At 38.2% G+C, this 60948-nt stretch overlaps 7 protein-coding genes across 10 annotated transcripts; 3 read left to right on the forward strand and 4 right to left on the reverse strand.

The window, feature by feature from the left end:
* Positions 1-10242: 10242 nt before the first annotated feature.
* On the reverse strand, positions 10243-12143 carry LOC126604228 (cytochrome P450 CYP82D47-like). The gene is given in 3 exon segments (XM_050271384.1): positions 10243-10958; positions 11080-11226; positions 11228-12143. Coding segments are annotated over 3 exon segments (1575 nt in total). The 5' UTR covers positions 12032-12143; the 3' UTR covers positions 10243-10334.
* Positions 12144-16381: 4238 nt separating this feature from the next.
* Positions 16382-20250, reverse strand: LOC126601321 (probable transcription factor KAN4). The gene is made up of 6 exons (XM_050268010.1): positions 19144-20250; positions 18856-18932; positions 18508-18547; positions 18121-18223; positions 16828-16930; positions 16382-16703 (listed from the first exon to the last, which is right to left on the reverse strand). Exons 1-6 carry the CDS (start codon positions 19658-19660, stop codon positions 16527-16529), a joined length of 1017 nt encoding a protein of 338 aa, XP_050123967.1. The 5' UTR covers positions 19661-20250; the 3' UTR covers positions 16382-16526.
* Positions 20251-30776: 10526 nt separating this feature from the next.
* LOC126604189 (uncharacterized) lies at positions 30777-32952 on the forward strand. Its single transcript, XM_050271339.1, has 7 exons — positions 30777-30954; positions 31084-31153; positions 31294-31353; positions 31539-31653; positions 31737-31852; positions 32130-32254; positions 32542-32952. Exons 1-7 carry the CDS (start codon positions 30878-30880, stop codon positions 32678-32680), a joined length of 702 nt encoding a protein of 233 aa, XP_050127296.1. The 5' UTR covers positions 30777-30877; the 3' UTR covers positions 32681-32952.
* A 1656-nt stretch (positions 32953-34608) lies between these two features.
* On the reverse strand, positions 34609-38349 carry LOC126604188 (B3 domain-containing protein Os01g0723500-like). 3 transcript variants are annotated; one of them, XR_007616521.1, is made up of 7 exons: positions 38000-38346; positions 37176-37650; positions 36661-36854; positions 35676-36165; positions 35268-35434; positions 34728-35174; positions 34609-34636 (listed from the first exon to the last, which is right to left on the reverse strand). XR_007616521.1 is itself a non-coding variant. In XM_050271338.1 (7 exons), exons 1-7 carry the CDS (start codon positions 38075-38077, stop codon positions 34881-34883), a joined length of 1782 nt encoding a protein of 593 aa, XP_050127295.1. In that variant the 5' UTR covers positions 38078-38349; the 3' UTR covers positions 34643-34880. The 3 variants fall into 3 exon arrangements, 2 of the variants coding, with proteins under 2 accessions (XP_050127295.1, XP_050127294.1); XM_050271338.1 differs by lacking the exon at positions 34609-34636 and adding an exon at positions 36340-36423 and having other exon boundaries at positions 34643-35174; positions 38000-38349; XM_050271337.1 differs by lacking the exon at positions 34609-34636 and having other exon boundaries at positions 34643-35174.
* Positions 38350-40868: 2519 nt separating this feature from the next.
* LOC126604068 (uncharacterized) lies at positions 40869-44917 on the reverse strand. Of its 2 annotated transcripts, none has more exons than XM_050271145.1 (2): positions 44267-44917; positions 40869-43995 (listed from the first exon to the last, which is right to left on the reverse strand). In XM_050271145.1, the coding sequence occupies exon 2, from the start codon at positions 43957-43959 to the stop codon at positions 41119-41121; it is 2841 nt and encodes a 946-aa protein (XP_050127102.1). In that variant the 5' UTR covers positions 43960-43995; positions 44267-44917; the 3' UTR covers positions 40869-41118. The 2 variants fall into 2 exon arrangements, with proteins under 2 accessions (XP_050127102.1, XP_050127101.1); XM_050271144.1 differs by having other exon boundaries at positions 40869-44126.
* Positions 44918-49877: 4960 nt separating this feature from the next.
* Positions 49878-53517, forward strand: LOC126604069 (ent-kaurene oxidase, chloroplastic-like). Its single transcript, XM_050271146.1, has 8 exons — positions 49878-50280; positions 50381-50541; positions 51659-51820; positions 51923-52063; positions 52177-52434; positions 52522-52683; positions 52774-52968; positions 53057-53517. Exons 1-8 carry the CDS (start codon positions 50058-50060, stop codon positions 53366-53368), a joined length of 1614 nt encoding a protein of 537 aa, XP_050127103.1. The 5' UTR covers positions 49878-50057; the 3' UTR covers positions 53369-53517.
* Positions 53518-57683: 4166 nt separating this feature from the next.
* On the forward strand, positions 57684-58805 carry LOC126605792 (dof zinc finger protein DOF3.1-like). The gene has a single exon (XM_050273228.1). The coding sequence runs from the start codon at positions 57760-57762 to the stop codon at positions 58504-58506; it is 747 nt and encodes a 248-aa protein (XP_050129185.1). The 5' UTR covers positions 57684-57759; the 3' UTR covers positions 58507-58805.
* The last annotated feature ends 2143 nt before the right edge of the window (positions 58806-60948 follow it).

The raw sequence follows: 60948 nt of genomic DNA on the forward strand, positions 1-60948 counted from the left end.
TTTTTAGTACATTGTTTTATAATGTTGGCACGAAAATTGTGCCAAAAGATGAGGTAGCGGAAAATCCATAAAGAGTTCCATTTTTGAGAGAATCTCCTTAGCATTTCTACACCATTCATTGATCATCTTTGTAAAAATACACTCAAATTGAAATCGTTTCGCCCTTATATTGTGAAAATCTTAGTGGTTGTCAAATCATAATTAGATAACAAAATATGAAAGTGATTTTTAGGATGATTGTTGGAAAAATATCGGCCTAGGACTCTTATCACGTGGCATAGCTTAGGATTTGATGGTCTTGGATAATGATGAGATAAGAAGCCTAGTTAGGCTAGGCTTTTTTAAAGGGTGATCGATGTTGTCAGATGTGTTTAAAGGCCATTGATGGAGTTTTGATGATGAGATAAGAAGCCTAGGTGGGCTAGGCTTCTAATATGATGTGATAAGCCTAGATAGGTTTTTATTTTGTTTGAAAAGTCACGAATGGGAAGGATAGATACATATCAGTCTTTCTTCTCAGAGTTTGAGTTGCAGTTGAACACCATCAGGCCGTGCCAAGCAAATACCAACCATATAAATACAAGATTTTGTGCATCGAAAAGAGTCCCTCTAATTCAACACACAAATTACCTTCCGTAAACCTCTCAAACATCTTGAGATTTTTATTTTCTTTTTTTCGTCAACACATCTTCAGTTTAGATAAACAACATTGTGAAGGCAATCAACGACATCTTAAGTTTGGATAAACAACATTGGAGCCGTAGAATCAGCCGATCAAGAAGCACCTTCAGTTTGGATAAACAGCACTGCTTCGAGACCAATTGGTTATTTATCCAAGTATTGGTCGACAAGGATTTTCGAGTCCTTGTTGGTAGAGGTCATTTCATTAGCCTTCTCGGCGAAGTGAGGTGTTACAGGTTACTACGTTCAGCACATTGCAAGTCGAATTTGATATTGAACTTTGCAGAACTAGCAGCCTTGTCTTCAGGCTCTAGAACCCGAAGGCTGAGACGTATTCCTTCCTCAGCCGTAGTCGCAAGATCAAGAAGTCAGCAGCGCAGTCAACGCGACATCAACATATTTTACACCCCAGGATGTAGTTAGCTTATTAATTACTCGGCATGCGCGCCACATAGGTTTGGTAGTTTTTTAGGGTCAACACATACATAGCTATCTTCATTTGTCTAGTTGATTAAATTCACACATCACATATAACCAAATTTTTAGGATTCTTTAGATATAAACTCTTGTAAATCTTATTGTCTAGACAAAAACTCACCTCATATTAAACATTCAAATAAAACCCAAAATTCAAATAGTCTACCATATAGGCAAATAAATGACCTATTATAATAAAATACTTACAACTTATGCCACAATGCCCTAAATATGTCAATAAATATTATTATTACTCACCTTTAATTATGCCAATGAGCAATGAGCTTCTGTTTTAAAACCACGTATTCCAAATATAAATAATATCTATAACTACTAATCTATCTACATATAAATTAATTTACCTAAATTCTTTTAATACAAACTAATTTACCTATATTTTAATACAAACTAATTTACCTACATTCTTATAGTACGTACCTACATTCTTTTGATACAATATCACACTTCTTATAGTACGTACCTACATTCTTATAGTACGTACCTAAATTCTTTTAATACAAACTAATTTACCTAAATTATTTTGTTACAAGCTAATTTATCTGCATTTTTATAGTACGTACTAATTCACTAATGTAGTTATTAATTTACCTATATGAACAATACTCATATAATTTACTTATAATATCCAAAGTAATCATATGCATTTTTTTTATTTACAATATCACACCTATGGGGTAGGTAAACTATTTTTACACTTCATAAACTAATTTACCTACATTCTTTTGATACAATATCACACTTCATAAACTAATTTACCTACATTCTTTTGATACAAACTAATTTACCTCTATTTTTAAAACTCACTAATTTACCTAATTCCTTTTGTTACAAGCTAATTTATCTGCATTTTTATAGTACGTACTAATTCACTAATGTAGTTATTAATTTACCTATATGAACAATACTCATATAATTTACTTATAATATCCAAAGTAATCATATACATTTTTTTATTTACAATATCACAACTATGGGGCAGGTAAACTATTTTTACAGTATTTCTATTCTAAGTATATGTACTAACATATAGATAAGTAAATTATTTCCTATGAAAAGAAAAAAATAGATACATTATTTTATATAATTTTTTGACACAAATTATTTGTCTATGTTTCAAACGGAAAACACCATAATATTTTTATTTATATTACCCTTTGGTGATTGTTGGTAAAAAAATATGAGAAAAGAAGCCTAATCAAATAATAGAGGTTAGTTGACATTTAATTGCATTGAAAACAATACAAAGCAACAATTAATTTTAATCATAAGTCAAACCAAATGCACGTTACATTCTATGAGGGTATTTTAGGAACACGAGGATTATAAAAATGGAGTTTTAATGAAAATGGCTTCTGAAAACTTTTAATTAACCAAAAACCATCTATTAACTTTACTTAATAAAATGGCTTAAACTTTAATAAAAAAAGGTTCAAATTTTAATGAAAATGACAAAATTTTTACATAATAACAAAATAAGAAAACATACACTGCAGGCGGGACCTCATGTCACATTACATACATACACTCTCTTCCTCACTTAACAGTTCAACCTCTTTCTCTCTCTCCCTCTTTCATATATTCCCATCATTTTTTCTCACTCCTTTCACCTCATCCATCCACATCAACGTTTTTTTTTCACTTCTCCCCACTCTTCTCTCTCCTTTCACCTCACTTCATAAACAATTTATTTTTTATTTTATTATTTGACTATTTTTTTTTCAAATGAAAACTAATGAAAAAAACTTGAAAACTTTGAATTTTAACGATGAGAACAAAATAAATGATAAAGTAAACAGTACAAGGATTGACTTTTTAGTGTAAAAATGCAATTTTTCATTAAAATGAACAATACCGGGAGTTTTTTGTTAAAGTTCCCTTCTTTCAATTGTTTTAGAACAAACTAAGTAATAATATTGCAAGATCAAAAATAAAGAAAATTTTCATTATTCAGTTATATGAACATTAATACTATCACTATTTCTTAAACAGAACATTGACTACTTCTTAAATCGAACACTATATCTTAAACTTAACATTGACTACTTAAACCGAACACTTCATCTTAAACTGAACATTGGCTACTTCTTAAATTGAACAATATTTCTTAAACTAAACACTGACTATATTTTAAAATGAACACTAATATTGTCATTACTTCTTGAACTGAACACTGACTATTTCGTAAACTAAATACTGACTATTTCTTAAAATGAACGCTAGTACTATTACTATTTCGCAAACTAAACACTGACTATTTCTTAAACCGAACACCTTGTAAACTAAACACTAATTATTTCTTAAACCTAACAGTAGCACAATCACTATTTTGTAAACTAAATAGACTATTTATTAAACCAAGTAACAGTACTATCACTATTTCGTAAACTAAGTACAGACTAATTTTCAAACCAAACACTAGTATTATCACTATTTCGTAAACTAGTACGGTTGCTATTTTGTAAACTAAGCACTGACTATTTTTCAAACCAAACACTAGTATTATCACTATTTTATAAACCAATATTGTCACTATTTCATAAACTACGCACTAACTATTTTTCAAACCAAATCAAGTTTCCAGCAGATCGACTAAACCTCGATCACAAAATCCAAAATCACAGTAGTGCTGGCACTGCTGGAAGGGGAGGCTAGTAAGCTTGGCCATGATGCTTTCGTGATCCTTGTGTCACGGGATGACTCTTTAAGCCTTCCGCCCGTGCGGCACTTAGACTTGAATACCTCGATGAACAAGCTAAGTAAGCCTTCGAAGCCTCGCTTCCCCGGATCGAATCACCAAGAAAGCTAAGATAGCTTGGAGAATGCTAAAATCACTTAGAAGATGGGAGAAAGGAAGCTTTGTATTGAAAGTTAAGAGAACTTTACAATTGCTTACAATTCTTGGATTCTTGGATGGTTTGGCCAAATGGCCTTGCCTCCTATTTATAGGCCTAAGTCACCTCCTCAATGGAGGGTTCTAGAATCCCCTACTTATATCCAAAAATATCTAGCATAGTTCTAGATACAACTTGCCTAATCTAGATTATTCTAGGTGAGGCTTAAATATGTACACTTGTGTGGAATGTTCCGGAATGCCCTAGATTATCTTGAATGCTCCGCCACGTTCTTGATTTCTCCGGGACGTTCCAGAAGCTTCCATGGAGACATGGCTTCATGGGCTTAGATATATGATGTCTTGGGCATTTTCTTTGTTTTTAACATGCGGCCCGTGACATCCTCCCCCACTTAAGCCGTCGACGTCCTCGTCGACTCTTGCCTCTCGAATGTCTGAATCAAGTCCTTATATTGCCATAAGGACGTCTCCTTCTCCCAGGTTGCTTCGGAGTATGGTAGCCCCTTCCATTTGACAAAGTACTCCACATGCTTTGGTTGTCTTGGTCGCACCACGACACGCTTGGCTTCAATGCTCTCCACTTCTTTGTCAAATGCCTCCGTCATCAAAGGGGGTGCTCGATGAGACTCACCTCGACTTGGTTCTTCATCGTCCGCATGATAAGGCTTCAAGTTGCTCACATGGAACACCGGGTGAAACTTGAGGCGGGGTGGGAGTTCCACAACATACGCGGCTTTGCCAACCTTCTTGATGATAGGGAATGGTCCCTCATATTTCCGCAACAAGCTCTTATGCAAGCCACGAGTACTCTTGTGCTGAGACGCATTGAGCTTCACAAAGACTTGGTCGCCAGTTTGGAACTCCACATTCCTTCGCTTGCGATCTGCCCATTTCTTCATCTTCTTTGAAGCCTTCTCCAAATGAGCTCGAGCAAGTTCGTGGGCTAATTGCCACTCCTTAGCAGTTTTGAAAGCGGCTGGACTATTCCCCGTGTAGCCAGTCACGACCGTGTTCGGGGTCAAGGGTTGTTGCCCTATAGCCAACTCGAACGGACTTTTCCCCGTCGACTCCGAACGTTGCAAGTTATAAGAGAATTGGGCAATATCAAGTAACTTAGCCCAATCTCGTTGATTGGCACTAACATAGTGCCGCAAATAAGTCTCCAACAATGCATTAACCCGCTCCGTTTGTCCATCAGTTTGCGGATGAAAAGCTGTGGAGAATTCTAACTTTGAGCCAAGTAGCTTGAAGAGCTCCTTCCAAAATCTACCCGTGAAGCGAGCATCTCGATCACTGACTATGCTCCTCGGAACTCCCCAATACTTCACCACGTGCTTTAGAAACAAGCGTGCAGCTACTTCGGCTGTGCACTCCACAGGTGCGGGTATGAAGGTGCCATACTTGGTGAATCTATCGACCACGACGAAGATAGATCCACATCCATCAGACTTGGGCAAATGTGTGATGAAATCCATAGTTAAACACTCCCATGGTCTTGATGGGGTGGGAAGTGGTTCCAACAGTCCTCCCGGTTGCCTTTGTTCCACTTTGTCTTGTTGGCACACAAGGCAAGTCCTCACGTATGAATCTACATCATCCCGCATTTGTGGCCAATAATAAGCATCGCTCACCAAAGCCAACGTGCGGTGAGTGCCAGGATGTCCTGCCCACATTGAGTCATGGCACTCCTTAAGGATTTCTTTCCTTAAGCTTCCCCACTTTGGGACGTAGATTCGCTTGCCCTTGGTGTATAGCAAGCCGTCATCAAGCCAAAACCTTCTTGTCTTCCCCTCCTTGACAAACTCGACAATGTTCTTGGCTTGGACGTCATGTGATAAACCTTCTCGGACACGGCCCAAGAGATGGCTTTGCGGCTTGAGTACCGTAGCCATTAACTCTACTCGCCTACTTAGAGCATCGGCCACCACGTTCTCCTTTCCTTGCTTGTACTCTAGCTTGTAATCAAACTCTGCTAAGAACTCTTGCCACCTTGCTTGCTTAGGTGTGAGCTTTTGTTGGGTTTGAAAGTAGCTAGTGGCAACGTTGTCCGTCTTGATGATGAATGGGGTTCCAAGCAAGTAATGCCTCCAAACTCTAAGGCAATGGACGATGGCGGTCATCTCCTTTTCATGGGTCGTGTACCTCTTCTCGGCATTGTTTAGCTTGCGACTTTCATAGGCTATCGGATGTCCCTCTTGCATCAACACTCCTCCTATGGCAAAGTCGGAAGCATCAGTGTGCAACTCGAATGGCTTACTAAGGTCGGGCAACCTTAGTACAGGCTCCTCCATTAGGGCCTTCTTCAACCTCTCAAAGGCCTCTTGACACCGGTCCGTCCATTCCCATGCCTTGTTTTTCTTAAGAAGGTCTGTTAAGGGTGCCGCTATAGCTGAATACCCTTTTATGAATCTCCGATAGTAGTTGGCTAGCCCCAGAAAGGATCGTAGTGTTGGTACCTTGGTCGGCGGTTCCCACTCTTGAATGGCCTTGATCTTGCCCTTTTCCATCATAAGTTTCCCTTCCTTTATCTTGTGGCCAAGAAATTCTACTTCTTTTGTAGCAAAGGAGCATTTCTCCTTCTTGACATAGAGTTCATGCTCCCGAAGGGTCTTGAACACTATGCGCAAGTGCTTGACGTGCTCCTCCAATGTCTTGCTATAGACAACGATATCATCAATGTAAACCACGACAAACTTGTCAAGATAAGGATGGAATACCTTATTCATCAATGTGCAGAATGTTGCGGGGGCATTGGTCAGACCAAATGGCATGACTTTATACTCGAACGATCCATATCTGGTCACCATCGCCGTCTTCGATTCGTCTCCAGGGGCTATCCTCACTTGGTAGTATCCCGATCGAAGATCTAACTTTGTGAAGTACCTTGCTTCACCAAGTTGATCGAATAAGTCGGCGATCAACGGAAGTGGGTACTTGTTCTTGATCGTAATCTTGTTCAATGCTCTATAGTCGATGCACAACCTTAGGCTACCTTCTTTCTTGCGTTGGAACAAGACGGGTGCACCATATGGGGACTTGGAGGGTTGGATGTAGCCAGCATCAAGTAGCTCGTTGAGTTGTTTCCTCAATTCCTCCAACTCGGGTGGCGACATCCTATAAGGTGATTTGGAGGGAGGCTTAGCACCAGGCTCCAACTCAATTGCATGGTCGACCTCTCTCCTTGGTGGCAACTTCTTTGGCAGTTCCTTAGGCATCACGTCCGCAAACTCCACAAGGACGTCTTCCACTTGTTTCGGCAAAGGCCCGTGCTTCTCCTCCCCTTCATTCAACATTAGGGTTGCAAGAAATGTGGCCTCGCCTTTCTTCCAAGACTTGGCAAATTGAATTGCCGACAAGTGCTGGGTACACTTCTTGGCTTGCCTTTCCAATGGCACCAAGCAAGGTTGACTTCCGTCGGCCAGGATACAGAAAATATTGTAGAAGGGAATGGGAAAGGCTCGTACCTTGTCCATGAACTCTAACCCAATGACTACGCCATAGTCGTCCATCTTGACTACGGTGAAGTCGATCGTTCCCTTCCATGTGCCAATGTCTACGTGCACATTACGCGCAACTCCAACAATGGGGGTGGCAGCGGAATTTACCGTCTTCACGCTACCGGGCTCCTTTGTGACTCGGAGGCCAAGCCTTGTGGCTTCCTCCGACGTCATGAAGTTGTGTGTTGCTCCCGTGTCCACCAACACACGCGTCGTCTTGTCACCAGTCTTGACGTCGACGAACAATGATCCTCCCCCAACTTGAGCCTTAGGTTGTGGGAGGGTTGTCTGGATGGCATTCAGTAGACGGATGCATCCCATACTTGCATCGTTACTCTCCCCGGCCTTGTCCTCCTTGAAAGCCATGGCCTTAAGGGCCTTCTTTTGTGGGCAATCTCGCATCATGTGAGGGCCGTCGCATAGGTAACAGTTGGGTTGCCAAGACTTACCCTTGCCTTTGTCATGCTTATCGGCTTTCTTCTCCTTCGGTTTGCTTGTCTCGGCCTTGTCCTTCGGCTTGTGTTCTCCCCCACTTCTCTCATGGTTACCCCTCTTCCCCGTGGACTTGGAATCACCTTGGTGGCTTGATTTAAACTCAATCAAGGATTCGGCAGCGGCAATGGCATCAGACAATGTTTGCACGTGTCTCCTTTGTAGTTCGAGTTTTGCCCAATTTTGTAGTCCACTCATGAAGTACATGAGCTTGTCTTCCTCTAACATGTTGGGCACCTCGAATAACAAGCTCACGAAGGCGTTGACATAGTCTTTGACGCTCCCCGTTTGCTTGAGCCACCTTAGTTTCTCCTTGGCTTCATACTTGGCATTTTGGGGATAGAAGTGCAACATAAGATCTTTCTTAAATTCATCCCAAGTGGTGAGAGAAAACGTACCTTGCTCAATCTCCATGCTCCGACGACGCCACCACATAAGGGCATTGTCAGCTAAGAACATGGTTGCCGTAGAGATTTTGGACTCGTCATCTTCAAGCTTTAGGTACTTGAAGTATCGCTCCACGTTCCACACGAATGTGTCGAGCTCCTTTGCTTCCCTCTTCCCATTATAGGATTTGGGTTTAAAGGAGTCGATTACCTTGGAGTCCAACGCCTTGATTTCCCTCGACCCTTGCACGAATTGCTTCACGACTGCTTCTTTACAAAACGCCACATCTCCCTTGAGTTCCCTTGTGTCCTTTATCTCTTCTTGAAGCGCCACAAACCTTGCCTCTATGTTGTCAAGGTGAACCTGGACTTCCCTCCGCATCTTGTCTGCCATGGTGTTGAGAGCGCCAATGAGCTCATCTCGTAGCCCTTCCACCAAGCCACGCAGTTCATCCTTACCATTGTCCACCATGGTTTGGATTTCCTCCTTGTCGACAACATCCTCATCAAGTCGAGTATCGAACTCGAGTATGGTTCGTTCCACCTTGTCGAGTCGCTCTTCCATGGTCTCCATCGATGCTTGCAAGTCCTTTAACTTTGGCTTGCTCTTGGCAACGTCTTGGACCTCGGCAGTACGCTCCCTTAGATCGGAGACTCCGGACACCATCTCTCCACTTGCCATATCCTACTTTCCTTCAAGTGATTCACGAGCTTGGCTCTGATACCAGCTGTCACGGGATGACTCTTTAAGCCTTCCGCCCGTGCGGCACTTAGACTTGAATACCTCGATGAACAAGCTAAGTAAGCCTTCGAAGCCTCGCTTCCCCGGATCGAATCACCAAGAAAGCTAAGATAGCTTGGAGAATGCTAAAATCACTTAGAAGATGGGAGAAAGGAAGCTTTGTATTGAAAGTTAAGAGAACTTTACAATTGCTTACAATTCTTGGATTCTTGGATGGTTTGGCCAAATGGCCTTGCCTCCTATTTATAGGCCTAAGTCACCTCCTCAATGGAGGGTTCTAGAATCCCCTACTTATATCCAAAAATATCTAGCATAGTTCTAGATACAACTTGCCTAATCTAGATTATTCTAGGTGAGGCTTAAATATGTACACTTGTGTGGAATGTTCCGGAATGCCCTAGATTATCTTGAATGCTCCGCCACGTTCTTGATTTCTCCGGGACGTTCCAGAAGCTTCCATGGAGACATGGCTTCATGGGCTTAGATATATGATGTCTTGGGCATTTTCTTTGTTTTTAACATGCGGCCCGTGACACTTGGATCTTCTAACCTTCAAGGCTCAACATTGAGCCTTCTTGGTATAGGTTAACCAAATCATAGATTAGCTAAATCAAATCAAATATACATTCCATGTTGTACTGAAACAAATATACCTAAGAGCCTTCCTTGGATCTTCTGACCTTCGAAGCTCAATATTGAGCTTTCCTGGTATAGATTAGCCATGGCCGCACCGTTGGCATATGTAGTAGTGCTCAACAAAGGCCCTTAAAAGTGCATTTGGTTTGCGCCAGAGAGGAAACACGGCTGTGAAATTTGTTAGAAGGGACTGCTGCAAAATGAAGTGATGGGAGGAGATGGAGATTGCTGCAAAATGAAGTGATGGGTGGAGATGGAGTGAGTTGACAATTGGTTTGAGTTGCACGCGCTTTTTTAGGGTTTTTTTTTTTTATCCTTATCATTAAAAAAAATATAGTGAATGATTTTTAGTTAAAATTAAAAGTTTTGAAGTCATTTTCATTAGTTTTCATTTATAATTATAAACTGATATATCAAGCTTGTTAGGGAAATTTGTTTAGTTGGACTCTAATTAATGGGTTTAAGTCTGAAAAAAATATAATGCATTATGAGTCACATTTTACACCACAAATATCATATATAGTTTGCATTATCGACGTTTATAATTATTATTATCCATAAACATTTTCAGATAAACGAGGTTTGACGAGGACTCGAAGTGGGCTGGATTTCACGTTTGATAGCCCGAGGCTCCCGGTCATATCAACAGCTGCATTTTCTGGAGTTGAGATGTCATAAGCATGCAGAAAACTAGCCAAGGTTAACTGTATGACTTGAAGAGCAAAACCCATTCCAGGGCATATTCGTCTACCACCACCAAAAGGAATGAGCTCAAAATTGTGACCCTTCACATCGATATCCTTGTGGGTGGTAAGAAATCTCTCCGGCTTAAACTCCATCGGATCAACCCAAACCCGGGGGTCACTGTGGATCTTCCATAGGTTCATCATCAACCAAGTGTCCTTTGGGACATGGTATCCTCCTATTGTGCAGTCCTCGCTGAATTTTCTTATACCAGAGAGTGGTGCCGGTGGGTACATTCGCAGCGTTTCTTTGAAGATGGCTTGCAAGTACTCCAGGTTACTGATGTCTGATTCATTCACTAGCCTTCCTCTCCCAACATGCTTGTCTAGTTCTTCTTGAGCTTTCACCAAGGTGTGACGGTTGTTCAAAAGTAGCGAGAGTGCCCATGTCATAGTCACCATGGGTGTGTCACTGCCCCCAGCAATCACGGCCTGAAAACATTATAATTTCAATTAGGATACTCTATACAATTTAAAAACTGATAATTGCAATTTATAGATATGAATTCAATGTTATCATTCAAATTAATTTAGAGAATATGTAACTACATACCAAACATGTCGCTTTGTTGACTGTATCTGCGTCAAATCCTACAACATCTGCTCCATTGAGGACTGAAAGCATTACATCCATGAAATCCTGCTCTTGGGCTTGAGTTCTTCTCTGCTTGTGCTCCTCCAACCATTCCATAACAATACTATATATCTAGCTCCTTCGCTGTTCTTCTCATCGCTTTCTCGTGCCCACCTATATCTAGCCACCTAAGCCACGGAACAGCATCCCCCAACACAAACAACCCAATGTAATGAAACATATCCCTTATGACGTTTTGGCACCGCCGCGCCTTCTTTTCGTCGCTCAAACTACCATTCATAACGTTGAAGTAACGCTTTCCAGCAACCATTCGAAACACCACATTTAGTGTCAAATCCCCGAACCACTCCTTCATCTCCACCAAAATTTCTCCTGAGCCTCCTTTTCTTTTGATCCACAGTTTGTACAACTCCTTCAAGCTTATCTCTACTTCGGACACTCGAACATGTTTGAGCAGCTCCAGCCTGCTGTTTGAGAGTAGCTCGTGGGTTGCTATTTTCCGTATTTCACGCCAATACGGACCATAGGGGCTATACGCCACCAAGGCTCCGTTGTAGCTCAAGTGTTCAACGCCTACGATTTTGGGACGGGAGGAAACAGCCAAGTCATTGGTGGTGAAGCACTCCTTCGCCGCCTCCCAACAATTTACCACAAGGGCGGAGTTGAGGCCCACATTGATGGAAAAAACCGGTCCATACTTGTCCACCAAGCCTCCCAAAACTATATGGGGAAGCTCGGGTCCTGCCAACAAGTGGATGTGCCCTAACAGAGGCCATCCACCCACAACCTTCGGTGCTTTGGGAAGCGAGGCAGCAGCTCTAGACTTCCTATTTATGATCAAGTAGGAAAGCACAAGTATGGCAACGATTCCAGCTATGGCAGTATTTTGGTATGGGAGATGGAATTCCATTGTTGCTTGAAGGATCAGTTATCTGTGACCTTTCGGAGATTGGCTAATCCTACAACTTCTTTGTAAATGTAGTGTTTGTTTGTAAATTGTATCCATGAGTAATAATGTCTTTACATCACATCACATCACAATTCACTAATTCCGTTATCCTATAACTTCCGGAAGGACCACTTATCACTTCAGAATAGACATATTCAATTATTGTAGTACGGTTAGACTTTGAGATATGGAAACATAAGATTCGTGGCTGAAATTTTGATGACTAACGTGGAGAGCTGATAACCATTTAAAATATGGAAAAGCATAGAGCAATTCCACACATTGGAGATAGTCTTTAAAATTTCTTCGATATGGTCGATATTTCAAAAAAAAATATAAAATAAAATAAAAAATCAGAGAAAGATATGGAAATAAGGGATGAAGTCTAAGTTTAGGCTAAAATCGATAGATGTCGTCAATATTCCTAACACATCTGTTAAACATCAAAGAAACTCTTATTTCGTCCAAATCAATGTTTGACAACCTTAAAGTTTTATTTTAAATTTCCATTATTTCAATCGAAAGCAACCAATATTGATATCGATATATCTATCGATATTTTCACCGATACCGATATTTAAACATTGGTTGGAGGATGGCAAGGACAAAGCAAGGGCAAGGCACTTGTCCCTTTGCAAAGTAATTGTCTTTGTGCAACTTCACCCATTCGACAAGGCGATTACTATTCATAATTTTTTTTTAAATGCCTTGTAAATGTGAACTTTGTAAGTTTGTTCTTTAAAAAATAAAATTTCATATTTAACTCCAATGATTTAATTTCAAATACAAGGCAAAGTATAGCTTTACAACAAGTATAATTAGTTAAAAATAAAAGGTTAATGAAGAAAGTGATTGGATATTTATATATTTTTTTTCTTTTTCCTATTTTTTTTTCTTTTTATTTTTAACCATTATATTAATCCGGACCGTTTGATTTTTCTTATTATCAAATCTGATGCGTCACAATGTTCCATGTGGTATAATCGTAACTTTCACTTGTTTTTTACCGTTAAATAAAAGTCCAACTGTCCAGATCATCGGGTTGTTGGGTTCTTTAGCTGGAGAGATTTTTCAGTATGACCGTCACACGAGGTGATACACTACGTGTCCCTATAGAAATGATGAGTTATGTGTGTTAAAAGGTTAATAATTTAAAAATTAAAATTTTCCACTACTTGCATAAAAACACGTGATGTACCATCTGTATTTCCATCACAACTAAAAACTTCTGTTTTAGCTGAAGCTGCCGCAGCGAGCCCTAAGTTATCAGAAGTTGTTGGCCCACTCACCGAGACGCACGTGTATTACACGCGCCAGAAATAACAAATAGCAGAAAGTAGCTGGCAGAAGGCCGGGCTTGATTAGGGGCAGTTGGGCGGGCTTGTTGTGGCCCACGAATTGCCATCCTTCTTTTACCCCGCTGGAGGTGGTTTCTGAAGTTAAAGGGGAATTGAGAAGCCCTCGCCTTTGCCCTTGGCAATGGATGCAATTGCTCTTATAGGTGCAGCTGGCGGGATCGATCGGAAATCAAACTGTCAAACCACTTTAAGTAGTGAAGACTTATCATTTTGTTTTGAACTTTATCATTTAACAAAACTTGGTTTTATAGTGAAATCTTAATTTTTTTATGGTATTAGAGCAAGGTGTTCGGTGTGTGAAGCTTAACACCCACATGTGCTTTATGTCACCCAATTTCTGTTGTCCACGTATTAGAATTAACAATTTGTCACACATAATAAGACATGTTGAGAGTATCAATCTCACCTAAAAATTAAAAATAAAATAAAAAAGAACTTTACATGTGCTTAGCTTACAGACAATCTTCTTAACTATTAAATAAACTATCCATCAAATTGGTGTTAAAATGTATAGGGGAGCAAATCTTAGTAATTTTTAATTTGAGATTCGAATGTGGGAAAATGATTTATTATAATAACATCGAACGGAGCAAATGATTAGTGCCAATAATGAATAAACTACTCAAAATACAATTGTAAATTAAAAGCAACAATCCAACTACCATATAAGTTTATAAAATATCATTCAATAGCTAAACAAGGAAGAAAATTACTGATCTATCTGCTTGTCATACTTTAATTAATTTTTAGTTATAAATTCTCTGTTCTAAAGACAAATAACAAGTACAGTGTTTATTTTCCTTTTAAATTAATGAGTTTGAAGTATTAATTTCAAAATTGTAAGGTTATAAAAGATTTAAGTGTGAAATGTCCAAAAACAATGGAAAATGAGCATATTATGGATAGTACAATGGTGATGTATGCGATTACTTGTAATTGGACGTGGACCACAGCAAAGCAAAGCGATTTTTTCAAAGACTATATAGCGGATGCTAACTAAACTCCCTAACTCACGACCGCAAAACTAAACATAAATTCATGAAAAAATAGCGGTCCAAATGGAGTGAAATCAGAAAACGATAGAAGCGAAAATTCTGACCGAAATGATGAACAAAGTCAATAATACTGAACGTACATAAGATCAATAATTCACCTGACTTGGCGTTGGTGGTGGTGCTTAATTCAGAAATCGTAATCTCCATCTCTGCCTGTAGTTTCGTCCAGACTCCATGCGCATTTTCTGAGCAAAAGAGGGGCCGCATCATGCAGGGAACCGAATTTCACAATTTGGCATTGACTTATTCAGTCACCTATATTTTTCTTCATATCTTCATTTCCATTTTTTCACTCGGTCGTCGGTGGCAAACTACGATTTCTTTTTGGTTAGACATTTTTAAATCTTATGGGGGCCCTTTGTTGATATAATCATGTAGGCTTATATGAGAAGAGATTCTCTCCGGATCTCTTCCACCAAGGTCATCGAATCAAGTAATCCAGACTCTTGAAATTTCATCCAACGGTAAAAATTATTATAACTTTTGAAGGATCAAAACAGGTAGGCCGTTTGATAAAATTTTAAAGGTCTGGATCACTTGATCCGATAACCTTGGTGAAAGAGATTTGGAGATGATCTCTTCTCAACTTATATAACTTGGCATGCAGGGCCCAACATTGGGATAATTCAGGCTCAGTTTTGTACCCATTTTTTTCTCTCGTATAGAAATGGCCATTTACATACTTATGAAGCCGAACATGTTTCCGATTTGAAACAATTCTCAACATCCTCACAAACCGCTTTAAGTGCATCAATAATGCTTTTGAAACCACGAGCTAATCTGGGGTTCCACCCGTTCACCCAAAAAAATAATCTGGGTTCCACCCCAAAACGAGTATGAGTGACCCAATTGCTTCAAAATCTCAGATTTTTCAGAACTTTGATGCAGGACAACTCCTTAATTACATCCTCACCAAAATTACATAGAACTCATGTGATTAGAGGTAGGAAGATATGAGTTGGAAAAGCATGTTGATAATCACTGTCAGCTCTTACGCCCCATGTTCTTAAATTATCCCCATAAGTGAAACTAACTGGATGGTCAGTATGCGAAGAGAGGTCTCCCTTATAGTTATAACTTATAAGACCACAAGAAGGTAGGCAGAGTGGAAGGACAATTGTGCTAGGTGTTAAGGATAGAAGTTAGTTGACCTAGGCGAGCCTCATAGTCTTGATAAACTTTTAGGTTTAGCATAATCCACCGTCAGCACTACCGATATTTTTTCAACTTAACCACATATTATTAGGGGTTGAGTTGTATCACAAAATGTCTCGGGTGAGATAAGGGGTTGGCTTCATCTTTCAATTTTAGGACTAGCTTAGTCTTTTTTAATAAGAAAAAAAAAGTATTTGGTAAACGACTTATCGTATATTTAGTTTAGGTTCATTACTGTGAGAATGTGAGGACAAAATCCTCTATCGGTGAGAGACCAAACCATGCAAGAGCTTATAAGAATTTGGGTTACTCCCCATATTACCAATTGGTTTTATGGTGGATCTTCAACTTTCTTATTTATTAATTGCTTTAAGGGTAGTCCTTCTCCATGGCGCTTAAAATCTTATAATGATCCCTTATCGAACTCAACTAAGAAATCCATGTTAGAGACTCCTCTAGTAACCATCCCCGAATTCCATGGAGGTGTTATTGTAAAGAAGGAAAAGTTCCAAACCAACTTGTATGAAGGCACCATGACTATATAATCGGCTTATGCCCTTGAGAGTATGTCACGGTTCGATTTCTTTTAGGGTAACTTGTCCAGGTAAAATTTAATGCATTATTTTAGGAGTGGGCTCCAACAAAAAGTTCCATGTAACTAAGGATAAATTACATAATTTATGTTATACCATGCATTTCCCTCTTAAGTTTCTGGTTAAAAAGAGACAAAATTAAACAAGGAATTACATGAAGTGATTGATATTGCACATTAGATATTTTCTTTCTCGACGTCTGCCTAAAAATTAAGAGGCAAATTAACATATATTAACTCTAGTGTTTAATTAAGTAACACTTGATTAATTTTGAAGCTTAATTAGCTAGCTACGGTTAAGTCATTTGAAGGTTGAGGCTATTGAGCAGTGTCCACTCGCCACTTGGCCTTCCAAGAGTGAACTCTAGATTGAGGTACATATCCGACGATGCCAAGGAGCTACAATCCAACGTCGGCCTCTCTTTCATGCTTTGAGCATACCCATGGCGGCGGCCTGAATCGTCTTCTTCCACCTATATATCAAAGATAAATAGAATGTTATATATAAACACACACACACACACATACACATATATCTACAAATTTCTTGTAAAATTTTGATATAGTAATTGTGATTATTTTTGCATTTTTGCATACCTTAGTGCCATTTGATGGTGGGGAATGAGAATATGTCAAACCATCTTCATGTCTTAAATTAGAGCTCCCAGTTGTGATCTCCGTCGAAGAAGACCGCAAACCTCTGCACACAAAATTAGACCATTAGTGATCATGTTGCTTAAGGGGAAGGATCCTCATTTTTTTTGAAAAAATGGGGACACGCTCCCCACTGTTAGATTGACTTTAATGAAATTGTGTGGTTAAGATTAAAACACATGTCACACAATCTCAACCACACAATTTCATTAAAGTTAAATCCAACGGTGAGGAGCGTGTTCCCATTTTTTTGAAAAAATGGGAATCCCTCCCCTTAAGCAATTCCCATTAGTCATCAAACATAATCACACATATATGAGTTCTGCCAGTTAGTTAGAACAATATTTTCATCCTCATAAATTCAAGTTTAAATCCTTCTTTGCTTAAATCAGTGTAATATCCTGTATATGCCGTGTTATAGAAAAAAACATATATATAATAATCTTAAAAATTAAAGGCACTTAATTGTTGTACTTTTATTGGTAAGAAAATGTGATTTTGCCCTACCTAATGCAATCTACAAAATGCATGTCATGCTACTTTTGTAACCGGCAACTGAGATCTAGCAACTTCAATTCTAAGCAGAGCAGGACTCAGTCGTAATGGAGTCAACAAAACGGAGTCAACAAAATGCATCGATTTGGCCAAGAGATTAGACATGCCTACCCCTAGCTAGCTAATCCATCCAAGGTCTTTGATTTCTTTGTGATTTGTGTCAAATATCACTACCGTTGGATTTCAACAGCGTTGAGATTTGCAGTGAATTTCCTTGACTTTTGGTCACACATTGGGATCATATCTAATACACATTCACAATCCAACGGATGTGAGATGTGGAGCTCGTTGTAAAGGACAGACGTAATACTTACATTCCCATAACAACCCTAGCCAATTAACTCCATTTTCATCAAATTCAAGGTGCTTTGAGACTTCAGCAATAAATATTTCTCTACACCATTAACAAAGACAGACAGCCACCATGTTGGACCAAAAGAAATTCCATCTCCAAGAGTACTAGCTTGTAAAAATTCGTGATTGTAGGTTAACATTTGCATTCATTTACTAATGCCACTTATTAACCAAGTAATTAAGTCAAAGGATTTTGCTTATTGGTCTGACCTGAACTAAGAAATTTATTCTAATTCTAACTCATTATTTTGTGCTCCGTCACCCTTTGAACTAACCTTAAAAGCTTAACTTAGTGTTAAAAAAACAAATTAAAACTAGAGAACTCACCTATTAGTGTTAACTTTGTCACAAGATAATTGTCCATTGGCTTGAAGTGCTGGATTGATTTCTGGATTTTGACTCAAACCGATTTCTGTTTGTCCTTCATGACCTACAACATTTACAATAGATAGAACCAATGCCCCTGGATTTATCAGACACAAAGCAAATAATTCACATGGACTAGCTACCTAACAACTACTGAAAGTCAGTGCACTTATATCCCGGCCCTCAACCATTTTTTACTTTAGTTTGGGAGGACACAATGGATCAAGTGATCGAAGAAGTCCCACTCAGATCACCCCAAGCTCCCAAACAAAGAGATAATGGAAAGATAAATAAACAATAATATGGGGTCCTTGTAAGATGAGAGGGCCGGATCGAAAATCTAATTACCTGTTCCTTTATTGTCTGTGCTCTTCACTGTTCTATACATCTGCATGAAAACACCCAAACGAAAAATAGAAGAAAAAAATTAGAGAAGATGAAAAATTAGAAAAGGTCCACATTTTCTGCAAGTACCCCCTCTAGATGCTTTTTTGTCCTCACCCTTTTGTTCTCTACCCCCCACTACAAATGAATCATACCCATATTGTAAAAATACAAATATGTTAAAAGGTACATTGATATAACAACTCTTTGAAAAATTACAAAGAAGGACCATTTTCATTATTCGTATGTTTGAAATCAAACAATTAAAAGAAGATTGAGGACACATGAGTAAGCAGTGATGCTATAGCCCACCTGCAAGTGACTCTTCACGTGAGCAAGGGTTAGATCCTTCACATTCATCAACTCTAACACAGATTTTGGCGTTGCCCCTGCAGTCATATTTTTAATTAATTTATCAATTACATAAGAAATAAGAATTAGCGTTGAAATAACTTGATTAATAATTAATTGTTTTCTCAAGGGGTTTTATCTCAATTTTTTGCAAGGGGTTTGATTCACTTTCTCCCAGTATAACTTGTAATTAATTGTTCTTGGAAATTAAATAGAAATGTGTAGAAATTAAAAAGATTTGTCGATTACTTTCATGGCCGCCAAGAAGCTGCACTGCATGAACGAAATGGGCATGGAGGGTTGTAGTCCACCGCATTCTTGGAGCTCTGATGCTTCTTTTCACACCACCAACCGTTCTCACGCTTCTCTTGAACTCGCGGCCGTAGATTTGAGGGTGGTGGTGGTTGAAGCAATGATTACTGTTGAAGTTTCTTGGCATTTGGAGGGCTGGAGGAGGAGGACTAGCCATATGGTGATGATGATCTTTCCTTTCATCAAACCCTAAACTCAACTTTGGCTCCTCAACCGCCGAAGCAAGATTGTAACTGCCACTCCTTTCAAGGTGGTAGAAGCCATGTTCCTGACTCAAATCGCTTCCGCTGCTGCCGGAGTCGGTGGCTGAGCTCCTGTCTGTACTGTAAAGTGCTTTTCTCGTTACTCCGATATCGTATGGAAGATCATCCGCAGATGATGGAGGGCTGATCTGTAAAGAGAGATCAGGCAAGGGTAAAGAAATTTTTTTCATCATGCTAGGGTTTGAGCTCATGAGGTACACAGGGAGAAAAATAAGTGACAATGGTGAGGAACAATAAGAGAGATTCTTATAGCAAACAGGAAAGAGAGGGAGAAATGTGTAAATTAATAATATGAAGGAAAAAGGGTTGAGAGGTATGATAATTATAGGGTCATGAGTGCCTTATGATTTGCATTGGGGTTGAGGAAGTGATCAGACATATAAATTAGTAAGTTGGTAGCCGGAGATAGGCTTTTTTAAGTAGGATCAAACAATTAGTCAGAGACGGGGGGAGAGAGAGAGGGAAATGGAGAAAGTGAGAGAGTTTTTTTGGGATGAAGGGATGCAGGAAAAGTTAGTGAAAAGAGGAAGTTGTGTATTTAAGAGAGAGTGCAGAGGGATCAGAGACCTTTCCTGCTTTCGAGTTTCTACAGCTAGAGAGAGCCAGAGAGAGAGAGAGAAGCCTGGTCTTTTTGGTATTTTGGTTTATGTTTTTTTATGGTAGAGAATGAAAAGGAGGTGCCGGGATATAATGGAGGTTTCTGCAGGGGCAGGGAATGGTTGGAATTCGAGAAAACAAAAGGGGCACTGTTCAATGGAATATCGGAAACGGAATTGACTCTCTCTCTCTCTCTCTAGGTTTTGATGGATGGATTTATGTATGGATGGATCGCGACCTGTTTAAATACGCTACTTACTCTTTTTTTGTTACTATCAGGTATAATTCTCGTTCAATTTTAATATTTTCCTTAAACTAGAATATTTCCATTTTATTCATGAACGAGGATTGACTGACCAGTACTGCAGCCCTTAAATTATCCCCCGTTCAAAACTCCAGCTATGCCCTTATTCGTTTTCTTTCTTGCAGACGTGACAATTAACAATTATAGAAGGGAATATGTTTCTCACCACCTTCAAGAAATTATGATACTCACCACCGAAGATGAGTTTAAATTTTGAAATATGTGTAGTAGATAAATATAAATTTTAAAATTCAAAATTTAAATTCATTCAACATTAATAAATAAGGTGGTGAGTATTATCATCACTTTAGGGTCATCTTTAGCTTCCATTACCGGGTGCAATTTGTTGGTTCTGATCAAAGTTCTGAGGCATGCATATGAGTATACTTCATGATTTCAGATTTGAATTCTCCGATCCGAGACGCTCGTAACTCGAAAACTAAACCCTTTTTATCTTAGTCCTAGTGGATTTTGACTAGAAAATAAGAATATATAAGAGTAATGAATGTTAAGATAAATTAAATTTTTAAACCAAATTTGCAAATTAAATGATATGTCATCAATAAGAAATATGCACGTTAATCACACTTAAGTAATAATCCAACAACCACTCAGTACTATGGTCTGGTTCGAATATCGTGAATGACAAATTTGATACCAAATTAGGTTGCTCATTGTGTGGCTTAGCCAAACTTCCCTTTCTTAGTATAAAATATATCATTGTACTCATCAACATCCACATCATTTGATTTACAAATTTTAATTTAAAATTTTGGTTACCCTAGCATTATTCAAAAAATAATCAATGTATTTGTATATCTTGCGTTTTTATACATGTTTCGTTTTGAATTTTAATTTAAAATTTTGGTTACCTTAGCATTATTAAAAAAATAATCAATGTATTTGTATATCTTGCGTTTTTATACATGTTTCGTTTTGAGAAATTAATGCGTGACGTTGAAAACATGATCATGAGCTATAATGTATGTGACTGTTTATTGATATTAAAACTTTGAGAATAAACTCGTCATTCACCATATGAACCGGTTGTATCGCACAATAGTTTTTTGTTTCCAAGGCTAAGGGCCTAAGGCCAACCCTAACTCTTACTTAGGGCTGGTTTGGTATTGCTGTGCTTTGAAAAAAAGCTGCTGTGAGAATAAGCGGCTGTGCTGTGAGAATAAGCGGCTGTGAAATAAATCAGCAGAGTGTTTGGTAAACTTTTTTGTAAAAGTGCTTTTGGAAAAAAAAGCAGTCTGATAGTGAGTCTTTTCATTAAAGGAGCACTGTAGTTCTGTGTGCTTTGAAAAAAAGCCAGTTTTCCAAAGCTACAAATTGCAGCTTCAGCTTTTTCCTTTGATTTCAGCTTATTCTCACAGCAGCTTCCAAAATAAGCCATTTTTTTTAAGTTTACCAAACACCAAAAACACTTCCAGCTTTTTTTCATAGGAACTTTTTTTAAAATTACCTCAACCCCAAACTGGGGCTTAATCAACTCAATCAAACCGACTATACAATAATTGCCAGCTGATCTGGTGCTGCAGCCTCTGCCAATTCTCCCTCATAATATTTTTCAAACCAGTTTAATTTGAACAATATATAGACGCTGGTCCAAGTGGGCAATACCAGTTTGTCGATCATAATCGAGCTGTACACGTGCGAACCCCACGAACAAATACCTTAGCTAATTACTTTTTTTTAATTAAGCTAATTTGTTAGTTCACTATATGATTAAATCATAGCTAATTAGAAATAAGGAAATGATGAAGAAGGGGATGGAATATAAATGCATAAATATTGATGAAATTGAGGTTCCACCATAAAATCAATTAGCAATATGGGGAGTAGCCCAAGACCATATAAGCACATAGCAAACCTTGTCCTTCACAGATGTGGGACAACTCTCAACACGCCCCCGCACGTGTGGCGGATTTTCAAGCCTACACGTGGACAACAACTGAGTGACATAGAGCGCGTGTGACCGTTTGGCTTCACACGAGGACAACCCGCTCTGATACCATGATGAAATTGAGGTTCCAACATAAAACCAATTGGCAACATGAGGAGTAGCACAATACCATATAAGCACATAGCAAATCTTGTCATTTAACAATGTGGGACAACTCTCAAAATATATATATATATATATATATATATATATATATATATATATATATATGAATTGAATTGAATTGAATTGAAGTCGTATATATGAAGCATAGAGGAGGTGTCAGAGTGGCTGGGGTGTCCGGCGACACCAGGGTCGCAGACCCACATGCATTTCTAACTATTCAAGGTTTTCAAACATTCCTCATGCCACTCGCTCCACATATACTTTAGTTCAATCACCTTCATCCTTATTAGGATTACATTAGTGAAGCATAAAACATGATGGAGCGAATTCAAGAACAGTTCGACAAATGCAAAATTGTAAGCAATATTTAAGCATTGCAAATTTGGATTTTGAGCTCCTATTTAGACCGTAATAAGCTGGGATTGAAGATGAGAACGGTTCTTGCGTTTAAAGCGCTGTTTTGCCTTGAGCTATAAGTTTTTTATACTAAGTTCCTTCGTTTACTAGATAAAACTTTTAAGGATACTTTCGAAAATTGGTTATTTTCATTTTTGTTTCCATTTAGATTGAGAATCGAGATAGGGTATGTAACCAACTTCTTACGAGTTAGGGTTGTTATGTTTCATATTATTCATTCAATCTTTGAGATTTTCTCATGCTTTTAATGGATTCTAGTCTTTCTTCTCTAAAATTAATGTGATTTCCTTTTGAGTGTCACATTGTGTCAAATAAAGTGCATTTTCTTGTTTATATATACTTGTGACTAACGATTTTCATTGTACATGTCATAGCCTCATAAATGGTACCGTTTTCTCAATTATTGTGTAAAGAGTGCATCGCTCATTATGAATAACTATTACGTTAACTATTGTTTGTTATAAAACTAATATTGATTCGATGTATATGAATAGAGTAAATTGTACAAATGGTCCCTCAACTTTAATCAAATTGGAGCAATGGTCCCTCAACTAAAAATCCATTACCATTGGTCCCTCAACTTATCAAAATGTGTAGCTATAGTCATTTTCATCAATTTTGTCAAAATAAGCTATGTTGGAATGACCATTTATATAATTAGGGTTCCTTAACTCATCAAAGTGTATAATTATGGTTCTTTTCGTCAACTATGTCAAAAAATTTGTCAAAACGAGTTATATTGGAAGGACCATTGCTACAATTGGGTTAAAGTTAAAGGACCATTTCTCCACTTGAATTAAAGTTCATGGACCAATGGTAATGGATTTTTAGTTGAGGGACCATAACTGCACGTTTTGATAAGTTGAGGGACCAAAGGTAATGGATTTTTAGTTGAGGGACCATTGCTCCAATTTGATTAAAGTTGAGGGACCATTTGTACAATTTACTCATATGAATAACTAACCGATCTCAACTTGATTGGTTTTTTAATGTCATGATGATCATTAAACATTGACTGATAACATAATCATATGCTGTTATGACATATTCACGGAAAAAATCGTTATCATAATTAGATGGAAAAGGAAGTGAAACCCTAGTGTGTGCTTCACAATATAGTGCTTTAATGGAAGCAAGGACCAGCGCGTGTGGAAACGAGAGCGTGTAGAAGGAAGTGGATGAAGGTGAGGATGATAATTTCAACGGCTAGTATCTGTCCGATACACAGTCTTCGATCGTCCCCAATATTCCCTCTCCGTGTCCAAGTATTCCTTGGCCAAAACCCATCTGTCGAGCCCCACCCGCGCGTGGAATCCCACAAAATTAAAATTAGAAAAATACGTAGAACTCATCTCAGAGACCATATTCCTCGGCGTCAACATGGCTTCCGGTCACGTGACATATGGACGTGGCTTGACAATAGGCTCTTTCTTTGTTCTCTTCTATTGGTCTTTTATGCTTAATATTATAATATTAATTTCAACTCAAAACCCCATGACTTTTCCTATTCTTTATTATACGATTTGTTTAATTAGTTTATTAATCGTGATTACAGAAACAACAAGATGACTAGAAAACGTTAATCATTTGTTAATAGTTTTCGAAGCCACGGTCAGCGCCTGATGCGCTCTAGATTCTCGAAGAACATAAAATTTTGTATTTCTTCTCTCTAATTATTCTAGTATTAAATTAATTAATTAAACTGAATTAAAAGTATATGATCACACACACTCCTCGATGAATCATGATCACATATTCTCAATCCTCATCTTGTTGGAAGTATTGAATAATAAGGTTGCGGGAAGGGGAATATCCGGTCAACATGTCTCTCTATGGGTTCATTTGCAATGTTACCAAATGCTTGGGGCCATTGCCATATTATTCCTTGAGTTATATTCCATGAGTTTGTCTCATAACACCATCTCCCTACTCTCTCATATTAATTACCTATTTTAATCTTCTGACCATATCCCTACTTTTTAATTTAGTCCTTTTTTGACAAGGACCCCAATTGGTTCCACGTTAAAATAATGCACATTCTAATATTTCATTTTCATATCATGCGCCACCTACCTCAAATATTATATACCCTCCCTTGACCAGATATATAAGGGGACTATTGATACAATCAGACATATCTCCTTGTTATTAATTAGTATTGTTCTCATCACGTGATAGATGTTTGATGAGAGATACTAATGATGGAATATATTCATGTTACACCACATATTTTACTGATATACAAGCGAGGAACAACAATATGAACTTTGAATTCATGATTTTAGATTTTGCATGCCTAGTTGGCCTTAATATGCACGACAAACCTTAATTTAGACAAGTGACAGATAAACTACTAGCAATAGTACACTTTGCTAATTAATTAGAGATGCCTTCTTGTGTTAATTAATTCCTGGTTTAGTGCATCCCAAGTTAGAAACTGAACATAAATTTAACTTATAGTTTACCAAGATATGCATGTTCTTGTAAAGATATATGTTGCTTTTGTTTTACTGTTTATATGCTTCTCAAAATAAAAAATTGTATATACAAATTTCTAATTAATGTTTTCATCTTTTCACGTGCATTAGATCAATAGTGTGTGAATGAAACCTAACATTAATATTCTGGCAACAGATTCAAGCTTAACAGGGTTGGGGTTAGGGTTAGGGTTAATCTGGATTAATTATCTTAATTTAAGGGCATTCTAAGAGCTAGCTAGCTAGAAAGTTCCTTAGCAAAATGGTTCTACTCTTAGAAATTTGGAAAGTTAAAAAACAGGGCAAGCCGACCCTTACCCATTTTTATTCGGTAAAGAAAAACAGCTAGCAGTACTAAGCTTTTTAATTACCAGGACTGAGTTAATTACTGTCTTATTGTTTTGTTTGTAGAGGTAATTAAACTTATACGTATAAAGTATGCAGTAATCAGGAGAATTATATTTTTATGAGAAGAATATTAGTTTCTTCATGGCGATTCGTGAGATTCGGATACAGCCATACAAGCATGTGTTGCTTTGAGATTTGAATATCGCCACCTCCTCCTTCTCTTCCTTTGAGTACCAATGAGGATCAGGATCCTCTCCTAAGTAGATGGAGAGGATCCTCTTGACCAGGTCCATCGGGCCATTCAATTTTTATCCAACGGCTACAAACAGGAAGTCCTTTTAAAAGTTATAATAATTACAGCCGTTGAATAAAAATTGAACGATCCAATGGGCCTGATCAGGAGGATCCTCTCCATCTGCTCAAGAGAGGATCCTGATCCTACCAATGAAACGACAAAAAAGAAAGGAAGGAATCACCGAAATCAACGCCGTTTAGGCTCACGTGCCCAATGACATTACATCGTTTAAAGAATAAGACGATTCCAACACATCAACATGCATGCATGCATATATTGATCATATTTATAGAAGAATGCTAATATTTATAACTAGTTATTTACTTAATTGTGCATAACTCCATTGCAGTAGCGAGTTTTTGTTGTCTCACTATGAACATTTGTACATATCTTATTATTTATAAAACTAAAAAGAGAAACAAATGTTATCGGTACTATAAACACAAGCATGCATGCATGCATGCATGATGCATCCATCAAGATCGCTGGCCAATGTGGCTGATTGGGTAGAAATAAATTTCCCGATGCCTTTGAGTGATACTGGACATTTTTCGTTATCAAGGAATTAAAAGATGCTCTACTGAAGAAGGAAAAGCTGACGGACGTCAATAGTCATTCTCCAAACTAACAATAATGCAGTCAAAACACAACTTAAAAGGTTGATCAACATTTGAAAACTCGATTTGGCCTGGTTCTTCTTATCACTTTTGGTCCAACACTTCTGATTCAATAGCAACTTCATGCCAAGTTTTTTCAAACAAAAACAGAAAGGCAGCTACCTAGATTTACCAAGCTGAGCTGAAAGTGAAGCCAATTTACAAATAAAAATTAAACATTAATAAAAGAAGAATGCATGAGCTCAGAGCCTACGCAAAATCTTGAAACTTGAGACTTTCTTCTGCATTTTAAAATTGGCTGGACAATACCTTCACCTTCGATGGTAGCTAAACAGGTCTGTAGTCAATCCATGCACACAAATAATTAGAGGTCCATTGGGTATTTAAATTAGGTCTAACCCTATTTTGTATGGTTTGGTGTGATTATTCAGTCAGCTCTGTGTCATTCCATGCCTTATAAGTTAAGTTTGATATAAATATGTATTTATGAGTTAAATCAGTAAATTAGGACAATATATTTACAAAAAGAAACTAATACAAACGTTTTCATGCTCATCATTCTTTTGGCATGTGTTTCTTTCTAGCTCTTAAATTTTTTTTTGCTAATACGCACATATATTCCTACTCGTGCTCTCTCTCTCAGCATCTTTTCTCGCATTCTTGAAAAAACCCTAAATTTAGGAACTCCACAGTCGTCGGCCCGTTGTTCCAGCTTGGGGCCAGTGGCAGTCCTTCTCATCTTTTTCCCAGCCTCCCTTTCACCTCCCCGCTATCCTCTCTCCACCCTTATTTCACCCCTTTTGTTTCTTCCATCTCCCCTCAGCCTTCTTGCCGCCACCCCCTCTCCTGCATCTTGTATATCCTCTCATTCTCCCTTTTCCTGACCTAACGATGTCTCCAACACTCTTTTTGGTTGGGTTAAGCCAGATTATTATCGTTCTTCACGATAATGGGCCAATTTTATTGTCCTTAACTGTCGAGGGTGTTGGCCAAGGGTTTTTCCCGGGAATAGTTTGATTGGGTGCTCGGGGTGGTTTGATGCCCAAATCTGAAGGCACGATTTCCTCTCCGCGGCTTATGGGTTCGTGGTGGTGGCAGGCAACAGCGTCGCACGTCGGTGGCTTTGGCTTGGCAACCTCTATACCACACACACTACTGTTATTGTCCTTGCTATAACTGTGACCCACGCTGGCCGACGAAATTAAAATTCTAAAACGGTTTCTAGTGTCAACAGATTTGTGCTCGGGTATGGTTTGTGGTGTTGTCGTTGTGTTTAGGTCCACGATAGTGGCTTTGGCTGGAATCCCTCTGCGACCCACCCTTCTGTGTGTTGTCCTTGCTAAAACTAACGACCCACATTCCCTGTTACCCACACCTCTAGCCATCTCTGTACCTGCATCTCCTTCGTAGACACATCATCGGCTTTAGCTTAGGTTTTTCAGTTTAATTTATGTTTCGTGCTTGTACTGCCTAGAGTGAGTTTGTGTCACCTTGGCGATTTGAGGTGGCCTTGCTTATTGAGGTGGTTTTATGTAAAGGTCCCGTGGTAAGGTTTGTCATGCCTATCGTTTTTTGTGACAAATCTACTCCGGGACAGTACTGGTTCTAGTGGTCTTTTGTGGCGACCATATAGGGTTTAAATTCATTTGTGTTTGTGCGAATTTTCTCCAGGTCAAGAAGTTGGTCACAGGAGAATATGTATCCATCTGGCACCTGTTATTCTTGTTCTTGGTAATGAAAATTTAGATTTTTTTTCTCTGAAGAATGTATATACTTATTTCAACTTCAAATAATTTACAAGAAAACGAGAAATCCCTTTCCATTCTGTCGATTTTGAACGCTTTCATTCAATTAATATTCCGAACGTAGTTTTCCATCATTTTCCATTCCATTTCCCATGCAGTGAACCTGTGATAATTCATCTGCAGCTTAAGCCCTGGTTTTAGTCCTGTTTTCAATTATGAAAAATTTGATGGCTTTCCGCTAAGCATTTAGTTGTATATGGGGATCATACATCCCAATCGCTTAAAATCCTTAGCTCTCTTTTCTCTTTTGGAATTAATAAACTTCTTGTTTGCTTGGGAAAGATCCTTTGAGTATTCCCGTGACACTGTCTCTCTCTCATTTTCCCCATAGTTGTACTCTGGACCACACAAATTAAATATAAATTTGTAGTAAATATATACCCCCTATAAAGGAGCATCTTCTTAGCATGAATTTCGTTTTTACTGTAGCAAAAATGAGATAATACATGATTATTGCAGAGAACTAAGATAATACATGACTATTGCAGAGAACTATGCATTCACCACATAAGATCTCTTGTATATTTCACTGTTTCTCTCATTTTTTTTTCTCCTAAATACGAAGAACATGTCGTAACTATATATAGTCCTTACTAGATTAGAGTAAAATGCAATCTCTGCTAAAAATAGCTAATCTATATTTGTTCCAAACCTCCAAAGCACCATCATATATTTCCATTTTTTTTTTTACTCTTTCTCACACTCATATATATGGGAATTAGGGGTGTCCCATCTGTGCTGGCAATTGTCTTGCTTCGCATCTATAGCATAGAGGAAAAAACTCATTAACCTTAAACGTCAACATCCATCCAACAATATATCCACATTTGCCGCTATCCTGAAACATCCACTTGATCAAATTGGTCGTGTTTGAATTATTATCTTTTAGTATCAAGAAATGTAAATATTATAATAATCACACTGGTGAGAAAGACATCAAAGAGTAGAAACGAAATAGGTCGTTGTTCATGTTTACTGTCTACAGTGTTGTGGCCGGAAATGCCACGTGAACAGTCAAATGATTCCTGAATTGGCATAATATTAGACATAAATTAGAAGGAAAAAAAGGTCACAATTAGAGCCTAATTATTAAAAAAACCAAATATAAAATGGTACTTAAGAAAGAAAACAAATGGAAGCTTTCAACTATGAAATGCAAGACATATGCAGTGATCTGGTTAATAAGTAGATTAATTACATGCATCCAAGTGTGGCCTGCAAGTATTTTCTTTTTAAATTTATTTTCTTCTCTTTGGAGCATAGACATGGCATAAAACCCTAGCTAAAGTTTTATAGATAATGGTGGACCATGTGTGGTCAGGGAGAAGTGGTGAAACAGTCAAGGCCCTGGCAGAAAAGACAGTCGTGGAATCTGGAATTTCTGGTAAGAGATCAAATTCGATCTCAATTTTTCAATGGGAAATATGGAATCCACTATGAGCGAATTATTGTGTTTGTAGTTATTTGATAAGATAACAATTATTTCCCGAAAAACAAATTTAGTTTTTGTTATTGACATTTGATAATAATGAGAGACAAATGAATAATTAATAATTAGTGTTAGTTCAATTTTTATGTATGTGCTTTTCGTATGACTCAATTTTTCATTGTGTTGCATTTTTATACGTTAACCATTTTGATCATTTACACCTAATATAAGTGTTAATATGCGTAGTTGGGAGATAAATATCTACGGCATGCTCTAAAATGTTATGTGAGCTCCTTGATGGCCTCATGCCTTTATTTAATCTAGTCAGGCGGGCTTTAATTGCCTCACAAGTAAACAACACAATGGCCATATTGTTCAAATTCAAAGAACAGTGACCAAAGTGGTCATACGATCTCTTTCAACTTTCACTCAAGTGCCAAGGAAATTGTTTTTCTTCCAGAAGCCCTTATTGATAACAAATACAACTAATAAAACAACAAACCCAATAGCACAATCAACTGTTACGGACAATTGACACATGTACAGTTAACATGATGCCCTTTGGCATCATATCAAGTGGTATTTAATCTTTTTTTATTTATTAGAAGCGAAATTTCATATTGATCTACACTAAGCGGAGAGGAAAAAAAAAGAGTTTAAATTCGAAATGAAGTAAATTAAAGAAAAATACGCTAATCACTAGTACAATCCACCACATATCATTGGTACCCTAACCACCAATATTCTCGTTTGGATGAAAAAACCGCCAACCCCTTTTCCGCTATCTGTATGTTTCGGTTTCTCCGCCGGCCCATTAACACTAACAGACACTCCATTTGCATGGGCCCAGTATACGTTTGCTATGGGTAAATGAGGCCCATAAACTAAATGGGCCTGGGTCAAGTTAATCGAAGTTCAAAACCGAACGAACGGGTCCTCAACTCACCCAAATTTTAGTCGAGGATCGAGATCGCACTGCGAGATTTCGTCCGTCTGAGAGTCTTCGACTGAGAGAAAGAGAGGAGGAAGAAGAAGACGGAGCGAAATGACGGTGTTTCACTTCTTCAACTGCGCCATTCTGACGTTCGGCCCTCACGCCGTCTACTACTCCGCCACGCCGCTGTACATCCCTCCTACTTTTTTTTTTTTTTTTTGTTCGGATTTTTTACGCTCTCACAAATCACACTCAATTCACTTCGTCTTCTTCCCCAAATCAAAACCCTAACTCGATTGTGCGATTTAATTGTGCAGATCGGAGTACGATACGCTCGGTACTTCCGTCAAAGCAGCTTTGGTTTATCTCGGAACAGCTTTGGTGAAGGTTCGTTAGTATTAATTCGTGGTTAATTCAACTGATATGATTAGAAAAATCGCATTTTTATGTAAAATTATAGTACTTTGATGTAATTTCAACAGAAATGGCTGCTGATGGTTTTTGTTTATTAAATCTGTGTTCTGCAGCTGGTTTGTTTGGCAACTTTTCTGAAGGTATCTGACAATGAGAGCTTCGATCCGTATCAGGTATTTTCTATATTTGTTTCAGTTGAAATGTATCTTTCCAAATAGAAATGTCGATTTTCGATAAGTTCATGCTGGTTCCCATGTTTGTAGATGAAGTTTTATCGTAATTTGGCTAGTGTTGCATTTAAAGATTATAAATTTAGACTGAAATAAGCAAATTCTTAATGTCTTTTTTCGGGTTTCAGGAATTGTTGAAAGCTTTAATCGGTTTTATAGACGTTGCTGGACTTTACTATGCTTTGACTCAGCTGACCCACAGGAATATCTCTCAGAATCATAAATTTCAAGCTGTGGGACTTGGTGAGTAGCGTGTGGAAAACGAAAATTATAAGTTTTTATTTATTTTAGAACAATTTTGAAGCTTTTTTGTTCCCTATTTGCAGGATGGGCTTTTGCTGATTCTGTTCTCCATAGATTGGCACCGCTATGGGTGGGTGCTAGAGGACTAGAATTCACCTGGGATTACATTCTCCAAGGCCTTGAAGCAAATGCCAATCTGGTATTCAATTGTTTCGTTTCTTTGTTACTTACATTGTAGTTTTCTTATCAAACATGTCAGCCAGAATGCTCGTTGATAGGTTCGTGGATATAGAATGCTAAAATCCCCTTTGACTTTGGGAGCCTGAAAGTGACATAATGATTTCATGTTAGGCATACCTCAATTATATGTCCTATTTTAACAAACTTGATTAATATAACTTCAAATTTTTTTCTTCTATAATGGATTAAATTTGCCTATCTTTGTTAATAAGTTCCTGTTCACTGTCTTTATTCAGGTCTTGAGTATATCCCTTGCTGCATTTGGATCTTTGATGTGGCTTCGGAAAAACAAGCCTAAGATTATGATTCCTTTAATATACGTATGTGCAGGAGTTGTGGCAACCATGCCATCTATCACAAGGTCAGCTTCTTAACTTCCCTTAGTTCTACCACTGCTTGAAAAATTCTTTGCTTTTAACATCTACTCATCGCTACGGCACATTGATACTCTAGGTAACATATTTCTTTCCCCTTCCCTTAAAAATAGTGATAACTCTATGTCCCACAAATTCTAAACCTACCTTCCTCTTTCGTTTTCAAATTCTGATTGGTAGGGCTGGTTCCGTTCATCAATTGTCAAGTGTAACAACTAGATTGCACTCTTTTTAAGTTTCTCTCCCTTGTCTAACTCACTTATCGTTTATGCAGCTATCTGAGGCGAGGCCTGGGTTGGCAATTTCCGGATGTGGTAGTGTTTGAACTAGGTACCTCTCTATTGATGGCCCTCATCAGTTGGCAGCTCTTTGCTTATTGTCAGAGACCCTCTGCCCGAAACAACCAATCATAACCCCCCAACATATGACTACCAGTCAGAAAAGGTCTTCAGGATTAGAATATCCTCTGTTCTCTGTTTCTTCGAATGGTTACCCTTTGGTATTATTATTTTAAATCATTGGTATGTAGAGATTATTCTTTTATCTAATTTTGATCAACAGACCTTTAATGATTTCGCAATCTGAGAGCGTCAGCGTATTTGTTGCAACTTTATATCAGTTTCTACTGGTGTACTCACCAGGATTTTTGGGTTGAAGATGGAGATAAACGTACTTTTATATCGCATATTTCCCCTTCAGTGAGTGTTGGAACACTGACATCTTACCATGAATTTTATGGATATAATCGTATTCTGCAGAGTCGTGCGGTCTTTTCTATTTATGTATTTACAAATTGGGATCTGATCCACAGATTGTCAGTTGCTGTGTGTCAATTTAGTCATAGGTGTGTCACCGTCTTGCTCAGGGTGCACGAAATCTGTTTGTTTTTCGGTTCCATTCAAAATATTTGGGTTTGACAGTGTCTGCAAAAGCATGGTCGTTTAGTTCTTCCGTCACGCGGTCGTTCGGCTGCAAAAATGCCTTCTTTCTGGAGAAGGATACCAATCAAATTGCAACCTCAAACCCTAAACAGGCTAGCTGATGTTGCCACCACTGCATTAAGAAGTGATGCAAATTTGCAGTTAATTATCTGGAGCTGTAAGTAGCACATTGCCTCTGAAAATATGTAGTTGCATCACACCTCGCTTCACAAACTCATAAATGATGGCGTCCCCAGGCGAAATCTCGTTTATGCTAACACAAGCTAACCATCCCCGCGCCATCTGCAGACGGTGATCTGCCCTGACATGAAGTTGAGCAGGCCACGATCTTCCGGTCAGATCTTGAAGCGTTAGTCTCGCCACTCGGAAGCCCTGCAACGCTTACTAGTCCTCGAGCTCGGGCTACATGCTTCGGAATCGTCTGCAACAAGGAAAATCGTCAATACCAATGGAAGAACAAAAACACGACGTACATTTTAGAGCAACTGTTTCAGAAACAGAATCGTGCGAAGTAACGACCAAGATACCTAGATTAGATTTCTTCAACGTTTTCATGAAACATGTATTTCTCCGGTTTAAACAAGACGGATCCAGTTGATGATTCTGCTAAATAAACACTTGCAGGTCTCTTTGTGCACGCTTACAGACTTGTTCTCCTAGACTCTGGGGTCCCAAAACCCATGGTCACTTGCCGTTTGATTTTCAACCAATGCTATGTGATCAATTTAATTTTTTTTTGTAGTTTCTCCTCTACTGTTTGATTTAAGATCGAATGGTAGATGACCACAATTTTCTTGAACTTCAGGGTCTATGAGAACGGGACTCTTAGTTTAATGCCATGCTCTTTTTTCTTCGTCAAAGTTCTTAGTGCTCTGCTCAGTGACAATTTCATGGTTAGTCTTGGTACTTTGTTGGTTGAGTCTATTTTCTTCGGCCTGTATTAGTTTTCATGTCTATTTCGGCATCTTATTTGTTGCAACCATTCAAATTGTCATATACTTTTGAACCAGTCGAAGTCGATTATGCTTTAAGAGTAAATATGCATTAATCAGGACCATGGATCTCATCTTTCAACCAACAATATCCCCCTCTGTACTATCATTCATGTCGATTGCATCAAGAGTGCCGTGCCGATCATACGAAAACTCTGAAGAGTGAAATCCGATTATCGTTACAAGTTTCTCCGTGACACTGAGAATTAAAAGCAAAAACAATGCCTGAGAATGTAGTGACCCTAAACAAATGTACAGCATACACCATCACACCATTACACCAGCAAATCGGTTACTCTCCATCCATACCAAAAACGCAGAAACTTTACTCTTTAATGCAGCATGCATTATACCAAACTGAATTCACCAAGGGGTAAACACGTTAAAAGCGATGACAAACGCACATGATTATGTCCGGGGGAAAAGGAAGAAGCGCCTACGCTCACAAAAGACGTTCAGTGAAGTTCTATTAACAATCATATTCATAACAGGAAAGGATGATTTAGGTTGCAGATGACAACACTTACCAATGTTTAGTTAGCAGTTGCCATGACATGAAGAACACAATCAGAGAAAAACATAGCGCAAATAGGAAAGCTCACCACAGAACACGTAGTAGGGATGGTTGAGCTGGATCATGTGTCAGAGAGAAGGTACATTTCTGGTAGATTACACAATCGCTATACTACATTTGATGTTCCTTGTCCGCCTAGATGGTCAAATCCCTTTTTACCAACACCGGAAATGTGCACGTGCATTTCATCCTTACCAACAAGCTCAAAAATGCAAACATCTCCAATGTTAATGTCATTTCCGCGTACAAATGCCATCCACCCTCCACAAAAAGTATGCACCACGCGCCCTTTCGAGTCTGGGACAGAGTTCACAGTCCAACATTCCCCCTTTGAGTTTCGAAGCACAATCTCTGTTTTAAAGTTGGGGAGGTATTCTGTGGAAAACTGGTATGGGATTTTCTGCAAAAGAATAACCAGTCTAAGTATGAACCATCCAAAAGCAATCTTCAAAAGAACAATATAAACATGTGTGCGCGAATTGACAAGGCTCACCAATGTATAAGATCCACTGATGTTGAACTTCTTCATGATTTTCACAAAATTCGGGAAACAAGAAGTGAAAGATCGAGCTATTCTTTCTTCATCAAGTGTTAACTTGATTCTCAAACCACTTGATTTTGAATCCAGTTCATCATCAACAACTTTTTTCCTGCGATTAACTGTCTCCATTTTATGGTTCAGAAACCAATTTAAGTTAGAAAAATGAAAGTGCCCTTGACATCAACCACTTTAAGCAATATTATTATCATGTGTTTCTTAAACACGTCGAAAATCTAATTACATTAGCCTGAGTTTATAGATAAAAGTATAGCATGTTAATCTAGATGAACTTCACGCCATTTCAATAAAAAACATGGATAGCACACATGGCCCCATCTTTGCAAGAACTTGCTTACTTACCCAACTTTTTACTAGCAACTTTTGACTGAGCGAGTGCAGCTTTAGTAAGAGATCTTGATGTGCTGCCATATTTCCTTGTGTCATTAATGAAAGCAGCGTCTTGATCCTTCTTTGATGATAGTTTATCAGCTATCTCTCTTATGCTCTTTGAAAGGACTTTGGGAGAGTTCCCTTTCATTTTCTTTGACAAGCCCTTGATAGTTTTATGCGTAGTGACAGCTAGCCCCGGACTTAACCAACTAGATGTTTCTCCCTTTTGAATGTGGACACGGAATTCAAACTCACGCACAAGTTCAAAAGTGCAGATATCTCCCAGCTGTATGTCATTATAACGAACAAACGCCATCCATCCTCCACAAAGAGTGTGACTAGTATGCACTCTATTACTTGGCACAGAATTGACAGTCCAACTTTCTCCTTTCCAATTTTGAAGGACAATCTTTACTTTGCAGTTTGGTAAATGTGCCACTGAAAATTTATATGGGATATTCTGCAAAACATAAATCAGCCAGTAAAAAATCACTCATACAAGCCCACAACCACAAGTGTGAACACATACAAAAGTTCATACAAGAAAAAGAGCCAAAATCTTTAACACTGATAAATCTGTCAGGTGAATCCCATATAGACTTCCATTCCATGTGAAAAAGAAAAAGCAGAATACCGTGGACATTTTCCAAACCCCAAACCTGAACGACGGAATGAGGAACCACGGGCACAACCTCTGGGTGATTGTGGTTAATTCCATCTGGAAACAGTAACATTAAAGCAAGATTTTACATGGTTTGAGGAATTATGGACAACGAATTGATACCAAATTGGAATCAATAGATTTTTGTTTTTTTTGATGCATGAGCAGATAATTAAAATGGGACAGCATCTCAAATGAGTGAATTGATGCAACACGTATACCTTATGTAAATAAACAAAACATCCCTCATAAGAAGAAAAAGATACAACAACAAAGCCAGAGGGAAGAACCCACCAGAGTATATGAACCACTGATGTTGAAACTTTTTATGATTCTCACGAAATAAGGATTAGAGGAGCTAAATGATGGAGCTACTTCATGTGCTGATGACATCTGTATACAAAGTCTACCATTAACATTTAATCCATCTCCTTTTCCACACATATTTTGGATCGATGCCTTTGCTTTATATGAAACAACATCCAAACCTGCAAGCAATAATAAAAATATCACCAATGCAACTCTATGTATTCAGTTTTGTTTGCACAGATGTACGTAAAACTCATTATTTCAGGGTTGACATTCTAGTGCATGTGAACTTCATTCTTACGCCTAGAATTTTATTACATGAAAACTTGGGCTCGTTCCGTCCTCTCACTCCAAAATAGTTAAAATTATCTGTAATCCAAACAACTTGCTATAAGAGGGAAAAGGAGAGAAAGAAAAAGGGGCAGGCTGTGCAGAATTATCTGGTGACCGGAAGGTTGCCTTTGTGTGGAAAGAGCCAATAGATCAGTTGGTTTTCTTACCAGGATTCTCAAGTGGATTTTTTTCTGTGGAACAAGTTGCTTCTTCTCGACCCTCATCAATGCATTCTGACCGGAATTGAGACGAACCGTTTCTAATCTTCTTCACCGCACCATCAACCAGCTTATTCCCAGATGATGCGACCTCCTCCCTTCTCCTTTTTTGTCCCATATACATATACTTCTCAAAGTTCCTGGAGTCTTGGCCGTATCCAAAACGAAATGCAGCCTCTTTCTCACATGCACTTTGATCAAAAATTAACACGGTGAAACACAAATCACCATCGTATCTAAAAATCAAGAAGTCCCCGCATTCCACATAATGGTCTCTCACAAATGCCGGCCACCCACGATGCAAGAACAAACCACCATTCTGTTGAATCAATTCAACACTCCATTCACTGCCGCTAGGGCCGAACAACGAAACTAACCCAGATGTTCTGCCTTCCATGTGTCTCATGAATCTTTCTGGGATTTTCTGTAGCATGACATTGTATCACCATCCAAAAGTTCAAAAAACACTGAGATTAACCCACCAATATTTTAACTTGGCTAAACTCTGAAGATACAAAAATTATAACTTTTTACAATTTGAGCCTCTCTAGTAACAGAGTAAGATTTTTGCAGGATTACTAATACCAATATGGAATAAACAATTTAACTGTTTACAACTTTAATGCACTAACCCTAATTCCCAAATCCAAAGACACTCACTTTAACATTAATCAGCAGATGTTACACACTAACCCTAATTCCCAACAACCCAGAAGAAAATAAAATTACCCAAACAGATAATGGAAAATCAGAAGAGGGAAGAACAAAATTACCAGTCTTTCAGAGCTCAAATCAGCAGAATAAAACGCAAAAAAATGAGGGCTCCTCACATTCCGAGCTTCCTCTGCCATTGAAATTAGCTCTGCAAGTTTCAAGCTCTAGAAAGAAACCAGAATCTCAGTGAAATTTTCCGAGCAACCAAACAGGTCCCAACATTTTCCCTCGGAATTAAAATTAACGAAGCAAAAAGGAACAAAATTCAAGATGCTATTTGTGCTCGTATAAAATTATTGGGTTTTTTTTTTTAAATTTTTTTTTTCTTTTCAATTTCTGGGGAAATTAGAGAGACGAAATTAAAGCCAGTCGCTCTCTCACTTCCTCCAAGAGCTCGTTGGAGGACATGCAGCGTGGTGTCACGCACGCCGATATCGCGTGACTTCGCGAACTCTCTGACTGACAATGCCACGTGCAATGGGGGGTCAGCAAATCTGGTGCTCACTAGTTACATGCTTAATTTTGCAATCGAGAATTTAGCGAATGGAGAAGCGTCACGTCATCTGGTGGTAATTTGGATTCGTTTAGCGTCAGTTAACCGGGTAATTAGAATTGATGTCAAATAGCATTTTACTACAGTCGTGGAGACTGGGTGAATTCGAACGTAATCAACTTCCTAATCCATCTAAACAAAGATTCAACAAGGATGTATTTTCAATTTCCAATATCTAGATTGCTACTTCCATTGGAGACAATGGCATAGAAAAAACACAGATAAAATATGGTGTTTTTTCCAATAAGCACATAACTGATGTTTTTGTTTTATAGAAAATTAAACCTAGAAGCATTTGTTTTAAAAGTGCTTTCATTCGTTTTAAAAAAGTAAACGAGCGCTTACAAAAGCATAGAGAAGATTTAGCCATCAAGTCACACATCATGAGTTTAATATTCACAATATCCAGAAAACGCATCAAATATGACGAGAATTACTTAGGCAGGCACCTACGTGCTTGATAACAATGTCGGGAAACCAAAAACTTCAGAACCAAACGGCCGATTAGGATCTGTGGCGGGTTATCTTGACGTCCATGAACGCTGTTGAAATTGCACTGGACATCCGTTTGAGCTTGAATAAGCAGACATCACCATCCTTGAGATTGTTGGATTCACAGAAGTTATACCATCCCTTCGTTTTTATGGCTAGACGATTATCAATAGCCTTCCTTCTGGTTCCCCAATGACTTAGGCTCACCGCCCACAATCTTCCGCACGGAGGCCGTTTTCTCTTGCAAACGGTGCAGGAATAGTCTTTCAAAAACACTCGCCAGATTGAGAAAGAATCCGAAAAGAAAAAGAAACTTGAGCACACTTAATTTACAACTCTGCCTAGGGTTCTAACAACAGCATGCTCGACATGAACAAGATGAAATTAACTTCAAAAAAACGTGGAATGGAACACACTCCATACAGGCAAAGAAAGGTAGACCACTTACTACATAAGCCTTGTTAACAAACCCATGGGTCTTTGCCATTTTTCTCTTGGACTGCTTCCTCGACGTTAACCATTTTGTTGTTTTCAAAAGCCCTTTTCCTGAAAAGTAAGTCCAAAGCAACCACAGTCAGATGCAATGCAACATTATTGAGATATAAGATTGTAAACCGATATAAATCTTGTGGGAAAATGGAAGCAAAATCATCTAACCTATGGAACATTGACGATGCTTATAGCTCTGCGCCTTAGAGGAAGTTGCCGTCCTGTTGGCAACTACACCGGAGGCAGGTGGATACTCTTTTGACATCCCAGTATCCCAAAAAGTGCTGTTTTTGGTTTCTTTTCACTCCGACTTCTACAGAAAGCTGGTAGAAGTCGCTGTTCATACGTACAGGAAAACTATCAAACCACATTTCGTAATCATTCAGTTTGACAGAAGAGTTGAAATAATTTACGTTTACGTTAATATGGAAGGTTCTACCGGATATTCAAATCAAGAAGCAATGATTAGGTACAAATACTAACAAGTATTTTCCAAGCACAAAGTGGTTGAGAATCCATGGATGCTATTGGCTGGAGCTTGTACATTGGTTTCGTACTGTGCAGGCGCGCCACCACGTATGACGGCGGAAAGCCTGAAACTCTTGCGTCATCGTCTTTGACTCTCTCTACTACGCCGACCGGGAAATTTTAAAGAATCAGAGAAATTGGGCCTATTAAGTTTAATGGGCTTAGATGAAATAAGAAAAGAAAGGCCCATATTACTCTACGGTATTTGAAGCAACAATTGTTAATTTGCTATTTAGTCCTCACACGGACAAAAGCTAATACCTCTCCATAATAAGTTTTTGATTTTGATGGGATGAAATGTTTTTTGAATTTTTGAAGGCGTTTGGTATGAAGAGAAACGTTGATAGGAATGTTTGACTAGGTCAATTTTCACATGTGACACGATCAGCGAGTTGTGGAGTGAGATTAAAATGCAGAGAATCTCATGCTTTTGTGAGAGGTGTCTTACGAATGACGTGGTCAGACACACAAAAATTTTGTAGTATAATCTGAAAATCATATGCATCAGGAACCATTGGACATGCATTTATGTTTATCTTTTAAATAACATGATTAAGTTGTCTTTCCAATACTAAAGTAAGTCTTTAGTTCAAATCCGACCTACAATGGCTTTTACTATTTGTGACCAATTAGTTCAATTCATCTGATTTCTTTGTTTAAGTGGCGGTGTCTTAAATCTATTGCGTCATCACGTATTTGAACTTCAACATGCTGCGACGTGTGAGATATTAGAGACAGCCCCTCCTTGACGTCTCGGTTTCATGTAAGTTTTTCTTGTGTTCTTCATACCACCCAAATCAAATACACGAAAAACCCTGGCCACACAAGGCAACACCAGAAATTTAGTTTTGAGAAGACTTGTCCCAGAGGATAAATATTCAGACCAATTTTAATTTATATTTCAAGTTACAAACTACTTTTAACTGAGCTAACACCAGTAACACAAAAAATACAATAAAAGATAAGGCAACAAAAGTAAACAAAATAATCTGCTCACAAGAAAATACTCCTGAGGAGGATCAAAAAGAAGAGACCACACAAAAGCATCCTTTCTTTCACTTCCATTTCCTACAAAATAGATAGAAAAACATCCATACAATTTTTACTTTACAAGTGTTACGTTTCGGATTCCTCCGGTACTGGAGGTAATTCATCCCCTTCGACTTCAGCAAACGACGAATCGAGAAACTTGGCAACAAAAGCCCACATCTTGTATACATCTTCAAAGTTGGTCAAGAATCCGAGCGATGCTGTCACAACTTCGACCCTAAAGAACATGTTCTTACCGCCTTGGCGCCCGTTAACCATTGGCTTGCACAAAGATGTGTCTGCCAGATCAAGTCCCCCGCAATGCTGCTGCTTTGGGCCATCCACAATTCGAACATGACTAAGGATGCCAACGCCGAGAGATATGCCATTCTTTTCAGCCAATTTTTGTATGACTTCGGGGTGAACTAGCCCTCTGCCGCTGCCCTGTCTGACATTAAAAGCTACAGCGGCACCCCTTTCGTATTTGATCTTAGGACCATATATCTGCACGAGAGGCACTTCTAAACCTTCATCGGAACCAGGTAACCGAAGTTGAAGCAGCGAGGTGACTAGCCAATTGATGAGATATCGAAGTCTGAGGGTAGTTTTGTTCAGGCCTAACATATTAACATGATCAAGACACCGGCAAACTATCTCAGGCTCCCGCCTTCCCCACTCCTGCTCATCGCCATATTCTCCTTCACTCATAAACTCATCGTCACCAAGGGTAGTCATGGATGTTTCTCCAGGCTCCGATATAAGGCTCGATTTTCCTCTGTGGTTGTCTTCTATGGTAAAAGACACCCTGTGACCCATGCTTAGCTCTCGATCACCTTCTTCTAAACCGAAAAATCTACGACCAGAAAATACCTTTGTTTCCCTTCTTCCCAGAAGTCTGAAGTCACCCTCTGTCTCTCTCCTGATAGCACTGTCTTTTGATTCTTGGCAAATTTCGGAGGATGAGGAAAGCTCAAAGTTACTGTGTTTAAGACCAGAAGTCTGATTGTTTGGCCTAAATCCATCTTCGGTAGAAAGCAACCTAGAATTGTTGGCCATTGAATCTTCCCTGATTTCGGGTTCTTCTTGAACCTCCCTATCATTTCCTGAGGCAGCGTCGGTTTCAGCAAATAGGTCACCTTCAGGAATTCCCTTAGCATGGTCCGGCTCATGTGACACCGATAATACAGCAGCATCGAAAGACAAAACAGGATCTTCATGCAGTCTGAGGTGTGCTCTCTTATCATCATCATCATATATTGGGCTCTTTGGCGATTTTGGTGTCACTTTCGGAGAGAAAAACTTGTTGATTTTCCTCCCAGAAAACCATGTTGGTGGTAAGGGCGAACCTGTTTTCTGTCTCATATGTTGGTCAGAATGATCAGAACCGAATGGGCTCTGACCCAAATCAATCCAGTATGAATTGTCTGATGACTCATCCTCACTGATGATTGGACTCTTCATAACCTCCCCAATCGAAATGCTTTCAGCTTCTTCAAATATGGTGCTTCCATCCCTGTCCGAGTCCTGATCCATCTCTGTCTCAAAGCAATCCCTCACCTGATTGGAAGTGAACACACCCGAAAAAGCAGGCATATGAGACCCCCCATGTGTTTCAGGCACTAATTCTTTGTTACTGTGGACCGCATCATTCTCAATTCCACCTAATCCATCAAGACCATCCACAGAGTCACTCAGGTACTGAGGAAAAACAGGAAGAATCCTCACAATTCCAGTACCAGTCCGCCCACCTTGACTTTGCAGGCTCGCCATTACAGATTTCTTGATCAGAAGACAACCAAATCCAGTTGGGTCAGACCCAAAAACCCTGTAAAATGATGTAATAATGAAATCTGGGCGAAAGAGCGACAACCCTAGTGAATCCATGTCTTTAGGACCCAATGACCCGGCATCAAGCAAAACATGCCAATTGTTCTGCTGAGCAAGTGCCATCCACTGATACGAATACTTCGCCCCAGTCACTCTTGACTGAACCGGAAACACAAAGAGCCCGGTTGCAGAATCCTTCTTCCTCCTCCTCTTGTTTGCAATCTGCTTCTTCAGCTCCCTAGAGCAAAGCTTCAACGTTGGCCATTTAAACCATGAGCTATAAACCTTAGCACCTTTCTCTTTCGCCTTCTGCGCCATCCAGTTCACAGACTGGCTCTCATGATCAAACATTGTCAACAACTTCTTATTTGTGCCGAAAGGGTAAGATTCAGCTAGCAATTTAAATGCAGACCCTCTACTGACAGTAAAAACAAGACCATATTCGTGTTCGGGGATGTTCAAGTAATCCATAATCCTAGTTTTTATGTCATGTTCAACACAGCCTGTCTCAGCACCTCCGTAGAGAGCATGGTTACTCAAATTTGCAGTTATTTCCGACAATGTAAACGAACATGTTTCCCAATACAGTTGAGCTTGAAGATTCGAAAACAACCCGAAACCGCAGTAATCAAGACATACCCTTGCAAGCGATTCAGAGAGGTGATTGTACTCCTCTGCCCTCAAATGGTCAATCTTTTCAGAAGACTGGAACTTTGGGTACATTGTGAGGAACTTGTTGAAGGCTTCACGGAGGTGAGGAATTGAATCATCTGTGGAGAATGTCCGGTCCGCCGCGAGCGCCGTCGCGCGCAGAAACTCCTTCTGGGCGTGGAGCCTGGCAAGGGATCTCGACCGTCCAAAGCTGCCGTCTTGATTTGGGGTCTGATCAGAATCAATGTCTTGGGATTTGGAAAGCGACCCATCTTCTGACGCCTCCTCAAGAGCCTCCCGGAGCCTGTTTTCTTGCAGCTGCCGGAGAACTGACGGCTTCCGCTTGGCGTCGACGGCCAAACCAGAACCGTCGTCTCTCCTCCTCCTGGTCTTCTTCTCCATTAGTAGTGCTGCACAGTGAGATATTGGCTTCCATACTGAAAGATGCATATCGGTCCCTCTCTCTCTCTAAAACCAGTCTGATTACTGCTGCCCAGAACCAGATAATCAGTCTGAATGCAAAAAGGGGTCTCTGTATTTGAAAAAAGATTCAAATTTTGGGGCTTGAGAGATTGAATCACATTTCAAATTTTGGAGCTTTAATTTATTTTTTTCACCTGAAACATTCAAACAATAAAGAGAAATATTCTTCCATTTAAACCCAGAACTTTATGGTGAGATCTGAAAGGACTACTGGTCAGAAAAGGAAAAGACATAAAACATAAAGGACGTATCTGATAAGGAAGGAACTACTCACCTTAATTTATCATCATCCAATGTGATCACAGACAAAACCCCCAACTTTTGAAAAATCATAGAATAAACAAAACCCAATATTTCCCCGGAAAAGGAATTCAAAACTCGGAAATCCCACGACCCATTTGCTATTGAATTCTGAGATTCTTGGGGCCAAACCAATTAAAGATTAAGTCTTTTGAGGGGAAAGATAATCCAGAAAAAAAAAAAAAAAAAAAAAAAACCCAATAAATCAAAATTTGAAAGGTTAAGAAGATAAAAAATGGTGCCCAGGAATCAAATGAAAAGACTCAAAGGAACACAGAAGAAAGAAGGATTAAAGCAGGGAGAAAAATAAAGGCAGCAGAACGAAATCGCTTCCTTCAACAGCTCCTCTCTCAGACTCAACCACTTGCAGCAGTGGAGAACCGATAGAAATGCAAGAGATGTCAACAAATGGTTTGGCAACCCGTCAAATTGTTTCATTTAATATGGGCAGTTAATACAGACATGTCTACATTTAATGTTTCCTGTTTTTGTTACCTCCCAACATTAAATACTCCACCTCCCCTCTTCACTCATTTGATTTTCCAGTTTATTTTTTATTTTAGCGCTCACTTTCTCTCTCCTCGCTCTCTTTCTCTCTCAGCAATTTCAATTTGGAGGAGAATGTTTGAGAAAAGTTTGAGGGCTCCTTTGACCTCGCGTACGTACCCTTTCATGTACCCCATATAATCATAAGTTGCCGCTAAGTGCGATGAGATATTTGTAAAAGGAGACATGAAACCCATGTTCATATATAGATATATTTTTCAAGTAAACTGATCGTGTATCGGAATGTTAATCGTTAATTTATACAGCATTGTTAGTTTATTTTATTGTTGTCACATTATCGATTAAGTTGAGAAGAAATCTTTATTTTCTTCTTATATAATATCATAATTTCATACTAAGTTAGCTTTACGATGATATTGTTCTTTAAGAACAGTTTAGTACGCACAGATAGCCTAAAGGCATAGGGACGGTTTAGTCGATGAAAGTCTCTTCATAATTATGTTATGAATTAACCAATAAAATTAAATTAAAAATCACAATTGCAAATCAATGAATGATGCATGCATTGTGGTGTCCCGCTTTAGTTAGCTGTCACCATTTCGAAAGGTGGTCAACTTAAATGATATTTTGCTTTTCATTTTTTTTATATATTTTAGGAGATATAATGGTCGATAATCTTTATAAAATCATGTGGCAACAAATTGCCTACACTTTGTTTGTTGCCTCCAGGAAATATGAATAATCACTTCACTGCCTCAACAACCTTTGAATCGAAACAGAGCAAAAACCTTAAATAGTGTCCTTAATATTATGGAAATGTAAATTCCCAGATTTCCTGTTGAGACGAGCTTCCATTTTGTTTTTGTTTTTGTTTTCTGGTTATGGAGCTTCCAAGGAATTTCAGTGCAAAAGGTTATTCACTTGTTTTGGATATTGACCAATTTGACCTAAAACTTTCAATACTAATTCTTACTGTGCATTCCTTCTAACTTTGACAAATTCGAGACCAGTCAGAATTTAATTAGTTATAGAGTGTACTGAACTATTTTTGTATGGATTGAACTCACCTGTTTTGTTGCGATATTTATTTATGTTTTCGTAAGTATTATTCATCAAATTATCAGAAAAACGGACATTTATATATATATATATATATATATATATATATATGAGACCCTTTAAGGGAAAAGATTTCTATTTTTCAAAAAATGACGACACTCTCTTAACTATTATATTTAACTTTAATGAAATTTTGTGGTTGAGATTAAATCATAGGTCACAGAATTTCATTAAAATCAAATTTAACAGTCAAGATGATGTTTCCATTTTTTTTTTAATGGAGATCCCTTCCCTTAAAGCCTTATATATATGTATATATTACTTGGCAAACGTATGATTGAATACTCTTAAAACAAAACTGAATGTAGATTAACTAATCTCATAACAAACAGTCAAAGATAATAAAGTAAGGATAATGACCTACCAAAACATAAAATAAATAAACACTAAAGTAATGCAGAGTTCACCACCATATATTTTTTTATAAGCCTATGAAACGTGAGGTCCAATATTTTCGTTTAAATATTATTTCCAAGATATTTGGCTACCCGATATAATAGGGTTTTCTTCTTCCCAAAAACATAAGATAAGAGCAGCAGAAGTTCCTAGTCTTCTGGATTCTGAAAAGTTTTTACCACATACATCTGTCTTGTATATATATATATATTTAATTTTCTTCTGTTTGTTTGCTGAGATGCCACGCCATGAGTTAACCCCAAGCAAGAACAACGTCTGCATCTTGTACTTGTACATAATTAATCCAATTCTTGAGGAGAGGTAGATCGACTCCCACCAAATATATCGATACTTGTATATTTTCCTTGAAAGATATAGGTATTAAAACAAGAAAGTGATTGAGTTTTGCATGCTAATTTTAGTTTTTCACATTCCTTTTTATTTTAATAATTGAATTGAATAAATCAAACATAATCAACCATCAAAATTAAACATGAGTGTGTAAGAGACCTATCGAAGTAAGTGAAACTAGAGCAAGTTGTTTTTTGATACTCAATTATAATTTTCACTACATTGTAATAAGAAAAAAACTTAAGTAGGGCACCGAATCATATTATACATAAAAAGTTATTATAAAAACATGAAATTTGACTACGTGCTTTGGTTTTACTAATCATATGGTGATCATTCTCACTTTGGCATGAGAGTTACACTAATCAAGCAGACTTACACAAACTTTTTCTAATTGGTCTGATAGGGATGCTACAGTTTTCGTTGATTTCTGAATACGAATTAGGGTAAATTAGGTATCATATTTTGTTGTGTGTGCATGGCATGTATATCATAATGCAGCACAGCTCGAAATACGACGTTTCATGTTTTGCATGCTTCATGGTTGGTGCTTTTGTGGTCCACCGCGCAATATACGTACTGTGCTTGTAGCTTAATATATAGACATGGAATGGATATTGCCTGTTGGTTGGTTTGTGGAGCGCAAAGTGACAAAGGCGTAGGTGCGGTGCGGTGCTGTGCTGCTGGGTTCATTACCTTATATATTAGTTCAACAATATTTTTGGTTAATTCCTGAATTATTCAGCAGACCCACCGTCCCTTTTCCTTTTGAATTTGGTACCCTTGCCTTGTGTTTTTTTCTATTATTTTCTTCTCTTGTTGAATATGATGATGATGATTGATGATGTCAATTCCATTCAAATTTTGCTTTACCTAAAAGTTCATCATTAGTTTTTCTAAAGTAAAGCAATTGAGAACATTAATGGGGACTACCATGCAAAAATATAACATCTCTCTCTCTCTGTGTTTGGTGACTTTTGGCCCTCGAGACGAGTCTCCACATGAGATTTGAGACGACCTTGCCAATTGCCAAGTGCAACGTGAAGTGTTTGTGGCTGGAGGTGGACTGTCTTTTCCATGCAAAGATAAATCCTCGAGTGTAAATGTCCGTCATAAGCCATAGCTCTACTGTTCCCAACTACGTGTCTCCTTTATATCTCTTACTAGTATTTTGACATGCTCTTATAAACAAGTACGACATCATGCTTCTTACGAGTGTGCCGCAGCATTGGACATCGGCACTTGAAGGCGTAAATATCTCTAGTCTGTGTTGTCTTTCAACAATAATTAATTCTTTGAAATAACAAGTAATCATCTGTAAGAAATGTGAACATCTATGAAATATGGTATGGTGGTCGAAAATGGAATTTACATGGAACATTGGGCTGGAGTTTTAACAAATATTGGGCTGGAGCTGGGAGAAAGACTTTCTTAAACAATAAAGTCGAGCCTTATTGCCAAATGAATCCAATCAAGATAAAAGCTTGCCAAAACCTTTGGATTGGGCCGGCCACAAATTGTTGCAATTACACTGAACCAACATAACAATTCCCTTTTTAACGCTTGAACCCAAAAGTTTTTGTGTGGCACGGCGCAATTTTTACTCGGTCTAAATTAAAGTGATGGTCACCTCTTTATTGGTTATTTATTTATTAATTTGGTTTAATTGATTTAAAATACGAATTTGAAAATTTAAATTAATTTATCGGTAATTGGTGTTGGGTGGGTATCATCCTCACTTTAAAGAGGTGAGAACAAATGCACTCCTTTTATTTGATTCATTGAATCTTTTAGAAGTGATTTCTCACATATATATTTTTTAGTTTTGATATTGAACCCAAAAAAATTATATGTACTTCACTTATAATCTTATCCGCCACTAATCAATTTTCTATTAAGAAAATGTTAGGGATATTTTCTTTATAGACCGTATTTTGTAAACCACATAATCTACAATTAATGGTTGAATTCTATTTTTAGTGATTTAAATAAGGAATCTAACAATCAATTGTCACACCATGTGGTTTACAAATATGATTTGTAAAGATGATATCTCCAGCATCATCCAAATACAATGTAAATGGTAAAACACATCAACACCATTGTTTACTCTTATTATTATAACACGTGATATAATATATCACGTAACTTAAACAGAACAATATGTGGAAACATAGTAAACAGAGCAAACACTTTGTTTTGGTTACACGTACAAGGTATCTTTATTCATGTGTTTCCAATTCGAGGCCATGTCATGAATGGAACCTGGAACCCCTTCGATACCCATGTGACATCTCAATCCCCTATTTCGTCTTCACGCCTGATAACGACTGCTCCGTTTCCAAAACGGCACAAACTTTCTAAATGCAAGAATCCAGATCAATACCGCAACTATGATCCACATTGCATAACCGTTCTCGAACTTTTTAAGTACAAAGACGTTGACATGATCAAGTTTAGAGAGCCATGAGCTGGGGAGAAATTTATTTAGGACGTGAATGTCATTGCGACATATTTTAAATAGTACGAGATTGACTCAAAACATTATCGTTTTTTTTAAGGAACAATTGGTGACAAGTTACGGGAATACTCATGGAGGCATTTCAATGTTTGGTTTCCATACCAACAGCGAGTTTCGAACTCCAGTATCATTATCGTTCAATATAAACGTAATTGCATGTATCATTGACTTGTCAATCAATCACTTGATTCTCGAATAATTTATTATTTAAGTGATTTAATATTCAAGTCAAATGATCTTGCAGCTCCAATATGGCTAGTATAACAGAGTCTTTAACTCTAATTAACCAATTACGTAATCTTTATTTGGTAAGACTTATTATGGTCGGATATAAAAATATAAATGCGATTACGAGTATCTTCCATTTGATAATAGACTTGATTAAGAAATATCCTAACAACTAACAAAGGATTGTCCATACTCGCATAATAATTGTTCTAACATGTGTTAAACCTTTTCATAATAAGAACATATAATTGAAGATCGTAAAAAACGTTCTCATGAATGAACCGATTCCTCTTCTTCTAATTTATTGTAATTCTCGTTGATATGGTTTAAGAGTAAAGAGCCATGGTACAACAAAGATGTCATCCATCTGATATTTCTAGTTAATCATATTTATTGTATGTTATAACGGGGTTTAGTAGCATTTCGGTCGACATACTATAGTGGGCATATTCCTCTCCTCAGCTTCCTTATAAAGACGACGAATTTTCATCTTGTCTTTTAGCCAACTCACTCCCTGGTAATGTTTATCATGCCACCCTAACCCTGTTTAACTTCCCTTTTTATCACACCGTAATCTTCCGCTCATTCCAATCCCCCCTCTCGATCGTATCGGTATATATCTGTGCTGTTCTCTGCTGGGTGAATGCAACTTGCACAACCAACCCACAGCAGCAGACCCAGCACCTTTCCTCTCAGCTTCCTCAGAAAATCAATGGCCCCCTTGAGCCAGATTCTCCAAGATTTCCAAGCAATGCCCTTTGCATTCCCTGCTGCCATTGCTGCTCTGTCTCTGCTCTTCCTGTTTTCCGTCAAATCTTTCGTCTTTACCAAGAAGAATGCTTTTTCCAAACTCCCTTCTGTTCCAGGTACTTATTTCTAATTTCCCACTTTTATTTTAGTGTTTTTTTGGTTGGGGATTTATGAGTTTTGATGAAATGGTTGGTGGGTAAATTGGGAAATTTGCAGTTGTGCCAGGGCTGCCTCTGGTGGGGAACTTGCTACAGCTGAAGGAGAAGAAGCCGTACAAGACGTTTACTAGGTGGGCTGAGGAGTACGGGCCAATATATTCCATCAAGACTGGTGCTTCCACCATGGTTGTTCTCAATTCAACTGATGTCGCCAAAGAGGTAGATTTCTTTTACTCAGTGATTGAAAGACGTGAGTTAGAGCAGTTGGCTTGGGAGCGCGGGCGCAGCGTCTTCCAAGTTCGAGAACTCACTACTCTAAATTAGAGTAATTAGAATACAATAGAGAAATGATTTCCGCATGTTTTTTCTTTTTACACACCTTGTTTATTCATGTTCGTGAATACTCTTTCAATTTATTTATTTCAAAGGCTAAAAGTAAATCAGGGTTTGTACCTAGATGGAAAATGTGTGCGAAAATCACTTTTTTTTATAGAATAGCCTTTGTCAAATAAGGAAAAAAATATTCACTAGGAACGATGTCACATGATCGAAGGGTACTTATGTTATTTGCTGGATAAGTAAATTGACCTTCATTGAAGTTTGTTTTTACCAAGTGAAATCAGAGTTTATCCATCACTGAAACTTCCGAGTGAGATTATTTGGTTGAGTTTGGCCTTTGGACCGGTTGACTTGGTTAGTCTACCAGTCTTCACCATTTTTCTTTGGTTGGTGTGGACTTCAGAAATTGTTTAAAATTATTTAGAAAAAAACTAACTCTCAAGGATTATTGTTTTAAATTCGGCTGAAGTTTGGTTGCAAACAGAGAACTCGGAGTGATATCGTGTTCACAACTTTGAAATTTGATCTAGAGGAGAGTCGAATTTTCTCAGGCTTTGATTTTTTGAATCTCTTCATGCAGAGTAATTAATTAATCCGTGCAACGAAAACTGAGTAGCTGAAGTTGGCAATTTATGAGAAGCATAGTTTAGCATTTGCAATTAACATATTGTGTTCTATCTTAAAGCCACGAAAGATCCATTCGACTGAGTTTTCTACTGATTTCCGACTTATGGGTGTAATATTTTCCATTGACATCGTTATAGAGTTGATGAGCAATAGGCATGTCCTTGACGCGTATTGCAACGCTCAAGGGTTATAACAATGAAAGTTCTGGTTCTTAATAATTCAATATGTTCTGATGAACTAATGTATTACGGGGATGGTTTTATCCTCTACATACGAATGCTTATGTATCATTGATTCATTATCGTATTTTTTCCTTGTATGAAGGGTTGTAATAATCGGTAACCAGTTTCTGCTCTAATGATTGTTTCAGGCCATGGTGACCAGATATCCGTCCATGTCAACGAAAAAGCTATCAAATGCACTAAAGATTCTCACTTTCGATAAATGTATGGTTGCAATAAGTGACTACAACGATTTTCACAAGATGATAAAACGATACATACTCACAAATGTTCTTGGAGCGAATGCTCAGGTTTGTTGTTGCGGTTGTTGTTCTAACTTAAAGCGCATACTATTTCTTATGCCATCATATGGTAGATCTTGTTATATAACTCCATTAATTAATTATATTCAGAAGCGGCACCGAAGCCACAGAGATACCATGAGGGATAATGTTGCAAGCCGATTGCATGCTCATGTAAAGAACTCTCCTCAAGAAGCTATAAATTTCAGAAAGATATTCGAGTCTGAACTCTTTGGAATTTCTTTGAAGCAAGTGAGTGTTGCTTTTATTTTAGTAGTATAAGTATTCTGTAACGCTTGTTCCTTATACTTGATGTTACAACTGCGAAGTTGAGAATCTAGTAGAATCTAACATAATGGATGCAGGCTATAGGTAAGAACATAGAAGACGGCATTTATGTGGAGGAGCTTGGTACTACATTATCAAGAGACGAGATCTTTAAGGTTCTTGTGCTTGACATAATGGAGGGTGCAATCGAGGTTGATTGGAGAGACTTCTTCCCTTACCTGAGATGGGTTCCTAATAAGACCATAGAGAATAAAATTCAGAGACTCTATCACCGCAGGAAAGCAGTAATGAATGCCCTGATCAAGGAGCAGAAGAAGCGAATTGCTTCAGGAGAGGTTCTCTTTTCTTGCTTTCAAATACAGTCTCTTTTTTTGGGAACTTCTTAGTAGTTGTATCTGTAACTTGACTGATGTATGAAACAGGAATTGAATTGTTATATTGACTACTTGCTTTCTGAAGCAAAAACGCTAACACCAGAGCAAATAGTCATGTTGCTTTGGGAGACAATTATCGAGACAGCGGATACTACATTGGTAACAACAGAGTGGGCTATGTATGAACTTGCAAAAGATCAGAAACGACAGGTTATTTCTATTTTTTTCTATTTTGTATGCACAACGTTTTTCTTTTACGTAGTAACTGTCATTGGCTAACTTTGCCTCGTAATGTAACAGGATCGTCTCTTTGAAGAAATCCAAAATGTTTGTGGAACCAACAAGATTAATGAGGAACACTTGTCCCAGATGCCGTATCTGGGTGCTGTTTTCCATGAGACTTTAAGGAAGCACAGTCCAGCTCCTATAGTTCCTCTAAGATATGTGCATGAAGATACCCAATTAGGCGGTTACTATGTTCCAGCCGGAACAGAGGTACCTGAGAAATGTTTCCATTAGATTTATTTTTTCACTTTTTCACAACATTGTTATCGATCTTTTACTAAGTTGTGTTATTGTGCAGATCGCGATTAACATATACGGGTGCAACATGGACAAGAACCAATGGGAAAGCCCCGAAGAATGGAAGCCAGAGAGATTTTTGGAACCAAAATACGATCCAATCGATTTGTACAAGACAATGGCATTTGGAGCTGGAAAGAGGGTGTGTGCCGGTTCTCTTCAGGCGATGCTGATAGCGTGCACCACCATCGGAAGGCTGGTACAGGAGTTTGAGTGGAATCTGAGAGATGGAGAAGAGGAAAATGTGGACACCGTCGGGCTCACCACTCACAAACTGCATCCAATGCATGCAATCCTCAAACCAAGAAATTAGTAGCCTAGAAAGTTAGGCTTAAAAATACTTCTAGATGGTTTTGGGATTTTATCAACCTGAAGAGACATGTAATATCACAGTTGAATAAGTTTTGAGTGTCTTTTTTTGGTTGAATAATATCAAACATCCTTGTATCTTTTTTGCAAACACTTACCGTAGTACCGTAGAATCTTTTTTAATAGAGCGTATGATGTCGACAATCGTTTATTTTTACTTTTATTTTAGTACCGTGAGATTTATTTAAGTAAAGCTTACGACGCGGATCATCGATAACGACGGGAATTGGAGTTTTGGGATGCCCCATTTCCCTACCGACCTCGTAAAGACAATTCCATCCACTCAAGGAGACTTTTGGGATACCCAAACCGGGTATCTATTTGTATTGTAGGGTTTGAGATTACAATGGATTAAAATTAAATTTCAATGGTTGGAATATTCAAAATTAAATATCGGCGACCTATCATATATCATTGACATACTAAAATTTTATTATTTTAGCGGTGAGAGATGAAATTAGAGCGTTTGTTGTTTCCGAAAATTTTATTTATTTCATTTTATATGTTATAGAAACAAAAAACAACCCACAAATTCGATATCATTTGGATCCCTTCGTTCCTTCTGTCATACATCTTTAGAACAACTGCTATAACGGAAAATTGAACCAACACATTGAAATTTCACAAGAATAGCCTAATTTTTACTACTTGTTAACTTTTTTACTAATAATTTTGGAGCAAAAAACCATATCGTGTAAATTTTTTATAACTTAGGTGGTTAAAATCATTATAAAAGTAGCGCAATTGATCACCTCATATCCAGCGTCACTTTTCTGAAAGATACACAAAAGTAAAATTAAAGAAGCATGTATAGATTCTTTGAACTTGCCCCCACTTGACCGTACCAACGTCTTTGGGGCACATTGAACATAGACCTGGATCATTTGTACAAAATAGACTTTTGGGGTGTTTTGTCCGGCCACTTGCTAATGGCGATTGAAGAGTTTCGGTGAGCTACTGTTGGAAGTATTTCGCAGTAAAAACTAAGTTGTCGTGCAAGGAGTTTATCGCTTAAATAGTTAAAAGCATCTATAAATGCTATTTTGTGGTTTATTCTCTTGATTATCTCATGTAGCCTGTGTCGAATTTAAACACTAAAAAACTAAAATGTCAATGTTGATGTATTTATACTGACAACTAACTAGCTAGGGTGAAGTACACACAGCATTTGTCACACCAATCATTTTGTAATGGCAACATTATTTAAGCCTCAGTTAAGTCGTTTTGGAGAAATTTTTTGAAGTGCTCAATATTCAAGCAGATATTTCAAGTGTCATAAAATAAATAGAAGAACACAGGTGATTAAGCTGTTAGTTTGGTCGCATCGCCTTGTGGAGTAAGCATAAAATGGTAATTATTCTCTGTCACCTTAATTAATTAATGTTAGTACCTGTGTGTTGTTGCCATGCAGAATTGCAAGTTCTGGCGGTGGCCGAATGGTCGGTTCTATGTGAGCCCAAAAGGGATAACAAAAGGACTTCAATTGGTCAAACCGTCCTATATCCTTCATTTGTGGCTAATTTCTTCTTCAATGTTATAGATGGGTTAGATACAACGAAAGTTTGAAAATGGATCAGCTCGTAGCACGAATGGGGTGAGTAAACAGTTGAATATGCAACTAATAACCAAGCAATCACTTTCAGTGCAGAAAGATAAAGGAAGTTTAATTAGCATCCTGTTCGAAGGTAAATGCATGTTTAAAACATGTAACTAAATTGGTATTGCTATATTGGATTGACACATATCGATCCTTCCTTCTGATTCGTTTCGGACTGCTTCATAATTTAACACTGCTAAAACATTTGTGCATGGAACTTGTACTTTCTTTATGCAAGAAAGTTGACGTGTGAAACAAGAGGCTGCTGATGGATGTCATGGCCAAATTAATCGAATAATTAAGGCATCTGATTTCATACTTAAGCAGTGATTGCTATTAGCATGACCGCTAATAGAACCAGATCCGTCATATTATCACCAGATAAACACAATACTTAGTAGCATCTCAGTACCAAATAGTTTATTAAAACAAAACAAAAGACTCCGTTATACCATTCTCCTCATGCAAAAAAAGAGATTGAATATGAGAAATGTAATCACACGTGAATGTACAATCACGTTACACTTAGACCCAAGTTTTTCTTCCTGAATTAGGGTTAGTGCTAGGGTTTAGTATGGTGTACAGGGGACTGTCGGTAGTCACCGTTGAGAAGTCGTCAAAAACACTGACCGGAAAAATGGGGCTGAAAGGTGACAGTGATCGGCATAAACTCCATACTATGTGATTGACAGTAACAGAAAGAAGACATTGTCGCGGAAGAGCATCTGTAGTTTTGACACAGATCGATGACTTCCTCCCTTTATAGCTTGGCTTGGCTAGTTGCTGGAGCCGCTTGCGTACTAGCCTTATACTATGTACGAGCTCATACGCACCAAAAACTAGTACGTACTCATTACTCACCATGCAACGCTCGTTTTTTTCTTTTACCCTCATTTCTCTCTGTTGATTCTCTAATCCTCTTTTGATTTTATCAATCTAACAATTAGAGAAAAATAGAGAAGTACAAAGGTATGAAAAAAGAGGTGCGAAACTCGCTGTCATGAACTAAGTAAATGAGCAAATAAATGTATATGCCAAATATTTTATAATTAACGATCTAACGATTGAGAATCTTATGATATAATATGTATTGACATGTACTCGAAAAACCCACGAAAAAAAAAGGAAATGAAAGGTAGCAGGGTCGCGGGGAGCAAGAACTACGACAAAGTTGAAGCGAATGACTGAAAGGGGGTGAGTTGAGTGACCTGGGCACCAAGTACCACTCATTACTTGCGATAAGAATCTTGAGGGTAGGGAGCTGCACGACTAGCTGGCATGTAAATGTAGCTAGGGTTCTGGTACTATTAGACTAGACACAAGGCTTTAGTACCGAGAGAGGAGGTACACACGATATCCAAGGGGCGGAGCAGAGGAGAGAACATAAGCATCCATGCTACAATATATGCATGATATGTATAGTTTGTTCAAGTGGATGCTCGTGATTTAATAATTGTATGTATTATGTAATGAGGGAGATAAGAAGACAAAAAAATATTAATTTAGATATAAAAAGAGAAAATTTTAAACAGGCGCTTGCCGAGCTTCTAAAGAGTCTTCCGTATCGCACTTATAACAAAAAAAATTCTCTTCTATGTTTGAATCTCAAACGAATCAACGCTAATCTCACGTAATACGAGAATGGCTCTCTACATTTATGCATGAAATGCGAAGAGAGAGATCATGTACGAGTGTGATGTATGATAGTTGGTTCAAGTTGTGGTAAGTCGTGAGTAAAAACTGTGACACTGGACACGAAAATATTAGTGAGAGAGACAGGAGGTAAACACGATACCCCAGGAGAGGAAGGAGGAAGAAGAAGGGACAGGCAAAACCAATTATTGTATCCCACGCTGCCCGACACCCATCATATTGTCGGTCCTCATTTATTCTCCCCCCTATTCAACGGTTAATTAGCCCCCCGGAGTACATGTTCCTTTTCCCTCTCTTTTTTTCATTTATTCATAACAAACAAGTTATTGTTACACTCCATGTTATGAACTACGAAGAACCATATTAATCTCATAAAAAAATTGGACCGTGCTAATATGTATTTACAAATTGAAGAAAGTTTGAACGCGAAAAATAATGTGCTGGAAAAGAAAGTTTGGACACAAAACAAAATATGCTGAAAAGAATATCGTAACGATAATAGCAATACAACTTGATTTTTTAAAAGTTATATTTTTCCGAGATTATAAATATGGTGAATTAAAGATAAATAAAACTGAAATTTAAAAAAATGACGGTCTGCATAAAAAAAAATTATAAAAAAAATCTCAGTAAAAAGAAGGGGGAGAACTTTTTAAAATAATATTGCAGGGATCGAGGAAGAACTTGGTCCGATTCATTTCCGACCGAGAGCCAAGTTGATGACAAGAACAAGGTTGAGTAGAGATCACGCAAACCCTAACTGATACGCCAGCTTCCCCACGGGCCACAAGACACACCACGAAAATCTGCCAATCACATTCACCCACGTCACCACCTCCGTGCATGTCACTAAATATTAACCGAACAGTTAATTTAAAAAAAAAGCAGATAAATACGAAAGGATAAGTTTACCCACTTAAATTTACAAAATCAGATTAATCGGGAGGTGGTAATTCAGCCGTCCCACGTGTCACTCGCGCCACCTTCTTCACTCCTCGATAAAACCCTCCTCTCTACTTCCAAAATATCTCCCCCCGCTCTCTGCCCAAATTCCCCCCTACTTTCTCCAAACGACCACACTCACGATGCCGTTTGACTCTGCCGACGCGCTAATGCAACCGTCGATGACGACGAGAGTCCAGCACAGCCTGGGCCACCCTCCGCCGCAGCAGACCGAGCCGCTTCACTGCCCCCGCTGCGATTCTGACAACACCAAGTTCTGCTACTACAACAATTACAACCTCGCCCAGCCACGCCACTTCTGCAAGTCCTGCCGCCGATACTGGACCCACGGCGGAACCCTCCGCAATGTCCCCGTCGGCGGCGGGTCTCGCAAGAACACCAAGCGTTCTCGCCCATCCTGCTCTTCCTCCTCGGGCTCGCCCTCCTCCTCTTCACTGACCCAGGAGGTCAGCTCCGTCGCGCCCGCTAAACCCAATTCCTTTCCGGTGGAACCGAAGCCTGAGACGGCGACGGATCACGAAAAACTGATGGACCTGAACGAGAGCGCTGTTGGGAACGGTGGCTTCACTTCTCTGTTGAGTGCCCAGGGCCCACCTGCATCTGGCTTCATGGCGTTTAGCGGGTTCGGGTACGGGTTGGGGCTCGGGCAAGGGTTTGACGAAGTGGGTACTTTCGGCTACGACGGCGGCAGAGGAGCGCTCGCTTATCCCGATGTCGGTGATTTTACAAATGTTATCCACAACAATGGAGCTGTTTCTGGGGGTTCTGTCGGGTGCAACACGTGGCAGATTATGACTGGTGGTGATGGTGGGATAGCAGAGAACAATGGTGATTGCTTTGCCTGGCCGGAGCTGGAGACTTCCAAGTAACAAAAGCTACTCTTCTGACCCATTATTCGGAAGAAAAAGAAAAAGGTTTAATTTTCCTTTTCTGGGTTATGGGTTTTGGTTCTAGTTTCTGATCATGTCCTTTTGTTATCTGGGTCGGGTTTCGGTGGTGGGTTATGGTATAGATATATCGCTATAGGTTACAAAAGTTAGTTGCTTTTGCTGGCTTCTCTGTTGTCTGGTTTAGGGTTTAGTTTTTCTTGGGTCCTGTAAATGCTCCGTCTTTTGGACACAAAACGCTGCAAGAAAATGGACAAAGACGACTGCTTTTTGGGTTAAAATGCATTTACCTTCCATTTAATTTTATCTTCTGGGAGAAATTTTATATCTTCATTTGACCAGCAATCGATTTTTATAAACTTGTGTTTATCAACGATAATTAAATCGTACGTGTTAATAGAAAAGGCTGATCCATGTCAAGTGGGAAATTAACCAAAATGACGAAATGATGAATTTCCTCCAAGTATGTTATCAATACTTGCTCGCTATTTATTTGTTGATCGTTATTGTTGATATATAATCGATATTCTGGTAATGTTAGTCAAGTTCTTGTTTTTAACTTCTCTATCAGATTTTTTTTTTCTTGGATTCTAAATGTATCCACAGAATCAGTATAAGGGCATGATGAATAATCGAGTCCCACATCGTTAACTTCGGTTGAAGAAGATTAATTAGTGGATCCAGATTATCTTTCTTTTTCGAATTCCCTCCCTCCAGTCTCCTCCTGCGTGAATGCTTACGATTAAGCTTTAACTTCTTTACCGAGAAAAATTCGAGGAAATGAGGGGAAGGTAGGAGATCTGCAGAAAAGATAATCCTCCTCTTAATTAATAGGGTTAGTAAAGAAACCAGACATGACTGATAGTTTAGTAAAGAGTAAATATTCTACTTCAGAAATGGACAACAATTAACCTTATACTGCTCAGTGTAGGTTTTAAGGTTTTTATACTTTATGATTCATCTCTACCGTCAACCTTCAACCTTCAACGTTGGAATTGAACAGTGAGTTTATTTTCTCTTCTGTTTGTCATGATGTTGAAAATGTCAGAATTTTGAGCCTTGCCACCGACCAGGGACCACTTCCATGCATCCTTCCCGAAACTGTCGTTTTCAGGTTGATATGTTGCTGAAGACTTGTTTGGGCCTCATTTGGAATTATCATTTGAATATTTTATCAGGGTTAATTTATATATTTACATGGAAGAAAATGTAAGAAATGTTGTTTTTCCCTTTAAATTTCCTTGATTTGTGCTATACAGTTGAATTGAGGGTAAATCCAATGCACCGTAGGTAATTAAGAATTATATAGAAAACCTACAGAAGTCATGGTCAACAATGCTAACCTTATCCTCACTATTAAATTCTCAATGCTTTATTATTGACAAAAGGTTTTAGTTCAATAATGAGCGGGTTAATTTTTGTGAGTAGATGTCGTATTTATGTAGACAAACAATGGCTACGATTCTCCTATTATATTCTTGTAGAAAATCAATATCATCTTTCAATTTTAATACAAGTGAGTAATTCATGATTCATTTCAGTCTCAATCCTTTGTAAACTTGAAGACAACCAAAACATCTTTCAATAAGATTTTTTAAAACTAATATCGATACACTTGTGCTCATATTCTAACACTACGTTTATCTCACCGCCAAAATTACTCTGAGTGTAACTAACTAGGATATCTATATTTTATGATATAATTAGTATAAACAAGTAAAAACTAAGACCATCAACATTGTAAATTAGAAGTATTAATATTGTGTATCTACTTGTATATATATATATATATATATGTGTGTGAGATGTAAGATTCAATTTTCGTGAATAACGAGGTTTACCGCAAAATGAAATGAAATCCTCCTGGTTGGTCTTCAATCTTCAAAAGTGTTATATTTGTCTGATTTGTATACTCATAATTAGATCCCAATCCCGCTCGCAAGTTTATAGGGTTGCTGGTGGCACTGGCAGTATATACATGAACATGATGATTACGTAGGGATATGATGAATTGGAATAAACAATCATGTTGTTTATGCGTATGATGATATCGCATTTAATCACGGAGAGCGCCAGCTTGCCTTTGGATCATCCACTCGAGTCTCGACCATTATCCATGCATGCATGCATGCCCACAGCGGATGCACTTAATTAATTAATTAATTCAATTTACGGTAACTCCACTAATTGCTCTCTGCTAATTGAAATCATAATTAAACATATGATTATTCAATATAAATATGCATATATATAGGTCTCTGATCCGGTGGAGTCATCATTCTTGTGGGGATATTTGTGAGCCCCACCCCCACCAAACCCATATTTTTCCTTTTTTAATTCGATGCAATTTTGTTTACCACTCTCAAATGTGGTAACGGTTGCTATCCTATTTATCATTTTTAATTGAGTTTAAATTTCGAAACG

The sequence above is a fragment of the Malus sylvestris genome, chromosome 15, assembly GCF_916048215.2.
Source record: "Malus sylvestris chromosome 15, drMalSylv7.2, whole genome shotgun sequence".
Taxonomy (NCBI): domain Eukaryota; kingdom Viridiplantae; phylum Streptophyta; class Magnoliopsida; order Rosales; family Rosaceae; genus Malus; species Malus sylvestris.

Excerpts from the sequence above, each read along its gene's own strand:
- LOC126601321 (XM_050268010.1), bottom strand. The coding sequence starts at position 19,660 with ATGAGCTCAAACCCTAGCATGATGAAAAAAATTTCTTTACCCTTGCCT. Across the intron at positions 18,933-19,143 it reads GCTTCTTGGCGGCCATGAAA|GGGCAACGCCAAAATCTGTG; the intron begins GTAATCGACAAA and ends ATATGACTGCAG. Across the intron at positions 16,931-18,120 it reads GACAAAGTTAACACTAATAG|AGGTTTGCGGTCTTCTTCGA; the intron begins GTGAGTTCTCTA and ends TTTTGTGTGCAG.
- LOC126604189 (XM_050271339.1), top strand. The coding sequence starts at position 30,878 with ATGACGGTGTTTCACTTCTTCAACTGCGCCATTCTGACGTTCGGCCCT. Across the intron at positions 30,955-31,083 it reads TACTACTCCGCCACGCCGCT|ATCGGAGTACGATACGCTCG; the intron begins GTACATCCCTCC and ends TTAATTGTGCAG. Across the intron at positions 31,654-31,736 it reads ATTTCAAGCTGTGGGACTTG|GATGGGCTTTTGCTGATTCT; the intron begins GTGAGTAGCGTG and ends CCCTATTTGCAG.
- LOC126604188 (XM_050271338.1), bottom strand. The coding sequence starts at position 38,077 with ATGGCAGAGGAAGCTCGGAATGTGAGGAGCCCTCATTTTTTTGCGTTT. Across the intron at positions 36,424-36,660 it reads TCAGTGGTTCATATACTCTG|ATGGAATTAACCACAATCAC; the intron begins GTGGGTTCTTCC and ends TACTGTTTCCAG. Across the intron at positions 36,166-36,339 it reads GGGTTTGGAAAATGTCCACG|AATATCCCATATAAATTTTC; the intron begins GTATTCTGCTTT and ends TATGTTTTGCAG.
- LOC126604068 (XM_050271145.1), bottom strand. The coding sequence starts at position 43,959 with ATGCATCTTTCAGTATGGAAGCCAATATCTCACTGTGCAGCACTACTA.
- LOC126604069 (XM_050271146.1), top strand. The coding sequence starts at position 50,058 with ATGCAACTTGCACAACCAACCCACAGCAGCAGACCCAGCACCTTTCCT. Across the intron at positions 50,281-50,380 it reads CAAACTCCCTTCTGTTCCAG|TTGTGCCAGGGCTGCCTCTG; the intron begins GTACTTATTTCT and ends GGAAATTTGCAG. Across the intron at positions 52,969-53,056 it reads ATGTTCCAGCCGGAACAGAG|ATCGCGATTAACATATACGG; the intron begins GTACCTGAGAAA and ends GTTATTGTGCAG.
- LOC126605792 (XM_050273228.1), top strand. The coding sequence starts at position 57,760 with ATGCCGTTTGACTCTGCCGACGCGCTAATGCAACCGTCGATGACGACG.